General features: G+C 46.6%; 1 protein-coding gene across 1 annotated transcript; it reads right to left on the bottom strand.

Moving 5' to 3' along the window:
- Positions 1-16,744: 16,744 nt before the first annotated feature.
- On the bottom strand, positions 16,745-60,490 carry Dag1 (dystroglycan 1). Its single transcript, XM_042665846.1, has 3 exons — positions 60,191-60,490; positions 26,395-26,792; positions 16,745-19,378 (listed from the first exon to the last, which is right to left on the bottom strand). The coding sequence occupies exons 2-3, from the start codon at positions 26,677-26,679 to the stop codon at positions 16,979-16,981; spliced, it is 2,685 nt and encodes an 894-aa protein (XP_042521780.1). The 5' UTR covers positions 26,680-26,792; positions 60,191-60,490; the 3' UTR covers positions 16,745-16,978.
- Positions 60,491-62,211: the final 1,721 nt, after the last annotated feature.

The raw sequence follows: 62,211 nt of genomic DNA, 5'->3' as shown, positions 1-62,211 counted from the left end.
CGCACTCCACACGCCTCCGGGGCGCGCACGCGCACGCGCGCTCCCGCCAACCCGGCGCGGGCGTCGTGGTGGGGAAGGGTGGGGGGGATATGGGAGGGGGAGGGAATCGGTGAGCACGCACCAGCCTCCGGGGCGCTGGGATCCACGCCGCCAACCACCCGCGCATGCGCCATCCGGGGGTCAACGCGGCGCTAGCGGGGCGTAGCGCGGGTCCATTGCTGCATGGATACTTGAGAATAGAAAAGTCCACGGGAGCTCGGCAGCGGGGACTCTGGTGCCGGTCACAGGAGAGAGCAGACGTCGTGGATGAGGCTGGGGTGTAGTGGAGGCAGATCTCAGACCTAGGGGGGGAGGGGAGGGGGAGGGGAGGGGGAGGGGAAGGGAATGTGTTCAGATCTACAATAAGGATGGAGAGAGAGAGAGAGAATGAGAATGTTGGGTCGTGGGGACGCATGGTAAGGGTCTGGAAGGCCAGCTGTGGAGTAAAAACAGAACCATCCAGATGCCAATAGGAATTCATCCTGAGGCCTGGTGCCACAGAATTGGGGGTGGGGGGGGAAGGGGGTGTCTTAAGAAGCACCTAGGGGCCGGGTGCTGGTGGCTCACGCCTGTAATCCTAGCTACTCAGGAGGCTGAGATCTGAGGATCGCGGTTCAAAGCCAGCCCGGGCAGGAAAGACCGTAACATTCCTATCTCCAATAAACCACCAGAAAACCGGAAGTGGTGCTGTGGCTCAAGTGGTAGAGCGCTGGCCTTGAGCTGAAGAGCTGAGGGACAGCGCCCAGGCCCAGAGTTCAAGCCCCACGACCGACAAAAAAAAAAAAAAGAAGCACCCTAGGGAAAGATGGAGGGGTTATGTCGTAGATAGCCTGAAACAAGATAGAAGGCCACTTCAGCAGGCCCTGTGACCTTGAGGATTGGGAAAAAGTTGATGGTGGGGAGGGGGGTAGGGATTAAACTCAGGGCCCTGGGCACTGTCCCTGAGCTCTTTGGCTCAGGGGTACCATTCTACCTCTTTGAGCCTCAGCTTGCGAGATAAGAGTCTCCTGACCTTTCCTGCCTGGGCTGGCTTTGGACCATGATCCTCCTATCTCAGCCTCCTGAGTAGCTAGGATTACAGGCGTGAACCACGAGCATGTGGCAAATTGATCTTTAATAAAGGTTTTGAGCTAGAGGTCTGGGGACTGTTTAGAGGAGGGGCTACAGCTTTTCTCTGTATTAAGGTAAGAGCTCACACAATTATTTGTCTACCTCACATTTCCAGATCAATGGTTTCATACTACTCAGGATCATCTGCCTAATAATGGCTTTCCTTTACAGGCTTCAGGAATATTTTCCTGAAGGAAAATATTTCCTAGAAGATCCAAGATATCTTTCCAGATAATTCTACCTTTATAGATCCTGGCTGTATAGAAGAGCTTAAGTAGCTTGGACTCATGTTATAATTCCTAATATCGAGGAATTTATCACCTGAGATGTTAGCGGTTCTAATCTGACCTGGAATGATCTAGAGTTCTCAGTGAGCACTGATGGACAGACAAGTGCTGTTAGATCAAAGGAGGAGAGGCCCTGGGTATTCTTCTAAACTCTAGAATGAAGCATATAAGAAAATGAAGGAAGCCAGACACTGGTGGCTCATGCCTGTAATCCTAGCTACACGGGAGGCTGAGATCTGAGGATCGTGGTTTGAAACCAGCCCAGGAGGAAACTCTGTGAGACCTTTATCTCCAAGAAACTGCTCAGAAAAGTCAGAAGTGGTGCTGTGGTTCAAATGGTAGAGCACTAGCCTTGAGCATAGAGAGGCTCAGGGGTAGAGCCCAGGCCCTAAGTTCAAGCCCCAGAGAAGGAAGAGGAGGAGGAGGTAGGAGGAGGAAGAAGAAGAGGAGGGGGGGGAGGAGAAAAGAAAGAGGAAGAGAGGGGAAAGAAGGGAGAGGAGGAGGGGGGAGAGAAGGGAGAGGAGGGGGAGGGAGAAGAGATGGAGGGGGAGGGGGAAAGAAGAAGAAAAAGAAAGGACTATATGTGAACATTTAGGCTCCATGTGGGCTCACATTTCAGACCTGATGCTTCCCAAATGAGACCTCACTAAGTCCCCCATTTCCTCGTGTACAAAGTTAGGATACTAACAACACCTCTAAGAAAGATAGATTGTAATGGTGGAGTGGCAGGTATGGAGGGAAAAAACGCAAGTACAGAAGCCTGGCACATATATGGAAACTCTACTATTATTTGTTTCTCTAGTGGTATTTGGGGTTTGAAGGCTTTGTGTCATCATCTTTCCTCTTGGAGAAGAACATACACAAACACTATAGGCAAGCCCAGTAGCTTGACTGTATTCCAAACCAAGCTACTCTGGCTTCATAACCACAAGTCATTGTGAGCTGGGCTGCTTGAAAGGGAGAAACAATGTTTGTTTATTTGTGGGGCTTGAACTCAGGGCTAGCATTCTACCAATTGAGCCACAGCGCCACTTCCGGGTTTTGAGTGGTTAATTGGACATAAGAGTCCCACAGGGACTTTTCTGTCAGGGATGGCTTCTACGTTGATCCTCATATCTCAGTTTCTTGAGTGGCTAGGGTCACAGGTGTGAGCCATCAGAGTTGTTTGTTTTTTGTGTGCCAGTACTGGGGTTTGAACTCAAGGACTCATACTCTCTCCCTTGGGTTTTTTTTCTACTCCAGCCTGGTCCTCTACCTCTTCAGCCACACACACCTCCACTTCTGGCTTTTTTGCTGGTTCATTGGAGATGAGTCTCACAGACTTTTCTGCCTGGGCTAGTTTTGAACCCCAATCCTCAGATCTCAGCCTCCTAAGTAGCTAGGATTACAGGTATGAGTTGCCAGTGCCCCACCAGATTTTTGGGGGGGGGGCGGTCATAGGGCCTGAACTCTGGGCCTGGGCACTGTCCCTCAGCTCTTCAGCTCAAGGCTAGCACTCTATCACGTGAGCCACAGCGTCACTTCTGGCTTTTTCTGCTTATGGGGTGCAGAGGAATTGAACCCAGGGCCTCATGCATACAAGGTTAACACTCTACCACTGAGCCACCTTCCCAGCCACCCCCTTACCAGAATGTTTATTTGCTGCTTTTGTAGGAGTTACTGGAGTTGTGGCTTTTCACAGATTCAAATCAGCATTCCACTGGTTCCTGCGGGGGTAATTAGCCATAGAGGCCTGGGGAGTTACCCTCCTCAGAGTGATTCCTAGCTGTAAGTACATCTCCAGAGTCTTTGCTTCCTTGGTGATCAAAGGGATAGTACAGGGGTCCCAGGAGGACCTCTGAGTGTAGGGTCGTAGTGCCCTTCCTCTCTCAGATTCACATAGTTCCATTTCCTCTGAGAAACATCCTCAGGAGCATGTCTGCCCTGTCCACGTCCACTGCTAGCATCCAACCCAAGGACTCCTGCTGACCGTGGAATGGTGCTGCTCTGATTATCAAAGGCTCTGATTCATTCTTCCATATTTGTTTGGTTGGCTATTTGTTTTGTTGCTTTGTTGCTGTTGTGGTGGTGGTGGTAGTGGTGGTATGGGGATGTGAACTCAGAGTCTTACATTTTCAGCATCTTTTGCTGGTGCTCTGGTGCTCTGCCTCTTGAGCTTTGCCTCCAGACCTGGTTGGCTGGTTGTTGTTTTATGTGTATTTATTGTTGTGTGCCAGACCTGGGGCTTAAACTCAGGGTCTGGGCATGGTCCCTGACCTTTTGTTTTTTCTTTTCTCAAGACTTGCACCCTACCACTTGAGCCACAGTGCCACTTCTGGCTTTTTCTGTTTATGTGGCACTGAGGAATGGAACCCAAGGCTTTGTACATGCTAAGCAAGCACTCTACCACTAAGCCACACTCCCAATTCTTGGGGTGTTTTGGTTTTGGGTTTTTTTGGTTTTTTGTTTTGGTCAGTCCTGGGTCTTGAACTCTGGGCCTGGGCGCTGTCCCTCAGCTCTTCAGCTCAGGGCAAGTGCTCTACCACTTGAGCCACAGTGCCACTTCCAGTTTTTAGTGGTTAATGGGAGATAAGGGTCTCACGGATTTTCCTGCCTGGCCTGGCTTTGAACCGTGAACCTCAGATTTCAGCCTCCTGAGTAGCTAGGATGACAGGCGTGAGCCACCGGTGCCCAGCTCCTTAGTTGTTTTTTTAAGACAGGATCTCATTCTGTAGCACAAGCTGCCATCAAACTCTGGATGCTTCGGCCTGAGCTTCCCAATTGCCGGAATTGCATTGATGTATCACACACATTCATTTCAGTCTGTCATTTTTATACTCTGCTCTGTGTCTTTTCTTCCCTCTTGACCAAGACTGGATTCCTCAATAGAAGGACTTCCTCCCAGTTGTCATTACCACGTAGGCTGGCCTGCAGCCAGCTGAAAGATGGGCGTGGCTCTCTGAGCATTTCCCTCACTTGCACTTCCTAGGGGGTCCACCAATCACCAGGCTTAAAAGCACTCCAGAAAGCCCTTTAGCTATATTACCATTGAAGCTGTTGTTACATGCTGAGGTTGCCTTCCTTTTCTTTTCCTGGAAGGGCTATTGAGCTCTCTTCACTCAGGAGAGTTCATTAAACTCAACTGTACTTTACGACAGCAAATACACACATTTCTCAGTTTGTGCAAAACAATTGTATGGTATATCTGGTGCCTCTCTCTCTCCTGGGTCCAGTTACTGTCCCCTCTCATCAGGGACAAAATTGATTTGCAAGAGTTTCACAGACCTCTAAACTTCACCATCTGAGGGTATCTATCTTCAGCGTGACATGTGATAAACACATGGCAGCCATTTTGAAGAAGCAATAGATGGGAGAAGAATGAATCCATACATCATAATGGAACTGACGAATGGACAGGTGTCTACTTGTCTTTCCAGCTTGTGCTAGTAGACATAGTAGATGCTAACACAGGCATCTATTACAGTATAGTGGGATATACCTATCACCTGCAATCCTAGCTACGCAGGAGGCTGAGATCACAGTTCAAAGCCAGCCTGGGCAGACAATTCCTTGAGACTCTTATCTCCAATAAACTACTCAGAAAAAGTCAGAAGCGGCACGGTAGCTTGAGCACAGAGAGAGGATCAGGGACAGTGCCTAAGCCCTGAGTTCAAGTTCCAGGAGCAGCAATAAAAAAAAAAAAAGAAAGAAAGAAAAGAAAAGAAAGAGAAAAAGGAAAAGGCCTAGTTACTGGAAAGATGAGTCACTAGAAGGCAAATTTTGGAAGAATGAGGAGATGGTAGAACGCCAGAAACTATGCTCTAAGGCCAGTAAGGCCAGAAGCAAAGCACTATTTGGAGAAAAGGGAGGAGGAACGGAACTCAGGCTATGGGTTTTTCTTGCTTTTTCACACAACCCAGTTGAGCCCGGATGGGTGTTTTTCCCTCATGGTTACTGCCAAAGGGAGGCTCAGAATGCAAAGGTAATGCATGTCCATGGAGATAAAGAAGAAAGGTAAACTTTGTGGGCATAAGAAAAAGACAGACCAGGGGCTGGGAAGGTGGCTCTGTGGTAAAGTGCTTGCCTTGCATGCTTGAGGCCCTGGGTTCAATTCCTCAGCACCCATAAGCAAAAAAAAAAAAAAAAGCCGCAAGTGGCGCTGTGGCTCAAGTAGTAGAGAGCTAGCCTTAAGCTGAAGAGCTGAGGGGCAGCACCCAGGCTCAGAGTTCAGGCCCACGACCAGACCCCCCCCAAAAAAAGAAAAAGACAGACCAGATGTGGATTAAAATAAGGAAGGATGACTGAAGACAGCTTTGGAAACCGTAGTGCCTTTGGCTTTGGAGATGATGGAAAAGCTGGCTTCTACTTACAGGGCACTTCTTTTTGTGCTGTCATTCTGCTAAGGCCTGTCTTACCTCCCAGAGAAAAACAGCTCAAGAAATTGGTCCTGGGCTGGGAATGTAGCTTAATGGTAGAATGCTTGCCTAGCATGCATTCGATTCCTCAGTGCCACATACATAGAAAAAGCCGGAAGTGGTGCTGTGGCTCAAGTGGTAGAGGGCTAGCCTTGAGCTGAAGAGCTGCGGGACAGCACCCAGGTCCTGAGTTCAAAGCCCAGGACTAGCACACAAAAAAAGAAAGAAAGAAAGAAAAGAATCAGTAGGATGCCAAGTACTGGTGGCTCATGCCTGTAACCCTAGCTTCTCAGGAGGCTGAGATCTGAGGATCACGGTTCAAAGCCAGCCCAGGCAGGAAAGTCCATGAGACTCTTATCTCCAATAAACCACCAGAAAACTTAAAGTGGTGCTGTGGCTCAAGTGGTAGAGCGCTAGCCTTGAGCTGAAGAGCTGAGGGACAGCACCCAGGCCCAGAGTTCAAGCCCCACAACTGACCAAAAATAAATAAATAAAAATCAGTAGGCAACCCCAGTAAGCTTCAAATTAGCATGAGGCTACCAAAAGGAGACCTGCTCAGAAGCCCATCTGAGCTGGCCTGAACAGTTCATTTATGAACTGTAGTGTTCAACTTGCCATTGGTACTATCTACCCAGCTTCCCTTGGTAAAACATGAAAACAGACTAAGATTATAAAGTATGGGATTTTTTTTTCCTTTTTTGTCGGTCATGGGGCTTGAACTCTCAGCCTAGGCACTGTCCCTGAGCTCTTCAGTTCCAGTCTAGCGCTCTACCACTTTGAGCCACAGCACCACTTCCTGTTTTCTGGTGGCTTATTGGAGATAAGCATCTCACGGACTTTGCTGCCTTGGCTTTGAACCACGATCCTCAGATCTTAGCCTCCTGAGTAGCTAGGATGACAGGCGTGAGTCACGAGTGCCTGGCCAAAGTATAGAATTTGCCAATGCCCTCTCCATTGCAGTATTTACATCTTTTACTTTTGCAGTAATGTGCAAAAGAGGCAATGAAAACTCTTCAGAAATGTTTACCACCAGCCAAACCCACCACCCCTACACTGTTCTCAAGAAAGCTAATTAAGTCCCATTGCTATTAAAGAGTTATATGCTGCTGAAGGCTTGTTATGACAAGAAAGAAAACTAATGAAGCCATGGTTTCTCCAAGTCAAAACAGGCTGACTTCCGTGTGTCTCTGTGCTTGCTAGGCGGGCCTCTGATCTGGCTCTGCCTATCTGATCCATGAGATAGGCATTCATTCTCCTTCAGCCAGTGGGTACCTTATTCCTACTCAATACTAGGCCCAGGGAAGACTATAGTTGTAGGAGAGTAAATCCTTCCTAATCAACTATAGAAAAGGCAACCTGTTGGGCTGGGAATGTGGCTTAGTGGTCAAGTGCTTGCCTAGCATGCATGAAGCCCTGGGTTCGATTCCTCAGTACCACATCAACAAAAAGTTGGAAGTGGTGCTGTGGCTCAAAGTGGTAGAGCACTCGCCTTGAGCTGAAGAGCTGAGGGACAGTGCCACAGCACCACTTCCGGCTTTTTTCTGTTGATGGGGTACTGAGGAATCGAACCCAGAGCTTCATGCATGCGACGCAAGCATTTTGCCACTAAACCACATTCCCAGCCCTGTTTTTGCTAAGTCGGTGATCTCCAAGTCTAGCCTTGGCCTGACTGCTATTCAAACCAGGCCCTGGAGACCAAGAGGACTTTTACTCTTCTACTTCAGGACCAATCACAGCCCTGCTCTGTAGTAGGAGGTGTGGCCACAGCCTTAGCAAACCAGGCCAGAGGAGGGCTGTCATCATATTTCAGGGTAACAGAGGTGTCCAAGGAGAAACCGCCCTGGCTCCCTAAGGCTGTAAGCTGGGTAAGCGCAGGTCTTACTTGGGGAGCAACATCTGGGTTACTACTGCTATTTATGTATTAATAACCCCTCCAGCTGGGAGGCCGGGAGTGGGCATCAGCTTTCCTGGAAGGCAATCTTCCTGACAAAGAGCTGACAGTGCAGACTGAGAATTCCTAGTAAGGCTGGGCAAAGGCGTCTTCCATCTGCTATAGGACAGCACAAGGGCCAAGTATTCCACTGTGCTACCTCCCATCCCCCACCCAGCCCCATCTTTACTAATGCTAACTCCAACCAAGGCTCACCTCTTTTTGCTTTTTTGGCCAGTCTTGGGGCTTAAACTCAGGGCCTTGAGCACTGGTCCCTGAGCTGCTTTTGCTCAAGGCTAGCACTCTACCACTTGAGCCACAGCACCACTTCCAGTTTTCAGGTGGTTCAGTGGGGATAAGAGTCTCGTGGATTTTCTTACCTGGGCAGGCTTCGAACTTCGATCCTCAGATCTCAGCCTCCTGAGTAGCTAAGATGACAGGTGTGAGCCACCACCTTTTTCTTAATTCCACTCACAGAATAGGTGCATTCCTCTCTGGCTAGCCTCTCTTAGTTAGCCTCCTCTCTGAGGAGGCTAAAGTCCCAGGAATGAGCTAATGTGCTGCCAAGAAAGCAAGGTGAGTGGGGTGTTGTGATGCTGTAACAGGGCATTACAGTGGATGCTTTTCAGCATTGCATTTATACTCTAATCACTACACTAGATGAAAGCAGACAGGGCAGTGCTGATATGACTTGGCTCACGCCTGTCATCCTAGCTACTCAGGAGGCTGAGATCTGAGGATTGTGGTTCAAAGCCAACCCAGGGAAAAAAAGATCATGAGATTCTTATCTCCAATGAACCACAAGAAACTAGAAGTAGAGCTGTGGCTCAAAGTGGCAGAGTGCTAGCTTTGAGTATAAAAGCTTAGAGAAGCCAGGTACCAGTGGCTCATGCCTGTAATTCTAGCTACTCAGAAGGATGAGATTTGAGGATCATGGTTCAAAGCCAGCCCAGACAGAAAAGTCCATGAAACTCTTATCTCCAATAAACCAGAAAACCAGAAGTGGCACTGTGGCTCAAATGATAGAGTGCTCACCTTAAGCTGAAGACCTCAGGGACAGTGCCCAGGTCCAGAGTTCAAGCCCCACAACCAACAAAAACAAACAAACACTCAGGGACAGCACTCAGGCTCTGGATTCAAGACCCAGGATCAGTGTGTGTGTGTGTGTGTGTGTGCGCACATGTGCACACGTGCACACACACACACACACACACACATACACAGTTAGAGAGCCTCCTCTCCCTACCCCCAAATATACACACACCCTAAGATGCTCCTCAAATGAACAGAGGACTGGGAATAGGAATGTGGCTGAGTGGTAGAGTGCTTGTCTAGCAAGCATGAAGCCCTGGGTTCGATTCCTCAGTGGACCCTCAGTTCAAGCCCCTGGCCCAGAGGAAAAAAACAACAACAACAAAACAAATCAAAACAAAAGCCAGAGGACTATATCCCTCCAAGCCCAAACAAATCCTTCTGAAGGTGAGTTCACACTCAGCACCACTTCTGGGTTTTTCTATGAGTGTGATACTGAAGAACCGAACCCAGGGCTTCGTGCATGCTAGACAAGCACTCTACCACTAAGCCACATCCCCAGCCTCCCAAGATTTTTTTGTTTGTTTTTCCAGTCATGGGCTTAAACTCTGGGCCTGGTCGCTGTCCCTCAGCTCTTCAGCTCAAGGTAAGTGTTCTACCACTTGGGCCACAGCACCACCTCCGGTATTCTGGTGTTTTATTGGAGATAAGAGTCTCACAGACTTTCCTGCTTTGGCTGGCTTTGAACTGCAATCCTCAGATCTCAGCCTTCTGAGTAGCTAGGATTACAGGCGTGAGCCACCAGCGCTCGGCTCACCTCCCAAGATTTTTTACAACAGAGATACTAAATAAAGTAGGGAGTGATGCTGAACCACTGAGATCCCATTCCCTGAGATCCCTGGAAAGAGGGCTGATATGGCCTGAGCTGCTGACCATTCTAACAGGCCCCAAACTTCAGCTTTGCCCTCTACATAGCTGAGACTGAGCTACCATAAAAATAGAAGACAATGACCCTTATCTTTGGGCCTAGAAACCCTTGCCAACTGCCAACTGGATGGATGGATGGATAGATGGATGGATGGATGGATGGATGGATGGATGGATGGATGGATGGATGGATGGATGAGTGGATGAGTGGATGGATGGATGAGTGGATGAGTGGATGGATGAGTGGATGGATGGATGGATGGATGGATGGATGGATGTTCCCTGTTATCCCAGCATGTGCCCAGGGCTCTGAAGACAGCTTGACTTAGAATACAACAAGCATAAGTCCCAAGTTGATAGTGGCATCTTCAGCTTGGAGCACAGGGCAGGCAACCTACAGGCAAACAAAAGCTAAGACAAAGCCTTTCTGAAGACACTGTGAAAAAGAGAAGTGTCTCAGATTTGGTCTCCTTGTTTCCTGCCAGCCATTCCCAGAAAAGGCCTTGTGGGGGCACTCACTACCCGTGTGTTTTTTTTTTTTAAACCCTGTGTTAAGGCCCGCCCACTAGCAGCCTCGTCAGCCCCGCCCACTGGTGATTGTTTAAGTCCTCTGGCGCCACCTTCTGGAAGCCTGTGGGTACAGCAGGCCCAGTCCGATCTGTTGATCATTACAGTCTTCAGGGCTCAGCTGGTGGCAGGGAGCATGAGAATTCAGTTACCAAGGCTGAGAGCTGCCTCCATCCCCACCTCGAGTCTGTCCACAGAGATCTGGACAGACTAAATGGCCCCACGTCAGCTGAGATTCCAAAGTCACGTTCACCAACATTGGTGGCAGTGGGACTAGTGAGTATCCCCAAGGGAGCAAGTCTCAGGTTGTTCAACTACAAGCTGCCAACCCCAGAGATAGACACCCTTACTTTGAAACTCGGTACCCTATCTCCTTGTCTCTATCTTCTAGAATCCCAATAAGGAAATGTTACCCATTCTTCAGTAAAGACTCCATATAATTAATTCCTTGCTGTTTTATAATATAAACAAGATCTTACCATCAAAGGGGGGGAAAATCATTGAAGCTGGGCACTGGTGGCTCATGTCTATAATCTTAACTATTCAGGAGGCTGAGATCTGAGGATCATGGTTCAAAGCTAGCCTGGGCAGGAAAGTCCAGGTGACTTTTTTTTGGGGGGGGGTGATTGTGGGGCTTGAACTCTGGGCCTGGGCGCTGTCCCTCAGCTCTTCAGCTCAAGGTGAGTGCTCTACCACTTGAGCTACAGTGCCACTTCCTGTTTTCTGATCATTTATTGGAGATAAGAGTCAAGGACTTTGCTGTCCAGGCTGCCTTTGAATGGCGATCCTCAGATCTCAGCCTCCTGAGTAGCTAGGATTACAGGAGTGGGCCACTAGCACTTGGGGACTTTTTTTAGGGGGGCTGGGGGGGTCAATCATGGGGCTTGAACTCGGGACCACTTGAACTCTACCACTTTGAACCATACCACCAATTCTAGTTTTCTGGTAGTTCATTGGAAAGAAGTCTCATGGACTTTCCTTCCCAGGCTGGCTTTGAACTGTGATCCTCAGATCTCAGCCTCCAGAGTAACTAGGATTACATTGGTGCCTGACTTCCATGTGATTTATCTCAAACTAACCAACGCCTGCCCCCTCCCCCTCAAAAGAAAAAGAAGGAAAAAAAAAACACCTAGAAGTGGGGCTGTAGCTCAAGTGATAGAGCACTAGCCTTGAGCAGATAAAGCTCAGGGACAGTACCTGAGTTCAAGCCCAAGGACCAGCACCAAAAAGAAAACCCAAATTAAGCATTTTGAGTCACACTTAAAACTAAACCTGCCTTACACTACCTCCAAGATCTGGACCAACTTTACCACCCTCTCAAGGGCAAGAAAAACAAGGGAAGATGACTGATTGGCATTTTTTTCCATTTTTTTTTCTCTGTCGGTCATGAAGCTTAAATTCAAAGCCTGGGTTCTGTCTCTGAGCTTCTGTATCTACTACTTGAGCAACAGCTCCACTTCCTAATTTACTTGTCTTTTTTTGCCAGTCCTGGGGCTTCAACTCAGGGCCTGGACATTATCCTTGAGCTTCATTTGCTTAAGGCTAGCACTCTACCACGAGCCACAGCATCACTTCCAGCTTTTTCTGTTGATGTGGTACTGAGGAATCGAACCCAGGGCTTCATGCATGCTAAGCAAGCACTCTACCACTAAGTCACATTCCCAGCCCAAAGACAGAATTATACTGAGAGCTGGTGGTAAACACCTGTAATCCCTAGCTATTCAAGAAGTTGAGATCAGCTAGGTGCCAGTGGCTCACACCTGTAATCATAGTTACTCAGGAGGCTGAGATCTGAGGATCACACCCAGGCAGGAAAATCTATGAGACTCTTATCTCCAATAAACCACTCAGAAAACCCGAAGTGGTGCTGTGGCTCAAGAGGTAGAGCACTAGCTTTGAGCTGAAGAGCTGAGGGACAGCGCCCAGGCCCAGAGTTCAAGCCCCATGACTGACAAAAAAAAAAAAAAGTTGAAATCTGGATGAGGATGGTTCAGTCAGCTCTAGCAGAAATGTCTATCTCCGATAACCAGAAAAGCGGCTGAAGTGGTAGAGCTCTAGTGGTGAGGTAGGAAAACCAAAAACCAAGCAAACCTGAGGTCCCTGAGTTCAAGCCCTGGTACCAAAGTGGAGTCGGGGGAGGCATAGGTAATATAGAATGAAGCTCATTCTTGAAAGGCTGATACTTGAGTTGGGCCTCCCATGCTTGGAAAGCAAGCTGATTGGGAACTCCTAAATCTAAATACCTAAGATCTTCTAGCCAACAGACTTGTGGTCCAGAATTGGTCCAAGGCAGTGTCTATACTAGAAGAGAATGCAGATTCTTCTCTTTTGGATTCTTTGTCAGTTGTGGGGCTTGAACTCTGGGCCTGTGTGCTATCCCTCAGCTCTTCAGCTCATGGCTAATGCTCTACCACGTGAGCCACAGCATCACTTCCAGTTTTCTGGTGATTTATTGGAGATGAGTCTCACGGACTTTCCTGCCTGGGCTGGCTTTGGACAGTGATCCTCAGATCTCAGCCTCCTGAGCAGCTAGGATTACAGGCATGAGCCACCAAATCCTGGCTCTCTTTTGGATTCTTTTGCAGGTAACTCACTGAAATGGTACCTCAACTCCACCCTCCAGTTCCCAGGATGCCCTAAGACCCCCCATAGAGACCTGCGCTGTCCACAATGAACAAATGGAAAAACCATTCCTGAGGGATCCTATGAACTTTACCCAGGTCAAAGACCAGCAGGTCCAACTAGAGACTTCCTTCCTGCCTCTCCCATTTATCTAGAATCTTGTCTAGTTCAAAAGTCCTTGAGCAGACCCACTTCTTCCAAAGAAAGGTCACAAGATTCAGGTACCAGTGGCTCACGCCTGTCATCCTAGCTACTCAGGAGGCTGAGATCTGAGGATCACGGTTCAAAGCCAGCCCAGGCAGGAAAGTCCATAAGACTCTTATCTCCAATAGAGCACCAGAAAACCAGAAGTAGAGCTAGGGCTCAAAGTGGTACAGCACTAACTTTGAGCAAAGAAAAGAAAGAAAGAAAGAAAAAAAGCCACAGGATTTGGCAGGGAACAGAGATATTTCCATCCCCCCTGCACCCCAAAGATGGAAGGGTGGATGTGGTGGAACAAAGGCCTGAAATCCTCCAATGTTTTCTTCCTGCTGCTCTCCTGGAACTCCCTGTTGATACTGGTTGACAGTCTCATTTAAGTTCAAGGCAATGAGTTAGATGTTCAGTAGAACTTCCTGAGGTCAAGAGGACAAGGCAGGGTCATTTTCTAAGCCCTTGTGAGGCCTAGGAGAGGCCTGTATCCTTGAAAACTTGAAGACAGCCTCTCCTAGGACAGGGCAAGGGTTAGGTTGGCAGTACTGGGGTTTGAACTCAGGGCCTTTGGCACTTGCTAGGCAGATCCTCAACCACCTGATCCATGCCTGTGGCTGGCATTTGTTGTATTGAGACAGATTCTTAGTGTAGCCTAAGATGGTCTATTTGCATACTCTAGTGCTAACTCCCAGTAGTTGTTGGACTTTCAACTCCCCACCCCAACCCTGGAACTGTAGCTCTATCTGTTGGGAACTATGTATTGGCTACTCTGCCCAAGGGCAGAGCAACCTATCTATCTATCCAAGGCCAACATCAAGGGGGCTGGCCAGTCTCAAGCCCAAAGACAATGAAGACAGGAGCTGGGGTGGAGCTGTATCCATCCTTCTCTTCACAGGGGCCTGTGATGAAGGATTCCTGCTGAAGAGCTGCCTTACTATGGGATGCAAGACTCACCGATTCTGTCTGACTCTCCATCTCCTCCCCCAAATAAGGATATTGAGGATACACGAGATAGGTCTTAGCTGGCTCCAAGGCAAAGTATCAAGGGGAGTTTACTTGTCAGTACTCCTCTTAAGAGTTTCTGTGAAGGCAAAGAGAAATCCCCACCTCCACCCTGATTCATTCCCCCCCCCCCCAGCTGGGGGATGGGCCTGGCCAGGTCCCTTTCCTGGGACCAACTCATGTTTAGGGCAATCAGATGCTCCCAGGCAAGGGCATTGTAATAAAGACACTGCTTTTATTTAGTTCGATATGTTTCTATACAGAATGCAGAAAAACACATCTTAAAATCATATAGAAGGAAATAAAAACACATCAGTGGTTGGTGAACAACTTGAATGGGAGATTGGCTCTCCGTCTCAGAGTCCAATGGCCATTACCAGCCCAGTGCTCAGGGAGGAGGGTGCCTGCGAAGGCATTGTTACGGTTGTTATTCTGTTCACTGCCCCGTTGCCTCCGGTTGCTATGGCAATGAGCCATTCTGGGCCAGCCTCTTCTCTGCGTGGCAATGCCCAATGGTGGGGTTGCTAAGGGCAACGGAGCGATTTGGAAGGCCTTTTCAAAGCCCTCACCTGGAACATTGGGGGGGATTGTTTGTATTTCTTGACAAGGTCATCAGCAATTCCACCAGGTCAGATCCCACTTGCGTTCGCTCAGTCTGAGGCATCAGGGAAAACTCCCAGCGTCCATCTGGGACTTGGGAGGCACAAGGCCTGGCCATCAGCCATCCTTGGAGCGCTCATCTACAGACTGTCCCCACACAACATGGGCACTGCTCACTCCCGAGTACCCTGCTAAAGGAGCTGGGGGGGGGGGGGGGGGGGAGGCGGGCCAGGAGAGGGGAGGGGGTGGGGGCCCTGTGGGAGAAGGCCCCAAGGGAACCACACTCTTTGGAGAACAGCAGAAGAGAGATCTGCTGCTCCTTCCCCTCTGTGACAAGTCAGTCGATTATGGCTTAAGAAAGAGCTGCTCCGGGTGCAAATGGAGCCTGGGTCCAACCCATCCACCCTAGATCAGGGAAGGGATACATTATTGCGAAAGGCATTCCTCCCTACAAGGTACCCCAAAATAACTCAAGACGTCAACAAAGTCATGCTCAAAATGGGTTTCTTCCAAAAAGGAGGAGAGAATCGAAGCCGAGTGGGTGCTCCTGAGTCATGGGACAGAGATGCAGATGGATGGACGGATATTCTGCTAAAAAAGGCAAAAGAAAAAAGAAAAGGAAAGGGGGAAAAAAAAAGTCCCAGTGTAATTCTAGAATTGAACCCTTTAGGAAAAAAGGGGGGGGGGGAAGGATCAAAATGAGCAAAGCCGTCAGTTCCGTGGATTTGACACTAAGAGCTTGTACAAACTGCCGTTTTTAAGCATTACCGTTTTTTTCTTTTTTTTTTTTAATAAAACAATTTGAGGCTGTATAAAAACTCGAGTAAAAAATTAGCTTTGAGAGCCCACAGATTTTTTTTTTTTTGTTTTTGTTTTTTTAAACTATGAACTATTGCTGGCACACTCTGCCCCAAGCCACCAGACCCTTTCCGGCAGCCGGTTCGAGGCCCGAGCCTGGGGACTGCGGCGCCAGAGAAAAGGGATGGGGTTAGGGGTGGCGGGGGGGGGGGGGGGGTGTCAGGGTGGGGATGTGGACTGGTGGGACAAAGCGGCCAAGGTCAAGTGAGAATAAAGAGCATCACATGACATAAAAATATTGCATCTTCACCAAAAGGTCCCCCACTGAGTGTTTCAAAAACCATGGTGTTCCTTTTTGGGAGGGAGGGGTGGTGGGGGAAACCACAGAGAGAAGGAGAAAAAAGAAAAAAATTGGTTGATGTGGTCGAGTCCCTCGACCTCCTCAAGCGCGGCCCCTCCCCCCGCCCCCCACGAGCAGCTGGCCCACCTTGGAGCACCTAGATTGGGGGCCACAGCCATCACTGCCTCTTGGAGTCCCTTTCTCCATGGAAATGAAGACCCCCCTGGGTGGCAGGCCACTAGCGTGCATGGGGTAGAGGTGGACATGTCCTCGGCCCAAGAGGCCCCTCTGGTTGCCGGCCCCTGGCAACGGTGGGAGAGCAAATCCAGCACCAGGGCCCTGGCCCCCTAAGCCAGGGCCAGGAGGCCCCCCAGTCAGGCTCCCGGAGATCAGAGCAACCAAGGTGACCAAAGTGTGAAAAAATAGGATTCCTTTGATAAAAAATACTGTCCCTTGGTCTTCTCTTTTTAAGTTTGAAACACCCTGGGAGCTTATTTTTAGCAAAGCAATTCCCCCTTTACCCACCCCCAAATTATACATCACAAGTGTAGGTAAACAGCAGATTAAATGTAAAAACTGAAAACCGTAACTTCTGAAAAGTCCTTTTGACTTGAAATCTTTAGCTACTGTTCTCCATGTTACGACCTGCAGCTAGAGACACACGTGAATAGAAAAAACAGTACAGTTAGTGTTAAAGGCAAAACGCAGAGGGCTGGGGGGCGTGCCCAGCACTGCCTGCAAGTTCATTCACGGCTCCTCGCTCCCCCTCCAGCTACTTCTACTCCAACAGTGCTTTCAGAGCCAGCCATCAAAAATGCAGCGAAGAATTGTCTATGAACAAACAAAAAGCTGTTAGGCAAAAAAAAAAAAAAAAAAAAAAAAAAATTAAAATTAAAATAAAAAAAATTAAAATTAAAAAATTAAAATTAAAAATTAAAAAAAAAAGTCCCCAAAGTTTCTCCAGCTGCTTTGGGGGGTTTGGGAGGACCAGAGAGGGCGGGCTTTGTCCAGGCCCTGTTTGTGTCAGTGTGTGCTAGGTTGGGTGTTGGCTACCGGTGGGCGATGGGTCTGTGGGCCACCGGTCTCCACAGACAACACACCCCTGCCCTACCCCTGCCTCCACCCAGGCGCTTGTGAGTTAAGGGGGGACGTATGGAGGGGGTGACCGGTACGGGGTCATGTTCTTGGGACGGGAGCCCTTGCCCTCCATGGGGGCCGTGAAGGGTGGGGGTGGCTGGTAGGGAGGGGCGTTAGGATCCTCATCCCGTAGGGGTGTGTACTCTCCCACGGTGTCCTGGTTCAGAGGAGTGGTCTCGGGCACGCTCTGGTTGGGGTACTCAGGTGGGGGGAGGGGGGCCTTCTCCTCCTGCAGGATGAGTGGCATGCTAGAGGAGGGTGGGGGCTTGGAGTCATCTAGCTCATCGGCAAAGATGATCGGCACCCCCTTCTTGATAAAGGTGGCCTGGTCCTCGAGGGTCAGCTTGCCCTTTCGCTTCTTGCGATAGCAGATCATGGCAATGATGCCAGCGATGAGCAGGATGGCCGCGACCACCACGGCTGGAATGACGGTGTGGAGGTAAACGTCATCCTCACTGCTCTTCTCGGGGTCCCTGTCTGGCACCTCTGTGGGTGGCACGGTGGAGGGTAACTTCTTGGAGCCCACGGGGATAAACTGCAAGTGCTGGCAACTGCCGGCACCGGTCACGGCAATGCTCAGGGCCTTAAAATCAGGCTCCAGGGCGTTGGAGAAGGCAGGCCGAGGCTTCCCCGTGTCATCGGCAATCCTCCGGCTCAGTCCCGTGATCTGCTCCTTGGGACAGGGCTCCAGGGGTAGTGTGTTGTTGGTCCACTCCACGACGATGGAGCCCCGGGTGATGTTCTGTAGGGTGATGGTGCTGCAGTTTCGGTCCCCGAAGGCAAAAGCCAGCTTCTTTACCAAGGCGATTTTCTTGTGGATGTCATTCACTAGGGGCGCTGGGTCACCAGTAAACTTGGCCTTGAACCTTGCAGGGGCCTTGTCCCCTTGGGGGCGCTTATGGACATGGATCTCGAAGGCATCCACGGCCGACAGGCCCCCCTTGTCTGTAGCGTGCATGAAATACTCATGTTTGCCCACGTGGCTGCTGTCGGGCAGGCCGTACATTAGCTGGCTGTTGCTGTTGAACTGCACCCAGGACTTCTCGCCTACCAGCTGCTGCTCGCGCAGCTTCAGGGTCAGCTTCAGCTTGTCGGTGGTGGTGTCCTCGAGGTCATAGAAGGTGTCTGATGGGATCTTCACCTCAAAGTAGGTGCCCACCCAGGCGTCTACCCGGTCGATGTGATTCTTGAGCTCTGGGCGCTGGTTGGGCTCCCCACCACGAGGCACGCCGCTGGTTGTGGTTCGGATACGAGTGGGTGGGGAGGCCGTCTCCAATCTGGTGATGGGAGCTTTGGTGGTGACTCGGGGCACTGGGCGGGGGGTCCGAGGTTTCTTGGTTGGCCTGCGAGTCGTGGTGGCTGAGGAATCAGTCGAAGGCGTGGCTGGTTTGGGGGTAGATACTCGGGGCTTCTTGGTGGTAGTGGTGGGAGGCGTAACCACTGCCGTGGGCTCCACGTAGCCAGGAATGGTCATGGTTGGACGAATCTGGCCGGGAACCATGGTGCCAGCTTCTGATACCCGCGTGGGCTGGATAGGGCCCAGGGTGGGGGTCTGAATAATGGCACCTCGAGTCCGAATGGTTACCGTGGGCTTCCCGGGAACAGGCTCCCTGACGGGAGGAGCCAGAGTCTCTGTGGGAGGAGCGATGGCTGGTGATGTAGGGGTGGGCACGATCCTGGATGGTGGCTCCTGGATGGCTGTGGTTGGGGGTCCGATGGCAGTGACGGGCGTGGGTGTGGCATGGATCTGCCGCCGGATCCGTTTGGGAAGAGGGGGCTTCTTGTTGGCAATGTGCCAGCCCACCACCGGATAGCCGAGCTGGGCAGACATAGCACCCTCCCGGGCAGGGGCCTCGACGCTACGAATGTCAGGCACACTATTCTGGTTCAAGGAGCAGCCCAGCTTCCAGGAGAGTAGAGCCCCATTCTCTACCACCTTCTTTGCGTTGCCGGGGCCGGCCATGAAAGCGGACATGTCGAACAGTCTATTATTCACCACTGGCACCAACTTCATGTTGTGAAGCTCCACCTCTGAGAAGCTGCGCATCCTGTGCAGAAGGTCGATCCTCTGCTTTGGGGTCATCTTGGTGAGGTCAGCATCTAGAATCACTGTAAGGACCGTCACTGGCTCGTCAGCAGCACAAGCAGAAGACACTATGTCACCAGGGTCTGGCGACGCCGCCCTCACAGACTGGGGCTCACTGTGGTCCTCGGGGTAGACTTCAATGGAGAACACACTGGAGGTCTGGGGGACGTGACTCCCATTGGCGCCCAGGCGGGCAGCACTCACCGAGATATAATGCACACCCTTATCGGTGTCAAGGGGGAGGCCTTCCAGGGTGTGACTCTGTGGGTCCCAGTGAAGCCAAGATGGCAAGGCCTCCTTCCCGGCTGTAGACACCTAGATGAGACACAAGCATGAGTTACAACTGCATACCATAAACGTGTTCAGTGTATTTAACTCCTGGCCCCGCCGGAGTTCTGTGACAAGCTGATGAGAACAGGGTAATTCCACTCCAGTTTTCATGAAAGCAAGTTACAACATTCCATTTTAAGTAGAGACATCAGAGTTGAAAAAATGGTGGCTCTCCGCATGGCATGATGGCTTGTTCATATATATCCAGTCTTACCGACTAGAGAGGTGAGCCAGGGATTTGGGACCAGCCTGGGAAATACCACCCAAGGAAGAAAAGGAGGAACTCGGGGAGCTTTATTTTGACTGGCAACAGCAATTTGACTTCTACAGGAACCTGGCCAAGTCACAGGCAGGCTGGCACGTCTGGATTTTCAAGGCCATTAGGGAAAGTCTAAGGATGCCTGAAAGGCTGGCGGCATCCATGATCCCTGGAGAGTCCTTTCCCACTGGCAGTTCCTCCCTCTCAAAGACACTCACTTTGGCCCTCACTCACCATAGAGACGCTTGAAGATGAAAACAAGACCTTCTCACCTATAGGAACTCTCGATTCCCTCTCCAGCTTTCAAAACTTAAGAGGCCCTGGAGCACCTCTCCTCTTCCCGGTGCCAAGTAGTGAAGCAAAGGATGGGGAAATTCCTTTTAAGAGACAGTAGCCTTCAGACAATACAGGATTCTATCCCCATAATCACAGCCTAACAGAAAGAAGCCCCATTTGCCTCTATGACTCCAAGCTCCAGGCAGGTTGAGGCCTGACTCCAAGTTAGCTCTTACTGTCCTCATTTAGAACTGGGAGAAATGATCCTATCCTCATAGGAGTATAGGACAAGGCACATACTGACAGCCAGTTCTGATTCCTTCCTGCTCCTGTGGACTGTCAGGAAACTAAATAATGCCATACCAACAGGCTCAAGGCATGTCCAAGTTCCACTCCCCAGTCTTTCTTCCCAGATGACTTTGGACCCAATGCACAGTGGAACCTTATCTCATTGTTCATAACCCAAAGCATAAAAGGAAATGGGGCCTGAAGGTCGGGGGAAGGCTAGGATCTGATGAGAAACCAGGGAGAGGCTAGGAACAATCAGGGAGCTGCTTGCCTGCCAAAACCTGTCTGGCTAGGAGTGGGTGAAGCTGAGGAACATGAGGAGAGAAGAGGACTTGCTACAAGTGGGAGCCCAAAGCACAATATTCATGAAGCTGTCTGATTCCACCTCCACCTCTGATAGAGCACAGATGCTTCTGGGTAGAGCAGGAGCCAGTAGGGGTTGGGCAGCAACATCTGAGGCTAGAGGGAACTCCTCACTGCACCCTTTCCTAGCAAGGTCTCTACCTTCCTTCAGAGCTGGTCAATGCAACAACTCCTGATCATTCAGCTCCCTCTCCTTCAGTTCCCTCGCTCCTCAGCCACGCTGCAGAGCTGGGCCAACCTGCAGCCATCTATTGGCCGTGGACCATAGACAACACTTTGGAAATACTGGAAAATGAGGTGGCCATCGGACTGCTTTCTTTACATGGTGAAGGAAGCAGGAAATAGTCCCTTTCAAGAAGTCTGAGTCTTGCTGCTGACTCATACCCAGGATTGCCCTGTTCCTGTGCCATGAACTGCAACGGTGAGCCGAATCTGCTCAGAGCCTCCTGCAGATGAGGAACACAGCCACCATATGGCTGGGCCACAGGGAGACGGACGGCACAGTTTTAGCTTGGACTAACTACGGACCTAGGTCTTTCTCCTTAGATGAGGTACAGTACCAGAGTGGAAAAGGACTCAGGTAAAGCAGAGGCAGACCCATGGTTCAGCGGGTAGACAAACAGTATCAACCTGCACTTGGCTTCTACCACAAACACCAAGGCCACAGACCACATTTTGAACACATTTGTCCGACCCAGCCAGTTCCCTTCTAAGCTGAGCTACAAACCATTTGACCCGATGCAAACTGGTCTCAACTAAAAACAAAATCTCTTCCCTCCCAAAGTGAGGTGGCCCGGTGGCTCACAACTGTAATCCTAACTACTCGGTAGGCTGAGATCTGAGGACCGTGGTTCAAAGCCAGCCAGGACAGGAAAGTCTATGAGACTCTTATCTCCAATTAACCAGCAAAAAGTTGGAAGAGGAGGTGTGTATCAAGCCATAGACCACTAGTCTTGAGCAATCAAGGGCAGGCAGCAGGACATGCTCAAAATCAGACTTTCCATCCCAATCCCTAACATCACGTGTTTTCACTTTGTCCTGTTCTTTCCAATTTCTTGTCAGTAATGCGAGTACTAAGGCTTGCAAGGTCTCGCGCTCACACTTGGTTTTTTCACTCATGGTTAACACTCTTACCAATTGAGCCACATCTTTACTCCCTGATTTTTGCTGGTTACTTACTCACCTAGTTTGTAAATTTTTTTTTTCCCCCCAGTCATGGGGCCTGAACTCTGGGCCTGGGCGCTGTCCCTCAGCTCTTCATCTCAAGGCTAGGGCTCTACCACTTGAGCCACAGCGCCACTTCTGGCTTTTTCTGCTTATGTGGTGCTGAGCAATTGAACCCAGGGCCTCATGAATGCAAGGCAAGCACTTTACCACTGAGCCACCTTCCCAGCCCCTGTAATTTTTTTTTTTTAAACACAGAAGCCTATATTATCATTAAGTATTTGAGTTGATGAATCTGGGGAAATTCTATTCTGACAGCCCACTATCAAGGATGCCTTCCTTTGCCAACCCACATTTCCTGGTGTGGTGTGCCATGCTCACACAAGGGTCTCATTCAGAGCCAGGGAACACCCACTTGAGGCAGGAAGAAACTGCAGTTCATCTCACGCAGGCAGGGTTGCCACAAAGCTCTCAAGCATCCAGAGAAATACTCCTTTCATGAACTCCTCTTCCTGGCTAAAAAGAGTATCCATTGTTACCAGGGGAACAATTAGAAGGCCCATGCCAGCAGCTGAGAGCACAGTCCCAGAAGGGCTGCTCCCAGCCTGCGGACATCTTGGATTGAGGGCAAGTCCACATTGTTTGCAGGCTAGGAGGCTGAGAGGAACTAGGAATGAAAACCTCCACGAGCTTCATCAAAATGAGACAGTGGAAGGGGACTGTCGCTAGGTAGCCTAGTCGATTCATGCAAAGTAAAGCCATCTCTCCCTATCATCCTAAGAGGAAGAACTAAACCTGAGCTTCTGCAGCTCTTGGAGGAGCAGGCTGAGTGCCAAGGATGATGAGGGTTGCAGGCTTCCACCATGATGTTAGCTGAGGCATAGCACAAATGGGGCAACTGTGGAGCCTCACTCAGCCGGAAATGAGGTCGTTCTGGGGTCCTGTGATTCCTGACTAGGTGTGAGCCGGCTTGCCTTTATTGGAAACCACATCAAACAGAAAGGGCTGTAATTTCTTCCTCCCCCCTCCCCACCCCCCTCATTTAAAATCCTGGGTCCCTAAGCTGACTACACTGAAAATTATTAGAACCTCTGGGAAAAAATGTTGTTTTGTGTACATAAGGACGTGTTTAAGTGAATCAGACACTTGATAAAAGAGTATACAAAAGAACAGATACTGTAATTCTGAACTTCTAAGCCGGCACACGTTTCAAGTGATCAGATGCTGGTATTAGTGTTCCACTCTGGAGACAGTTATCAGTTAGGAGATTTTCATGTTCTTTTGGACCTGGTATTTTCCCAGATTTTTTTTTCGTGGCAGGGAGGTAGCGGGGTTGGAGGTGGTGGGGTCTTGAACTGTGGGCCTGGGCCCTATCCCTGAACTCTTCAGCCCAAGGTAAGCTCTTTTACCATTTGAGCCACAGCACCACTTCTAGTTTTCTGGTGGTTAATTGGAGATAAAAGTCTCACTGACTCTCCTGCCTAGGCTGGCTTTGAACCACAATCCTCAGATCTCAGCCTCCTGAGTAGCTAGGATTATAGGCATGAGCTACTGGCACCCACCTATATTTTCCCATTCCTATATCTTCCCATTCCTGCCTGATCAGTTTTCTTTTCTTTTCTCCTTTGTAGACTAGGTTATTTAGATAGGAGGTAATTACTGACCAAGAAGAAAGGGGGGGGGGGGGGGGGAGAGACACCAGATCAAGTGACAGTCCTAAGAAAGAAAACAGAGACAAAGTACTCAAAAAAAAATAAATAAATAACAAGAGGCTATCACAAGAACACAAGAACCTACTTAAAGCTGTTCCCAATGGCCAAATCTAAGATAATTTTAATACCAGAATAAATAATGCAACAATAAGTTATAAACCATTCAATATTGGAAAACGGTTGAAGGCCAAGTGCTGGTGGCTCAAGCTTAGTCTTTTGCTGAGCCTAGCATAGGCTAGTTTTTCTCTTGTGTATGACCAGTAAGGCTTTGATAATCCAAAGCAATGGGTACTGACAGGGTAGATCTTCATCCCCCCTTCCAGATCATAAATACTTGAGACTCTACTAGATAACAGAAATGTAACCAAAATGTACGAATTCAAAAGACAGGTTTTGGGTTTTTTTCTTAAGCAGGATCTCAATCTACAGTACAGACTGGACTCTAACTCACGATCCCCCTCAATCAATCTCCTGAGTGTTGGGATTATAGGCATGATTTAGGAAATCAATGCCATGGGCAGGAATCAGAAAACTATGGCCATAGGCAAAATGTGGCCCACCACCTATTCATACGTGACATGTCTTTTCTACTTTCAAATGATTAAGGAAAAAAAATATTTTTCAACATATGTATGTAATTAAATTTTCATTTTCAGTATACCTAAGTTTTATTGGAACATAGCCTACCCATTCAATTATGTGCTGTCTACATGTTTTGTATTATATTGGTGATCTGAAGAGTTAAAGAGAAACTATGAGCCTGCAAAGCCTATAATATTTGCTATCTGTCACTGCAGGAAATTAGTGTGCTAACTTCTACTCTAGGTGATATTCAAAATTAAAGGATATATTCTATCTGCCTGTCTACCATATAAATGTACAGAGTTGAGGGGAAATTTCAGGATTCCAAAGCAGATAGGACTATTTTTCCTTCACACAAAAGCTTCCTTTTTCACCCAATATCCATCCTGGTGCATCAGCCAGGACATATGTCTCAGATCCCTTGTTCTCTGGATTGCTTCCCCGAAAGTGGCAACGCTAAAGTTTGAATTCTTTGGGTTCTCAAATGGTTAAAAACCACATTAGATATAAATCAACCAGCAAACTAAAGTATGTGCACGCACATACATGCACACACACGTACACTTCTAATCTTATTTTGTAAGTCCTGGGACTTGAACTCAGGGCCTGGGCCCAATCCCTGAGCTTTCTCACTCAAGGCTAGTGCCATACCACTATGAGCCACAGGAATACTTCTGGTTTAATTGGAGATAAGAGTCTCATAGACTTTCCTGCCCAGGCTGGCGTCAAACCACAAACCTCAGACCTCAGCCTCCTGAGCAGCTAGGATTATAGGCATGAGCCACTGGCGCCTCGTCACTTTTTTTTTTAATTTACATATTTTTTCAGTGCTGTGGATTGAACCCAGAGCGTTATGTACACTAGACAAGCACTCTAGCACCAAGTCACATTCCTGGCTGTATCTTGGGGTTTGTTTGTTTGTAGTTTTGAGTCTTGAACTCAGGGCATGGGCACTATCCCTGAGCTCTTTTGCTCATAGCTAGTGCTCTACCATTTTGTGCAACAGCTCTGCTTCCAGTTTTTCAATGGTTAATAGGAGATAAGAGTCTCACAGGGACTAGATTTCAGCGTCCTGAGTGGCTAGGATTACAGGCATGAGCCACCAAATGCCCAGGTCTTGGTTTGTTTGTTTTTGATGCCTGTTGTGGGGCTTGAACTCAGGGCCTGAACATTTTCCCAAAGCTTGTTGTGCTCAAGGCTAGCACTCTACCAATGAGCCACAGTTCTACTTCTGGCTTTTTGGTGGCTAACTGGAGATGAGTATCATGAACTTTCCTGCCTAGACTTCGAACCTTGATCCTCAGATATCAGCTTCCTGAACAGCTAGGATTATAGGCATGAGCTGTCTTGGGTTTGATTCCTCAGCACCACATAAAGAGAAAAGGCTAGAAGTGGAGCTGGGGTTAGTAGTACAGTGCTAGCCTTGAACAAAAGAAGTACCCAGGCCCTGAGTTCAAGCCCCAGGACTGGCAAAAAAACAAAAAGCAAAACAAAAAAACAAAAAACAAAACCACCTCAGGGACAGCACTTCGGCCCTGAGCTCAAGCCCCAGTATTGGCACAAAAAGTAAATAAAAAAAAAAAGGAGAAAAAGTTCAGTCAAACCAAGTACTGATGGCTCCTATCTATAATCCGAGCTACTTGAGAACCTGAATTCTAAAGACTCTAGTTCAAAGCCAGACTGGGCAGATAAACCCAGAAGACTCACCACAGAACTGAACAAATTCTGGAGGGCCAGCTATGAAGAAAAACAACAATCAAGTGCTGGGAAGGTGGCTCAGTGGTAGAGTGCTTGCCTTGCATGCATGAGGCCCTGGGTTCGATTCCTCAGCACCACATAAGCAGAAAAAGCCAAAAGTGGCGCTGTGGCTGAAGTGGTAGAGCGTAGCCTTGAACTGAAGAGCTGAGGGACAGCACCCAAGCCCAGAGTTCAGGCCCCACAACCAACAAAAAAAACCAACAACAACAACAATCAAGACCACAAGACCCTGAGTTCAAGCATCAGTAGCAGCACATGTATATGTGCATGTGTGCACATGCGCCTACGCGTGCGTGTGCGCGCGCACACACACACAGAGTTCAAAGTACTTACAAGTTCTGTATTTTAGAGCTTACCACTATGGTTTAGGAAAGGTGACTTTTTTCTTATACACATGCCAGGCTTTTTAACAAAAATCCCTAAGCCAACAACCAAGAGACTGTCCACAGTGCATAGTAATGGCTTTTCCATGGTGAGTCCTTCAACATGGGAGCAAACCAGAATTACTGCAGCCTGCTACAACTGAGACCTTAGGAAAAGGCACCAAAATTAAAATGGAAGATGAGAGTCCCTCATTTGCACTTCATATCCAGTCTCACCTTGATTATTTCTCCACTGGAGGCAATTAAATCTGTTGGAATGGTCACTCGAAATGAGCGACCGACGACAGCTGTGCCATCAGGAATGCCAACCACGGTGGGAACAGCTTCATGAAGGTCGGAAAGCACAGAGTGCATGGATGCCTCCAGTTGGTTCTCCCAGTCCCTGACGGCTTCTGAAGGGTCACTTGGCCAGCGGGATTGCGCCATGGCCATGCAGAGTAGAAGGAGAAAGGTCCTCCCCCAGAGGGGGAGCAGTGAGTGGCCCATAGACATCTTTAGCATGGGCTTGAGTTTGCTCAAGCTGATAATCTTGCTAAGGAAGGAAGCAAGTGATATGGTCCCGCAGTTGGGTCCTCACCCTCTGTATACTTTCTCCATCCCAGAACACCCAGAGTCTGTAAAAGAAGAAGAGGAGATTCACATTTCAGCAATGGTCACTGATTCAAAGTCATGTACTAACCCCCAATGCTTCTGCCAAGAACGTCTACCCTGTCTCACATACCGCCCCATTAAGCTACTACTCTAGTCCCCTAATTACATTGTTCTATACTTCAGTGAACATGTGAACACCAAAATTAAAAATATGACATTTAAATCATTAAAAAAAAAAAGGAAATACTTCGGCAGAAATCTAGCAAAGTATGTCTAGAATTTGTATACTGAAAACTATAAAACACTGTTGAAAGAAAGCAAAGATTGAAACCCATAGTAAAAACACTGATGCCCCTAAATCAGTATATAGGCTTTGAGTAAATAACAACCACTAGAAGATCTCAGGCCCTAATCCCTGAAACCTGTAAAGATGTTATAAAGAAAAAGAGTCTTTGCAAAGGTGATTAAAGTAAGAGTCTTGACGTGGTGAGATTATCTGGGTAGGATCTAAATTCAATCACAATCGTCAGAGGAAATTACTGTGGGGTCCCTCCTCCCCCCACCCTAATCCCTCCCCATACACAGAATGAGATAGAGATGTGAAACAGAGATACTGACATGAAACCTAAGGCAGAGACTAGTGCTGAAGCCACAAACCAAGGAATGTCAAAGAATGCTGGCAGCCACAAAAAGTTAGAAGCAAGGAACAGGAAGTGGCGCTCGCTGTGGCTCAAGTGGTAGAAGACTTGCCTTGAGATGAAGAGCTCAGAGACAGCACCCAGGCCCAGAGTTCAAGCCCCAGAACTGACTAAGAAAAGAGGAAGAAAGAAAGAAGCAAGGAATAGATTCCCCCCCAGAGCCTCCAGAGGGAGCTCAGTCCTTGCCAACACCTTCATTTTGGACTTCTGGAGACCAGAACTATAAGAGAATAAATGTGCATGCTATTTGAAGCCACTAAGGCTGTGAAAATCTTTTTACAGCAGCCCTAGGAAACTAATACAAGGTTTAACCTAACTCATATTAAAACCTCACTAAGAAGCTGGGAGCTGGTGGCTCATGTCTGTAATTCCAGCTTCTCAGGAGGCTGAGATATGAGAATCGTGGTTCAAAGCCAGCCCAGGCAGGAAAGTCTATGAGACTTTTTGTTTTGTTTTGTTCTTACCAGTCCTGAGGTTTGAACTCAGGGCCTGGACACAGTCCCTGAGCTTCTTTGGCTAGCACACTACCACTGGAGCCACAGTGCCACTTCTCAAGAGACACTTATCTCCAATTAACTACCAGGAAACTAGAAGTGGAGCTGTGGCTCAAGCACTAGCCTTGAGCAAAAGTGCTCAGGACAGTGCCCAGGCCCTGAGTTCAAGCCCCACAGCCCAAAAAAAAAAAAAAAAAAAAGCACTGTATGTGTTCTATCTCCAGCAATGCAAAAATAAGAGAGAGAGATGAGAGAAAAATTAAAAATACATAAGCCATATAGAAAGACATACCATTTATATAAAACATATAAATTACATTGTCTATGAATTAATATACAAGAAATAAAACTTTGCACTTGATCATAAAAACTGCCAAATTCAGGATTATAATCACTTGAAAAGAAAAAGGGGAAAAGGGGAATGTCATAAGGGTCTCTAACTTTAGAACTTACTTCCTCAAACAGACAGCTTTTTGTTGTTGTTTTTGTTTTGTGCAATATCAGGATTTGAACTCAAGGGTTCCCATTCACTTCACTTGCCTGTTCAGCTGGTATTCTACCACCTGACCCATACTTCTAGCTTTGCTTTTAGCTGATTAGAGACAGAGTCTTATAGGCTCTTCTGCCCATCTGGTTTTGAACCTTAATCCTGATCATCTCAACCTCCTGAGTAGCTAGGATTACAAGTGTGAGCCACTAGCATTGAGCCTCTCTCCATTTCTTGACACCTATGCTAGCATTGAGCCTCTCTCCATTTCTTGACACCTATGTTACTAAAGTTTAAATATATTGCTGTTCCTGCAAGCAGAGTGCCTGGTATATAGCTCCTAAACCAGTGCTTGCACTTTGAGGGCTCACAAAAACATATCAAACACAAAGGAGAAAGGAATTAAAATTGCATGCCTCAGGTGTTTTCTAATTTGGTATGGCTCCCCCCCTTACTCTTCTCCTTTTCTACTGCCTTGTTCCAGCTCCAAGAGACCCTCTGCAACCAGCCAGCCTTCCCAGGACTTCAGATACATTCCTTGCTATGACTTTTCCTCTCTAACATCAGTACACAGCTGGGTCATTTTTATCTAACACGGACTCACCAGAATTAAATGCTACATTCACTACCAAGGTCCAAATGACTACAGAGACCTGATGGGAAGCAATTCCAAGAAGTACTTAATTATCAAAGACATTTGCATGGTCCTCCACCAGGAAAGGCAAGGAAGAAAATATCCTGATTTCTCAATGTCTAATGTTTTTCATACTCTGGTAAGAGTCTTCTCCTCAGGTACCTATATAGCACCCCAAGTTTAAAGAGGTTCCTTGCTGGGCACTGGTGGCCTATGCCTATAATGCTATCTACTCAGAAGAGATCTGATATCTGAGGATTGTAGTTCGAAACCTGCCCCAGGCAGGGAAGTGTAAGAGACTCTTATCTTTAATTTTCGAAGCCTGCCCCAGGCAGGAAAGTGTATGAGACTCTTATCTTTAATTAACTACTCAGAAAAAGCTCCAAATGGTACAGTGGCTCAGGTGATAGGATGCTAGCCTTGAGAAATAGCCTTGAATGAAAGAACACAGGTTCCTCATGTTTTTTTTCTATTTTTATTTTTAGTATCTTGTCCCTTTTGCAGCATTTTTATAGCTTATTGTATCATTTTTTTTTTGTGTGTGCCAGTCCTGGGGCTTGAACTCAGAACCTTTTGCTCAAGGCTACCACTCTACCACTTGAGCCACAATGCCACTTCTGGCTTTTTCTGTTGATGTGGTGCTGAAGAATCCAACCCCGGGTTTTGTGCATGCTAGGCAAGCATGCTACTGCTCAGCCAACATTCCCAGCCCCGGTATCACTTTTTAATTTTTCTGTTCTTATACACTATCTTAATTTATAACTTTAGTTTTGTGGGTGTGTGTGTGTGTGTCTTGTTCTGCTTTTTACTGTTACATAGGGTTTTGTTTTTGTTTTTTTTTGAGACAAGGTCTCCTTATGTAACCCAGGCCAGCCTCAAATTCATGATCCTCTTGCCTTATCCTCCTGAGTGTTAGAATTACAGGCCTATAAAACCACACCCAGCTTACGTAGTGCCTCTTTTACTGGGCTTTTCCTTTCTTGTACATTGTAACTCTGTTTAGTAAATGGCTCAGCTCAATCAACAGCCCAAGGAGACTAAATGAGGGAGGACAAGGATATATCTGTTGTAATCCCTAAAGTATGACCAGCACTCCCAAGGTATCCAGACAAGAGGAAAACACAGGCTCCTTTAAAAAAAACAAAAACAAAAAAACCTATATATCTTTAATTTAGTTTACTTACTTTTCCCATTTTTTTTCTTTCTTTTTTGTCAGTCATGGGGCCTGAACTCTGGGCCTGGGCACTGTCCCTCAGCTCTTCAGCTCAAAGCTAGCACTCTACTACCTGAGCCACACAATGCCACTTCCGGCTCTTTTCTGCTTATGTGGTGCTGAGGAATCGAACCCACGGCCTCATGCATGCAAGGCAAGCACTCTACCACTGAGCCACCTTCCCAGCCCCCATTTTTACTTTTTTAATCTGATTCTTATTTTTTAAATCTTATGTGAAAAACAGCATGCATTATGCGCCACACCCTGCCCTACAAGAGTATAAGCTCAGTCTGCTATCTGAGGACACAGGATGACATAGGGTGTCTATTTCATGGTCATGACTAAGTGCTCTCCATTTAGCAGGCAGGCAGGCAATGTCCAGGGCACAAGTCCAACTACTATGTGTTGGTTTTCCATGCTCTGAGGAGAAAAGATCTTTTTTGTAATTTGACAAAAAAGGAAGCTGTGTCTTTCAGATGCTGGCTTTCTACAAACAAGGGTCAAGTCGGCTTGTGCTAGGAACTCAGTGGGCTATCTACACACCTGTGTTAGAGTGTTCCTCTGAATTTTTTTTTTTTGGGGGGGGGTTGGTCATGGGGCTTGAACTCAGGGCCTGGGCACAGTTCCTGAGCCTCTTTGTGCTCAAGGCTAGCGCTCTATCACTTTGTGCCACAGAACCATTTCTAGTTTTTTGAGTGGTTAATTGGGGAATTTTCTGCCTGGGCTGGCTTCAAACTGTGATCCTCATATCTGAGCCTCTGAGTAGCTAGGCTTATGGGTGTGAGCCACTGGCATACAGCTAGGATTTTTTTTTTTAATACAAGTCTCATATTCACACACTTGGTCACTGCTGAGATCCTTCTACTCATGTTTATAGGGATGAAGGCTTAAAGAAAGGCCAACATTCAACCATAGTCAGGAGAATCGTTAGCCAGGCACTAGTGGCTCACACCTATAATCCTAGCCACTCAAAAAGCTGAGATCTGAGGATTGCGGTTTGAAGCCACCACAGATAGGAAAGTCCATGAGCCTTTTATCTTCCCCAATTAACTACCTAAAAAGCCAGAAATGGTAGTAGCTCAAGTAGGTAGAGCACTAGGCTTGAGGACAAAAGCTTAGGAACAGTACCCAAGCCCTGAGTTTAATCTCAGGATTGGCACCCCCCAAAAAAAGTGTTTAGGCTTCTTGACATTCTAACACCATGGCACACCAGGATCTATTCAGAGCCACTCAAGAACATATTTCAGCTGGACTTGTCTGGCTGACAAGAACGGCCAAAGCTTTACTGAGAGATGAGTGGCGCAAGAGACCCACTCCCCGTGCCAGCAGCCATGCCCACAACTAAATTGGAGCTCTTACTGCTGCCCTAGATGCCAGTGAAATCTAATTCCATAAAGAAGGCCCTCTCGGAACCTTGGGCGCTCTGAACACACCCACCCACCAGCCATGGTATACAGGGTGACACAAAGTCAAGCTTGCGAGACAGAGGATCCATTCCTCAGCTTCAGAATCCCATCCTAGGGACAGAGCCTTGACAGAGTAGAATACTCCTGTCATCCCAGCACTCTGGAGGCTGAGGTAAGAGGTCCTGTCTCAAGGTAATAAAAAGTGAGCAGGGTACCTCACTCCTGTCATCCTAGCTACTCAGGAGGCTGAGGTCAGAGGATTGTGGTTCAAAGCCAGCCTGGGCAGGAAAGTCTGTGAGACTCATCTCCAATTATCCACCAGAAAATGAGAAGTGGTGCTGTGGCTCAGGTGGTAGAGCACTCACCTGTAGCTGAAGAGCTCAGGGACAGAGCCCAGGCTCAGGGTTCAAGCCCCACAACACACACACACACACACACACACACACACACACACACACAAACACACACACACACACACACACACACACACACACACACACACACACACACACAGTGTTGGAAATCTTACTTAGGCAGAAATTGGGGACACTGCAGTTGAAGGAAAGTCTGAGCTTAAGAGTTCACAAGCCAGGCATAGTGGTGTATATCTGTTATTCCCTTCCAAGCTACAAGGAAAGCACAATGGCTGGGTGCACACCTATCTTTGCAACAACAAAGTACAATTAGGTGGCTCCAAATGCAGGCCAGTCAGGCATAAAGTGAGATCCTCTCTCAAAAATAATTCACAGGGGGCTGGGAAGGTGGCTCAGTGGTAGAGCACTTGCCTTGCATGCATGAAGCCCTGGGTTCGATTCCTCAGCACCACATAAGCAAAAAGAAAAAAGCCAGAAGTGGCGCTGTGGCTCAAGTGGTAGAGCGCTAGCCTTGAGCTGAAGAGCTGAGGGACAGCACCCAGGCCCAGAGTTCAGGCCCCACGACCGGACCCAAAAAAAATAAATAAATAAATAAAATAATTCACAGGGGCTGGGAAGGTGGCTCAGTGGTAGAGTGCTTGCCTGGCATGCATGAGGCCCTGGGTTCGATTCCTCAATACCACATAAACAGAAAAGGCTGGAGTGGTGCTGTGGCTCAAGGGGTAGAGTGCTAGCCTTGAGCTGAAGAACTCAGGGACAGCGCCCACACCCAGAGTTCAAGCCCCAGGACCGACTATAATAATAATAATAGTAATAATAGTTCACAGAAGTCAGGCACTGGCCTGTAACCCTAGCTACTCAGGAGACAGACCTAAGGATTTTATATAGAAGCCAGCCCAGGCAGGAAAGCCCATGAGACTCTTTATCTCCAATTAACTACCAAAAAAGCTACAAGAGGTGGTGTGGCTCAAGTAGTAAAAGCACTGTCCTTAAGAAAAAAAAAAGATCAGAATAAGGAAGGCCCTGAGCTCCAGCCCTAGGTCAAGCACAAAGACAAAATAACAAATAAAGTAACTCACATAGGCTAGCACTGGTGGCTCATGCCTGTAATGCTAGCTACTCAAGAGGTTGAGATCTGAGGATATTGGTTTGAAGCTAGCCTGGATAGGAAGGTCTGTGAGACTCTTGTCTCCAATGAACCACCTAAGAGATGGAAATGGAGGTTGTGACAAGTGGTTGAGCACCAGCCTTGAGCAAAAAACTTGAGAGACAACATAGTGCCCAGGGTCAAGATAGTGCTGAGTTCAAGCCCCAGAACAAGCACAAAAAAAAAAAAACCTTTCAGACAACTTAATCTAAAAATCTAAAAATCTAAAAATGAGGGACTCTGGAGTGATACGCAAAAGTAAAAAACTCAGGTCTGCATAAATAATTGCCTAAAAGGTAACTGATTTACCAGATTAGTTATCAAGTACAACTGAGGAATCAAAACTATTACAGTGGGCTGGAAATGTGGCACACATTGCGTATAGTGCTCGCCTAGCATGCGTAAAGCCCTGGGTTCAATTCCTCAGTACCACATAGACAGAAAAAGCAAAAGAAGCTCAGAGACGATGCTCAGGTCTGTGTTCAAGACCCAGGACTGGCAAAAAAAAAAAAAAAAAGTATTATGATGGCAAGCCATCATCTAAGGCATAGTTCAGCAGGAAAGAATTCTAGCCCTGCCTCTCACCTATACTAATAATCTCTATCTAGATGTAACTGAAGCATGACATTCAGTTAAGAGTAAAGCACTCGACCCTTATACCCAACGCTGACCAGACAGCCTAACGTGCCTGGGAAGTATAAAGTTTCTACTCCACTGGCATTCCAGCCCAGGAGACAAGTAGTTCTCTGCTCAGGCTACCTCCCTAGAGCTAAGGAGTGCCCCAGACACACCGAAGCCCAGTTACTAAATGTGTTCTACTCAATAAATGTGAGGAACAAAAGCACATTAAGGCACCAAGTCAATGTGCAATCATCTTAATGCTTTGTCATGGGCTGAAAAACCCAATGAATTAAAACTTCCACATATTTTAAACCAAAAATTGCAAAGAATATAGCTACTAGTTCTTACTTTCCAAGAATGAAAGAAAAGTTAAGATTTAACACGTTTCTAATCACACAGCATGAAGCAAAGGTCCTGAGGCCCAGTAGTCCCAAAAGGCATGTTACCTAGCCGGGCGCTGGTGGCTCACGCCTGTAATCCTAGCTACTTAGGAGGCTGAGATCTGAGGATCGCGGTTCAAAGCCAGCCCGGGCAGGAGAGACCATGAGACTCCTATCTCCAATAAACCACCAGAAAACCGGAAGTGGCGCTGTAGCTCAAGTGGTAGAGCGTTTGCCTTGAGCTGAAGAGCTGAGGGACAGCGCCCAGGCCCAGAGTTCAAGCCCCACGACCGACAAAAAAAAAAAAAAAAAAAAAAAGGCATGTTACCTAAAAACAGTCCCTAATCTGTCAAAATTGTTACTATTTATCCGCCTGTAATCCTAACTACTCAGGACAATGAGATCTAAGGCTCCAGGTTCAAAGCCAGCCCAGGCAGGAAAGTACCTAAGACTCTTTTTTTCTTTTTCTTTTTTTTTTGGGGGGGAGGAGTCAGTCATGGCACTTGAACTCTGGGCCTAGGCGCTGTCCCTCAGCTCTTCAATCCAGGCTAGCGATCTACCACAGCGCCACTTCTGGTTTTCTGGTGTTTCATTGGAGATAAGAGTCTTACAGACTTTCCAGCCAGAGCTGGCTTTAACCCTGATCCTCAGATCTCAGCCTCCTGAAGAGCTAGGATTACAGGCGTGAGCCACCAGCACCTGGCTAGTAATACTCTTTTTATCTCTGATTAACCACCAGAAAAGCAGAAGTGGAGCTGTGGCTCAAAGTGGTACAGCATTAGCCCTAAGCAAAAGAGCTCAGGAACAGTGCCCAGACCCTGAGTTCAAGCCCCAAGATGGGGGGGGGGGGGGGGGGCGGATTTCCATTTTAAAACAAGACTAAAGTAATAAAATCTCAGGTCCCTGTTTTAAGTGGTTGTAGGAAAAGTGAAAAAGCCGACATCCTAACTAATAACCTATCTAGGGTTACAACAACAAAAGCTTTTTTCCACGCCACCCAGAAGTTAAAGTGAAATATTAACTGTCAGTCTAGTATTAATACAGAAATTCTGGAAGGTTAACTAGTTTAAAGAGGCTCAATCTGATGGCCAACAGAATATACTTAATACACTGGAAAAACAATAGTTGTAAAGTCACTGTTTATTTTGGCTCCAAATACCAAAAAGACAGGCATATTTCTCTGCTTATAAACACTTTTTAACATCTGATAAAAGGTCTTAAACCAAGTCATTGGTGAAAATTTAAGGATTCACCCACGATTGCTCTAGTCATGAACAAATTCCTACCTGGCGTGTTTGGTGATATAGGACTAACTCTAAGGTTTTAGGAAGTCAGCAATCAAGGGGATGGAGGAACCAATCAATCAAAGGGATCCAGGGTCACACAAATAGCAAGAGATTTAAAGGTAAAAATATGCAGGAGAGAAAGCTGCCACTTCTGAGAAGCAAGTACCGTGAAAAGTCCATCTAACAGAAAGCTACTTGGAACATTTCTCTCACTTGGAAAATGCTTATAAATTCCCACCTACAGAAGATATCAAATGCAAGGATCTACAAAGGGTAGTGATTTCTGCCAATGGTAGTTTGGGTTTTTTTCCAGCAAACATTGAAAGAAACAAAGATATAACACCTGGGTATAAACTGGCTCAGATGCAAACATGTCCTAGACAAAGGGAAGACACGGCTCAAAACCCAGAGCTAAACAGTCTTTCTTTACAGGACCACAGCTTCAATCTGAGTAGATTTTTTAACATTTTATGTGATAGGGCTCACTGGAAAAAACAGTTCATCTACACTTCACTGAACTCCATAAGCTGTGGTTAAATATTACTTACTACTTTTAACTATTCAGATGGTAGGTTTTATGTTGTGTTTTGTTTTTTTTTTTAGAATTCAAATTTGTTTTAGGCTGAAGATACAGCTCAGTGCTACAGGGTGTGCTTTAGCATGGACACAACCCTAGGTTCAATTCTCAGCAAGTACACACACACACACACACACACACACACACACACACACACACACACACACACACACACACACACACACACACACACACACACACACACACACACACACACACACACACACACTTTTTAAAGAGTTAAGACAAGCCAGACACCAGTAGCTGACATCCAAGCTACTCAGGAGGCTGAGATCTGAACATGGAGGTTCAAAAGCAGCCTGGGCAGGAAAGTCCCTGAGACTGTTATCTCCAATTAACCATTTAGCCAGTGGTAGAGTGTTAGTTTTAAGCACAAAAGCTCAGGGGAAGTACTCAAAACTTGAGTTCAAGCCCCAAGACTAGCACCAAAAAAAAAAGGGGGGGGAGGAAGAGTAATATACTCATTGCCTTACTCATGTAACTGTAACCCCTCTGTACAGCATCTTTACAATAAAATTAAAAAAAAAAGGGGGGGGGGGGGCATGTGCCAGTGGCTCACACCTGTATTCCTAGGTACTTAGGAAGCCAAGATCTGAGTATCCTGACTCAAAGCCAGCTTGGGCAGAAAAGACCTGGGAAACTCTGATCTCCAATGAACACCCAGAAAACTGGAAGTGGCATTATAATTCAAAGTGGTAGAGCACTAGCCTTGAGTAAAAAAGCTTAGGGACAGTGACCAGGCCCTGAGTTCAAGTCCCATGACCAAAGTAAATAAATAAACAAAAGTTAAGATAGACCAGAAATAGTAAAGCATACCTCCAATCCCAGTGCTTAGGGACTGTGAGGCAGAAGAATTGCAAATTTGAGGTGAGCTTGGGCTACATAGCAAGATCCTATCTCAAAATAACAAACAAAACAAGATGGTATATTTTATGTTATAGATACTTCACCAGAATGAATGAATGAATGAATATTTTAGGAAAAATTACTCAGGAATTAAAGGGATTGCTCAGTGATAGAGTACCTGCCAACCACATTTAAGGCCCTGAGTTGAATCCCCAGTATAAACAAAGCTAAACAAGACAAAAATATTATTGAGTCATACCAATTAAGACTTCAGAAAAAAAATACTACAAGATGCTTTATGAGCACATTCTCATAACATGGTCCAAGTCTTTTAATTACCAATGATGAACTAGGTGCTCTGGCTCATGCCTGTAATTCTAGCTACTCGGGAGGCTGAGAACTAAGGATTGCAAGTCAAGGCAGCCTGGGTAGAAAAGACCATGAGACTTTTATCTCCATTTAGCCAGCAAAGTCAATGAAAAGTGGGGGTATAGATCAAGTGGTAGAACACCAGCCTTAAGTGAAAAAGCCAAGTGAGAGCGAGAAGCCTTGAGTTCAAGCCTCAGTGCCAGCACAAAAAAAAATAAATTAGAAAATAATTACCAATGCCCAGGTAGTATAAAAAAGGTTAAACAAGAATCAAGCCTAGCTGGGCGGCGGTGGCTCATACCTATAATCCTAGCTATGCAGGAGGCTGAGATCTGAGGATCACAGTTTAAAGCTAGCCCAGGCAGGAAAGTCTGTGAGACTCTTATCTCCAATAAACCACTAGAAAACCACAGTGGTGCTGTGGCTCTAGCCTTGAGCTAAAGAGTGCAGGGACAGCGCCCAGGCCCAGAGTTCAAGCCCCACCACCTACCAAAAAAAAAAAAAAAAAGTCATATACATCACTAAGTACAGTCACGCACCACAGAACAATGTTTAGATCCCATCTACGATGTTGGCCCTCTAAAGTTATAATGGAAAAATACCTAACACCCTAGACATAGCACAATGCATTACTCATGTTTTTGTGGTGACAACAGTGTAAAACCTAATGCGAGCCGGGCACCGGTGGCTCAAGCCTAGGATCCTAGCTACATAGGAAGCTGAGATCTGAGGATTGTGGTTCAAAGCCAACCCGGGCTTTGAACTATTGGGCTGCTAGTCCTACAAAAGTCTAGCACACACAATTATACACAGAACATAACATTTGCTAATAACAATAAACAACTGTTACTGGTTTATATTTCTACTATACTTTTTTTTTCCTTCTTTGCTAATACCTGGTTTGAATTCTGCCTCAAAAAAATTACTCAGCTTGCCAGGTGCTGGTGGCTCACACCTGTAATCCTAGCTACTCAGCAGGCTGAGATCTGAGAATCGTAGTTCGAAGCCAGCCCAGGCAAAAAAGTTCTTGTGAGACTCTTATCTACTCAAAAACCACTGAAGTGCAGCTGTGGTTCAAAGTGGTAGAGTGCTCATCTTGAGCAATAGAGCTCAGGGACAGCACTCAGGCCCAAGTTCAAGGCCCTCAACTGCAAAAAAAAAAAAATTACTCAGCTTGCTTGCTTGGCTGTAACTACCATTTTGACCACACTTCTAATCCAGCCTTTCCTGATTATTTTGGAGATGGGAGTTTGATGGACTTTTTCACTGAACTGATTATGACCTACAATTCTCAGGATCTCAACCTCCTGAGTAACTATGATTTCAGGTATAGGCCACTAGTGCTTGGGTTTTTTTGTTTTGTTTTTGTCCATTGTGGGGCTTGAACTCTGAGCCTGGGCGCTGTCCCTCAGCTCTTCTGTAAAATTTTTGTTACTTGAAAAAAAATTGGGGGGGGGAGGGAAGGTAGCTCAGTGGTAGAGTGCCTGCCTTGCATGCAAGAAGCTCTGGGTTCGATTCCTTAGCACAGCATAAGCCGGAAATGGTGCTGTGGCTCAAGTGGTCCAGCTCTAGCCTTGAGCTGATGAGCTGAGGGACAGTGCCCAAGGCCCAGGGTTCAGGCCCCACAATCGACCCAAAAAAAAAACCAAACTATTAAAGATAGGGGGAAACAAAGCTTATAGAATGAGGATATCCAGCTGGACAGATGGATGGACACACACACACATGCACGCACGCACGCGCGCGCACACACACACACACACACATACAGATCCACACCAGATTCAGACCAGAACTGAAAGCACAGCTCTCTAGATTAACTCACCACCCAAGCCAAAACTGCTATCACATGGGTACAAGCAGCTCACAACTATTGCCCATGGGTCAAGTCCAATCACTTGCTGAGTTTAAGACCCTGTATGACTTCCCACAGGCGGCAGGAGCGGGGGGGGGGGGGGGGGGGGGGGGGGGGGAGCCACCTGTTCAACTCCATGTGCACTGAGAGTTCCCAGAGCAACTCTAGGCTTCCTAGTGACTTTTACGTTCTCCTTTTCACACAGCCCCTTTCCCTCCTCTAGTCCAGAAACGGCAGCCAACTCCACCTTGGAGCCACTATACCAATCACACTCTGACAATACCACCTCAAAAGATAGGACTAATTACAATGCTACATTCAGATATGAGAGCCTTCTCCTTAAAAAAAAAAAAAGAAAGCAAGCATCTATTAAGTGGAATTTTTTTTAACTCCTCCTCCTACGCCAGGGCTCAGCCTCTCTTAAACGCTGCTTCAAGAAACCTTTCCAACAGGACACTTTGCAGCTTCCTTGAATTCTTAGAATAGTAACAAGGTCCAGATCTGATGTGCTCATAATCTAATGAGTGTACACAAGAACATAGGTCAGATGCATGTCTTCCCATGAAATTTGGCACCTACTGTGGGTGAACTATGTCAAAGACTGCATATAACAAGGGACACTATATGCAAAGTCCTGACAATAGTACAAATAGCACTGCCTCAAGGGGCTGATCTACTTAAGGAGGACATACCCCAGAACAAGAGTTCCTCACGTTGACATTCAGATATACATCCTTCCTCTTTAGAAACTAACTCAGTGATTCTTATTTCTCATCAATTAGAAAAGGATACTTTTTTTTTTTTGAGGCAAGAAAGACCTGTTTTCTGAAGTCCATCTCTTAGAAGAAACTAGAGGTATAGCTCTCAGTGGGAGAATGCATGCTTAACATGCATGAGGTACCACTAAAAATAAATAAAACCCATCTTATTCTCATCATTTTCCTTTTCTACTGAAAACAAAGCAAAGAATTAGACACTCCCTTTATTCAATGGCAGTTCTGTTTTTTTTTTAGGTTAAACCTAGAGCTTCATACATGCTAGGCAAGCATTCTATTAAAGTTAAACCCTCAGCTCCACAGTTAAGTATTCAAATTTAAAAAAAAAATCAGACTTATTTTAAAATCAGACTAATTTTTTTAAGATTTTTCAGTAAATAGAAATATATATCATGGGGAGTGGTGCTGTGGCTCAAATGGTAGAGCACTAGCCTTGAGCTGAAGAGCTAAGGGACAGCTTCCAGGCCCAGAGTTCAGGCTCACGACTAACAAAAAAAAAGAAATATCTATCATATACTCATATCTCCAGGTTTCTACATGCCACTCCAAGTTAAAGAAACCATATACTTAAGAGGCTGAGACAGGAGGATCAGTAATCTGGGTAACATAGAGAGACACTATTCTCCTACTCCAAGACACAAACTTACAAAAAAAGGATCATCGTGAAAAAAGCTGAGGCCACACTGGGACAGGAGCCTAAAATCATGCTGCACCACTAAGTACTCAGACAATGACAAAGACCCTCAAAAGAATACAGGGACCAGCTAGCTAGAAGGGGCACTCACTGACCAAACCAGGGACAATCCAGGAAGCAAACTGAATAACTGAAGGAATTTATTACACCACTGAGTAAGTTAAAAACATGAACTAGGGCTGGAATGTGGCTTAATGGTTTGATTCCTCAGTGTCACATAAATATTTTTTTTTTTAATGAACTAAGCCAGGTGCTGATGGCTCACATGTAATCCTAGCTACACAGGAGGCTGCGATCTGAGGATCACGGTCAAAGCCAGCCTGGGCAGGCTTTGAGAGTCTGTGAGACTCTTACCTCAAATAAACCACCAGAAAACCGTAAGTGGCACTGTGACTCAAGAGGTGGAGCACTAGCCTTGAGCTGAAGAGCTGAGGACAGTGCCCAGGCCCAGAGTTCAAGATCCACAACCAACAAGAACAACAACAAAGAAATAATGGAAACTAAGAAGTGATAAAGATAAAACATAAAAAAAGCTCTTCAAGTAAGATGACACTAATTCCAATATAGGAATGATGTAGATGCATACAGCAGTTGCCTTCTGAATTCAATTCCCTAACGCGCAAAATTACAGGATACTGACCCAGAGGGTTCAAATCTGGTGATATCTAAGTAGACTCATACTCTCCCATAAATCACGTTATTTATGAAGAAAAAACAACTATACAGATGGTAGGGGGAAAACAATGGAGGGGGTAACAATGCTCAATAGGAAGTGTACTCATTACCTTACTCATGTAACTGTAACCCTCTGTATAGTATCTTTACAATAAAAAATAAAAAATGAAAAAAAAACTATACAACCAACTCCTCAATCAGAGCTGATCATGAAGACAAATCAACATTTTGTACCTAACCATATAAGGAAATAAAAGATATTACTGGGATCAGGCACCAGCAGTTCAGGCCTATATTCTTACCTACTCAGAAGGTTCAGATCTGAGGATCAAGATTCAGAGCCAGCGAGGACAGACAAATCTTCAAGACTCTTATCTCCAACTAACCAACAAAAAGCTGAAAGTAGAGGCGTGGCTCAAGTGGTACAGTGCAGCTATGAGCGAAAAAGGAGAGAGAGAGAGAGAGAGAGAAAAAAAGAAAAACCACTTGAAACTTAAAAAATAAATAAATTACCGGGCTGGGAAGGTGGCTTAGTGGTAGAGTGCTTGCCTAGCATGCATGAAGCCCTGGGTTCGATTCCTCAGTACCACATAAGCAGAAAAAGCTGGAAGTGGTACTGTAGCTCCAATAGTAGAACACTAGCCTTGGGCACAGACAGCCTCAAGGACAAAGCCCAGGCCCTGAGCTCAGAGACCAGAACTAGCAGGAAAAAAAATTTAAGTGGGAAGACAAAGGAATGTGGGATATGGGACATAGCACAACCATCCTCTCTAGACCCCCTGCCAATGCAGGGCTATTTATTGACAGTTGTAAAAACAAAGTCCACAGATGAGCTCTGTGAACTCGAACAAGCTTATATAAACCTTATCCCACACTTACCACACACCCCAGCAACTGTCCATTATGGTGTAGACTACAGGCACCAAACCCCAAACAACACAACTCAAGTGTCCCTAAGCCCTCCAAATTTACGAGGGGAAGTGAGAGAATTTTACAAGCATCTTCTCCAGAAATACTATAAATACAAAATACACCAAAAAAATGGGGGGGGGGGGTTGTTTACTTGTTTCAAAAGTGACTTGGGTTACAATGGAAGAAAATGTCATACTGGGACCTGAAATTACTACATCCAGCTATGTTTGCCTTAGGTTAAAAATAGGTTCATCTTTCCTTCCCAGGAGCCTTCCCTCCTAGAAGAAAAAGAAAAAAGCCCAGATTAGACCATCACCAAGCTGAGAGACCAGAGCACTAGATAGAGGAAAGACTCATGCAGTGTTTATCACGATCAGATCCCTTATTACTATTCTCTGTAAGCTTCACAATGATGCCACAGCTGCCTGGTCTTTCCAGACTTTTGGCCTAAGAATGAACAAATGGTAGTCATGGTACTCAGTAGACATTATATGGAAAATGAACTAGGCAACTCTGGGCGGGAATAAGAGGAAACTGAGGAAAAGCAAAAGAAGCAGTGACACTGTCCAAAAAGAAACTTACTCATAGCTGGGTGCTGGTGGCTCATACCTGAAATCCTAGCTACTCAGGAAGCTGAGATCTACGGTCATGTTTTAAAGCCAGCCTGGGCAAAAAAGTCCATGAGACTTTTATCTCCAATAAACTACTCAGATAAAGCTGGAAATGGCATTGTGGCTCAAGTAGTAGAGTGCTGGCCCTGAGCACAAAGAGGTTCAGAGACAGCACCCAGGCAAAAGAAAGAGAAAGAGAGACAGAGAGAGAGGGAGGGAGGGAGAGAGGGAGGGAGGGAGGGAGGGAGGGAGGGAAGGAGGGAGGGAGGGAGGGAGGAAGGGAGGAAGGGAGGAAGGAAGGAAGGAAGGAAGGAAGGAAGGAAGGAAGGAAGGAAGGAAGGAAGGAAGGAAGGAAGGAAGGAGGGAAGGAGGGAAGGAAGGAAGGAAAACTCATTACAAAACCATAACCTCTCTGTACAATACTTTAAGCATAAAAATTTCAGCTGGGCGCCAGTGGCTCACCCCTGTCAGCTATTAAGGAGGTGAAGATCTGAGGATCAGGTTCAAAGCCAGCCCAGGCAGGAAAGGCTGTGAGACTCTTATCTCCAATTAACCACTAGAAAATAGGAAGTAGTGTTGTGGCTCACTCAGTACAACACTCGCCTTGAGCTGAAGAGCCCAGGGACAGCGCCCAAGCCCAGAGTTCAATCCCCACAACCAACAAAAACAAACAAAAAAGAAAGTAAGGAAGATGGGACACATTGAAAGAACCTGACATAGCAGTTTGCCCTTTTCATACTGCTGTATTAAAGAACACAGTGGGCAGCAGCTATCATAAATTCAAGCTGAGAGTAATAGTATTTAATAGTTAGCCAGCAGGAGGAAATATAGGAGGGTAAGATAGTGAACAATTAATGAATCAAAACATTAGCACTATTTTTTTTTTAGTCAAACTTGACTCCCTCGGGGGAAAAAAATTCCTATGAAAATTTGTGGGCTAGGGCTGGGAAGGTAGCTCAGTGGTAGTGTGCTTGCCTTGCATGCATGAGGCCCTGGGTTTGATTCCTGAGCACCACATAAGCAGAAAAAGACAGAAGTGGAGCTATGGCTCTAGAGTTAGAGTGCTAGCCTTGAGCTGAAGAGCTGAGGGACAGTGCACAGGCCCAGAGTTCAGGCCCCATCCCCCCCCCCAAAAAAAAAAATTGTGGGCTAATTCCAAATAATGAAGTATCTACAGTATTCTTTGTTTTTATTTTTGTAGTCCTGTACAATGCCCTTCAAGACAGTCCTCTAGGCTGGGAATTTGATTCCGAGGTAGAGTGCTTGCCTTGCATGCAGGAGGCCCTGAGTTAGATTCCTCAGCACCACATAAACAGAAAAAGCTGGAAGTGGCGCTGTGGCTCAAGTGGTAGAGTGTTAGCCTTGAGCACAGAAAAGCTCAGGGACAGCGCCCAGGCCCTGAGTTCAAGCCCCAGGACCAGCAAAAAAAAAAAAAAAAAAAAAAAGACAGTCCTCTAAGCCATGGCACCTCCTAGACCAAAACAAATCTAGACTAGGGCTGGGAAGGTGGCTCAGTGGTAGAGCACTTGCTTTGCATGCCTGAGGCCCTGGGTTCGATTCTTCAGCACCACATAAGCAAAAAGAAAAAAAGCCGGAAGTGGCGCTGTGGCTCAAGTGGTAGAGCGATAGCCTTGAGCTGAAGAGCTGAGGGACAGCGCCCAGGCCCAGAGTTCAGGCCCCACGACCAGACCAAAAAAAAAAAAAAAAAAAAAAAGCAAAAACAAAAACAAAAAAAACAAATCTAGACTTAAGACAGCAGGAACACAGATACGGGTAACTAAAAACAAAAGAAGATGTCCATTATTTTGGGATTCACAAATATGTAGAGACATTGTTCTGAAAAACACACACACACACACACACACACTAAATCATGTTCCCAAATTTAAGTTGTTTTCTTATGCCCACCAACTAATCAACAAGGTCTGGAAGAAATGCTGGAGCCCAGCTTGTGGAGGGGTTTGTACCCTCCAGGGCCCTGGGGCCCAGGGTGGAAAAACTTTCTGTTCATACACAGTTGTGTGCATAAGCACAGAACAAACACCCACCAGCCCACTTGTACTTCTGAACTCTCTCACTGACCAGCCTAACTTGTGTGCACAAATAATTAACCCAACAGAAACTGGTGCCCACAGGTTTCTGACCTTCTCCACCAAGCACAAAAATACATCAAGCTATACATTGATGATGGATGCAGTTACCAGTAAATTATGTTTCAATGTTTAAAAAATGCAAATAGTGTCAATAAAATCAAAACGCTACTAAGTTACTAGCAATTTGGTAAAACCTCTTCAGTTTTGTCAGTGGATTTTCAAAGTCTTAGGCAAAAAAGAAAAAAAACAAAAAAAACCCCACACCTCGGTCCTGGGATAATTTTGTTTAGGGCCTACCAACTACCTACTGGCACCTGAGATAAGGGGAGGGCATTCCTGCGGAAGACCTCTGCTGCTAGCCAATCACAACCATCAGAGCACACCGGAGCAGCCTACACAGGAATTCTGGTTTAACTCCTGTTTGAACTCCAACAATTAAACCATGGATGTCATTTTGATTGCACCAGAGTTCCGAAAATTCGGTGTTCAAAGATATTAATTAGTATAAATCTCTCATACACAATATTCAGCCCTCACCCCCACTGCCCAGCCTGCTGCAGGCAGCCTGACACCCACTCCTACAAGCAGTGCTCAGCAGCCTCTCCAATCCTTCCTCTGACCCAGCCCACACCTCCCTGACCCTGGAATTCTTTACATTCTCCTCCCCATAGTATGACCTTCACAAACGAAGGGTGCTTGCCTGGCAAAAGCACGGGCCATGTCAAGAATTGAGGGAGGCAGAGAAGAAAATCTAGTCTAATGCCTAGGGTGGTGCTCAAGAGAGCTAGTGCTTCATTAGTATACATAAGACCCTGAATCTGATTCCCCCGATATTTCCACTGAAACAAACAAACACTATTCTACTACCTTGCCTAAGCAATCATGGTGAATGTAGAAATCTGAATTTACTTGGGCTTCAAAATTATGTAAGCATAAAATAATTTCAATATATGAAATCACTGCAAAATAAGGAGACCACACACATTCCTCAAGCAATTAAGTCTGAGTGGGGGAGTCCAAGTCTACAACCCACAAAGCCTCTCCCTGCCACACAGCCCTGACATGACAGACATGAGCAAACACTCAATTGTGGCTGCTCGCTACCTTATAGCTGGAGCAATCTGCTACACAGAAGATGGGGAGGGGGAGAACCTCTAAAATAGCTTTCAAACACAAAAAGGGTTGCAAGATAAAAAAGACGCAAGTTTGAGACAACCATTTAAAACAGGAGTAATTCTCACTTAATAGATGAGGAAACCGAGGCTTTCACAGTCCCTCCCATGGTGGCAATCCTCACATGATGAGCAATTGAGGAGGAGGATAACTCCACTCCTAATCCTCAAACAACTGGTCCGATGAGATGGAATACTACATGAACTAAGGGAGAAAGAAAGAAAAGAGGGCTGGGAATGTAGCTTAGTGGAAGAGTGCTTGCTTAGCATGCATGGAGCCCTGGGTTCCATTCCTCAGTACCATATACACAGAAAAAGCCAAAAGAGGTGTTGTGGCCCAAGTGGTAGCCTTGAGCAAAAGAAGCTCATGGACAGCGCCCAGGCCCTGAGTTCAAGCACCAACTAATAATAATAATAAAAAATAATAATAATAGAAATAAAATTAGGTCACAGGATCTAGAATTCTCCTCTTCCAATACCTGTCATACTCGTGTTGAGGAGACTGGTTTGACAAGACCTGCTGAGCCAGCCTCTGATCAGGTTCCATAACCTTCTACAGAAGGAGTCCTCTGAGAACCTGCTAAGGGCCTAGAGTAAGTGAAGGTCAATGAGAGAAAGCTAGCACCAAGGGAGAAAACGACTAAACCACCTTTAATCTTGCCAAAGGAACCAAATCTCAGGATGGATCTAGATGACCTCTTCAGAAATACAAAAAAAAAAAAAAAAAAAAAATGTGATATACAATCTTCTAAATCTGGGCTGTGCGAAACTCTTCAGTCATGTTCTTTAGTAGATAATTGGAACAGAAAGGAATAGAAGGAGAAACTATAGAGAGTTAAAAGATATTCATCAGCCGGATACCAGTAGCTCTCGCTTGTCATCCTAGCTACTCAGGAGGCTGAGATCTGAGGATCACGGTTCAAAGCCAGCCCAGGCAGGAAACTCTGTGAGACTTGTATCTCCAATAAACCGCTAGAAAACCAGAAGTGGTGCTGTGGCTCAAGTGGTAGAGTGCTGGCCTTGAACTGAAAAGCTGAAGGACAGTACCCAGGCCCAGAGTTCAAGCTCTACAACCGACAAAATAAAATAAAATAAAATAGGGCTGGGAATGTGGCTCATTAGTAGAGTTCATGAAATCCTGGGCTCAATTCTTCAGCAGCAATAAACAGAAAAAGCCAGAAGTGGTGCTGTGGCTCAAGTGGTAGAGCACTAGCCTTGAGCAAAAGAAGCACAGCGACAGTGCCCAGTCCCTCAGTTCAAGCTCCAGGACTGGCAATAATAACAACAAAATTAATTTAGCTAAAATTTATAATTTATATACTAGCATGGCCAAGTGGTAGAGTACCAGCTATAAGCAAAAAAGCCATACCAAGAGTATGAGGCCCAGAGTTTAAGTCTCAGTACCAACATACACAAAATAAGTATTTTTTAATTTAAAAAAAAAAGCTGGGGGACTGGGAAGGTGGCTCAGTGGTAGAGTGCCTGCCTTGCATGCATGAGGCCCTGGGTTTAATTCCTCAGCATCACATAAACAGAAAAAGCTGGAAGTGGCACTGTGGCTCCAGTGGTAGTAGAGCGCTCGCCTTGAGCTGAAGAGCTGGGGGACAGCGGCCAGACCCAGAGTTCAGGCTCCAGGACCCACAAAAAAAAAAAAAAAAGCTGGGCATCAGTGCCTTACGCCTGTAATCCTAGCTACTCAAAAAGTTGAGATGTGAGAATTGGTAGTTCAAAGCCAGCAAAGCAGGAAAATCCTCTTATCTCCAATTAACCAACAAAAAGCCAGAAGCAGAGCTGTGGCTCAAGTGGAGACAGAAGAATAAAAGACATTAGGTTTGTTTGCTTTTTGTTTGTTTTCTTTTCTTTTCTTTCTTTTTTTTTTTTTTGTTGTTGTTGTTGGTCATGGGGTTTGAACTCTGGGCCTGGGCGCTGTCCCTCAGCTCTTCAGCTCAAGGCTAGCACTCTACCACTTGAGCCACAGTGCCACTTCTGGCTTTTCTTCTTTTTGCTTATGTGGTGCTGAGGAATCGAACCCAGGGCCTTATGCATGCAAGGCAAGCGCTCTACCACTGAGCCACCTTCCCAGCCCCTCATAACAATTTCTTAATCCATTCCAAAATCTACCCATCTACATCAGAAGCGCAAACTCCAGCAGCTATCATGTAATCATGTAAAAGAAAATTCCATCCTTCACCACTTCCTCTGTCCCTCACTCTACAGCTTACTCATTTACCCTTCACAGAACCTGATAAAGCACAACAGCTGTACACACATGTGGCCCTTTATGAAGCAAATATTCCTGAGGGGGGGGAGAAACAGCATGTGATGGCCTGTATCTGTCCATAGGGTATCACATACATTCCCCCCCCAGGGATACCCTGGCCTAGAGTCAGGAGCAGAAGTGATTAAAAACACAGCATCAGGAAAAAGGGAAGGAAGGCATCAGGGAAAAAAAATCATCCAAAACCAATCTGTTTTTCAAAAAGCCCTGGGGATAGGAACGTAGCTCAGTGGTAGAGTATGTGCTTTAGCACGCACAAAGTCCTGGGTTCAATCTCTGCAACAAAATGTAAAAAATTGATAGGAAATGTACTCATTACCTTGCTCATTTAACTGTAACTCCTCTTTACAGTATTTTTACAACAAAAAAACTTATTTAAAAAATGTAAAATAGGGCTGGGAAGGTGGCTCAGTGGTAGAGCGCTTGCCTTGCATGCTTGAGGCCCTGGGTTTGATTCCTCAGCACCACATAAGCAAAAAAAGGAAAAAGAAAAAAGCCGAAAGTGGCGCTGTGACTCAAGTGGTAGAGCGCTAGCCTGGAGCTGAAGAGCTGAGGGACAGCGCCCAGGCCCAGAGTTCAGGCCCCACGACCGGACCCAAAAAAAAAAAAAAAGTAAAATATAGCTGAGTACTAGTGGCTCACACCTGTAATCCCAGCTACTCAAAAGGAGGATCTGGGGACCACAATTCAAAGCCAGCCTGGTCAAAAAGTCTGTGATATTCTGGTATCTCCAATTAAACACCAAAAAATTAAAAGTGGACCTGTGGCTCAAGTGGTAGAGCAGAAAAAAACTAAGGGACAATACCCAGGCCTTGAGTTCAAGCCCCAGTAGCAGCATGAAAAAAGAAAAAGGAGGGCTGGGAAGGTGGCTCAGTGGTAGAGTGCTTGCCTTGCATGCATGAGGCCCTGGGTTTGATTCTTCAGCACCACAGAAGCAGAAAAATCCAGAAGTGGCACTATGGCTCAAGTGGTAGAGCGCTAGCCTGGAGCTGAGGGACAGTGCCCAGGCGCAGAGTTCAAGCCCCACGACAGACCAAAAAAAAAGAAAGAAAGAAAGAAAAAGGGGAAAAAATATATATATACATACACACAATATATTATATATATATATGCCTATAATATGTACAATACGGACATATAAATTAATATTATACATAACAATTTTAAAAGGTCTCATTCCCTACCAAAAAACGTCCTCATAATCTAGCATTTTGTATCTTCCAGAAGTTCTAAGGTTAGAAATATGTCGCACAATTAGCAGAGTATATGCATAGCATGTGAAAGGTTTCAAATCCTCAGTACTAAAAGGAAACAAAGCAAGCAAACAAAACAGGTAGGCACCACCAATGGCTCACACCTAAAATCCTAGCTATGCAGGAAGCTGATATTGTGGTTCCAAAGCCAGCCTGGACAGGAAAGATGAGTCCCTCAGACTCTTATCTCCAATTAGTCACCCAAAAAAGCCGGAAGTGAAGCTGTGGCTCAAGAGTAGCTAGCTTAAGAGCACAAAAGCTCAGAGACAGTTCTAGGACCCGAACAACAACAACAACAAAAGTTCTATCAAGACAGGAGGAGGCTAGGGATGTAACACAGTGATCAAAGGTTTGCCTAACATAGGCAAGGTCCTGGATTTGATCTCCAGTATCACCAAAAAAAAAAAAAAAGGCATAACAAACACAGAGGGCAGACCTAAAGGGAAAATACAAATACCATCTTCCCGAACCCTGCTAAACAGCAGAGCAACAAAAGGGAGCAACAGCTCCCTGGGATCCCAGGCCCTCAACACGCCACAGTGGCGACTGCTGGCTTGACAATGGGCCCCATTCTTCCTAGAAGCCATGGCAGGACGGAAGAGTGGAGGTCAGGACATTCCTCCACCCCCTCACACAGTGGAAAAGGGCACAGGCAGCCTGGGGCACAGGAGTCCTACACAGGAAGAAAGATATTTTCCTCTCCAGCTGTTTAAATCGGAGAACACTCTCTCTCAAACAGGGTGGTAGAGCACTAGTGACGTACACCTGTATTCCCAACTACTCAGGAAGACTAGGATCCAGATGATTGAGGTTCAAAGCTGGCCCGTGCAGTAAAGTCTTCAACACTCATCTCGAATTAACCAACAGACAAGGAGGTTCAGTTCAAGTGGTAGAGCGCCAGCTGTGAGCGAGAAAGTGGAATGAGATCACAGACACAAATGCTTGCACACACGCATGCACACTACATACAACACACACATCCACACAGAAGGGTCGCCTGAGGGACTATGTAATCATCAGGTAGAAAATATGGCCCCTAGAGGGTCTGGTTAGTAATACACACTAGAAGGGGGGAAGAGCTTAGGGTTTTGAGGAGACAAGGGACCCCAAAGGCCACATCAGTTCTAGATTAACAATGGGAATAGAAAAAAAAAAATCAACTCTTGTGTGTTACTAGGGCCTCATGCCTGCCAGGCAGGAGTTCTACCACTTGCATCATACCTCTAGCCTTAGCCAAAGATTTTTTTCCTGCATTAAGGTATAGAGTCCCTTTCTAAACTACTTTTGGCCAGTACTGGGGCTTGAACTCGGGCCCTCACATTCACAATTGGCTTTTTGGCTTGTGACTGGTGCTTTACCGATACCACCTGAGACATGCTTCTACTTCCAGCATTAGTTCCACTGGGGGCCTGGGAGTGGGTGAACGCCTGTTATCCTAGCTACTAAACAGGTTCCAGCAAGAGAATCAGCTTGCTTGGGATACAGAGCAAATTGACGCTAACCTGGACAATTTAGCTAGGCACTAACTCAAAATAAATACAACGTGAGCCACAGCACCACTTCTGGTTTCCTGTGGCTAACTGGAGATAAAAGTCTCATGGACTTTCCTGCACAGGCTGGCTTTGAACCACGATCCTCAGATCTCAGCCTCCTGAGTAGCTAGAATCACAGGTGTGGGGAAGTAAGGAAGTGGCTCTGTGGCTCAAAGTGGTAGGGCTATAGCCTTGAGCAAAAGAACTCAGGTACTGAGTTCAGATACTGAACCAGGCCCTGAGTTCAAACCCATGACTGACAACACAACAGCGACAACGCAGCAGCGACACAACAATGACCACGACGATGAGAAGAGGAGGAGAAAAAGAAGAGGAGGAAGAGGAGGAGAAGGGAAGAGGGAGAAGGAGGGAGGAGGAGGAGAAAGGAGAAGAGAGGGGGGAGGAAAAAATAACCAGAACCAGAAGCAGCAGCAGCAGCCCAGCATTGGGCAGCTCCTGCTTGTAATCCTAACTACTCAGGGAGCTAGGATCTGAGGATGGTGGTTCGAAGCAAGCCTGGACAGAAAAAGTCCAAGTGACTCTTATTGCTAATTAACTACTAAAAAGCCAAAAGTGGAGCAGTGGCTCAAAGTGCTAAGCGCTAGCCCTGAGCCCAAAAGTTTAGGGGCAGAGCCAAAGCCAGGACCAGCACACAAAAAAAGAAAAAAGCCAAGCACCGGTGGCTCAAGCCTGTAATCCTAGCTACTCAGGAGACTGAGATCTGAGGATAGTGGTTCGAAGCCAGCCCAGGCAGCAAAGTACATGAGACTCTTATCTTCAATGAACCATCAGAAAACTGGAGTAGTGCTATGGTTCAAAGCAGTAGAGTTCTAGCCTTAAGCAAAAGAATTCAGGACAGCACCCAGTTCAAGCCCCATTACCAACCAGAAAAAAAACAAAACAAAAACCCACAGGTATTATGACTATCAAGAAAGAACTGATAGATTTCCACCACAAAGAACCTTAGAAATGTTAACCAATCCCCTATGAACTACTATGGTGCCTGAGAAGATATTCCCAGCACAATGAAGAAATAACCAGACTACTTACAAAATAAAAAGAAGAAAATCTTCAAATTCCATTATTTCATACACATATATACTCATATACATATGTATGTGTGCATACATATATACATATTTCTATATATGCTTGTGTGGGTATACACACACATCAGTAGAAAGAATTCTGTAAAACCAGGCACCAATGGCTCACGCCTGTAATTCTGGCTACTTAGGAGGCTGAGATCTGAGGATTGCGGTTCAAAGCCAGCCCAGGCAGGAAAGTCCATGAGACTCATCTCCAATAAACCACTAGAAAATCGGAAGTAGGGCTGTGGCTCAAGCGGTAGAGCCCTTGCCTTGTGCTGAAGAGCGCAGGGACAGCACCCAAGCCTAGAGTTCAAGCCCCACGACTGACAAAAAAGAAAAAAAATATGTTACATAAATAGGTATTATATATAAAATATAAACATATGTGCATGCTGGGGGTGTAGCTCAGTGGTAGAGTGCCTGCAGCATATGGGAAGCTGTGGATTCAGTCTTCAGCACTACAAAAAAAATATATATATATATTTATACCTATATAAAAATACAGAGAGAAGAGTTGGGCTGGGAGGGAAGTAGAAGAATAATAAAAGGGGTAACAGTGATTAAGATGTAATATACTTATAAGCTGATTTAGTGAATGGTAACCCCATTGCACAACTAAAGATAATAAAAATATACATATATAAATTATATGAAATATATAAAATATAAATGATAAACCAGGCACCGGTAGCACACGCCTGTAATCCTAGCTACTCAGGAGCCTGAGATCTGAGGATCGTAGTTCAAAGCCAGACGGGGCAGAAAAATCCGTGAGAATCTTATCTCCAATTAACCACCAGAAAACTGGAAGTGGAGCTGTGGCTCAAGTGGTATAGCGCTCATCTTGAGCTAAAGAGCTCAAACAGCGTCCAGCCCAGAGCTCAAGCCCCACAACCTACAAAAAAATATAGATATAACGTAAATATGTAAATAATAAAAAGGAAAAATATATAAATTAAGTCAATATAATGCTAGAATTGCATTCAAATTTCCTTCATTTCAAGACAGACACAGAATGATTTTATCAGTTCTCAGTTTATGATCCTGTGGTATAATATCCCATCCATCTGTCCACCTGGACCATAGTAAAGACAAAAAACTGCTTAGCTATCACCCCAAAGAAAAAATAGAAAACCCTATTAAGACTAAATTAAGCCCTCTGGCTAGTGTAATTTTGTAAACTACTCTAAATCCCTATTTATAGAAGTTGATATCTATCTCAGCAGTCTATTACTGACTAATGATCAGAGTGAAGAGACACAGTTAAGAGGCAAAGCAAATTATGTGACTCTGAAGAAGACTACCTTAATGCCCAAATGCATATCTATGCTAAAGACCTACTATGAACTGACCAGACTAACCATCACCTCAGACTTGCAATGTCAACAGGAAAAGGCAGATAAGGGCTTATAAAGCAACAAAAACAACAACAACAACAAAAAAAAAAAAACCACTAGCAAAAGCACAGAAATGCACTCTAAATGGAAAGAGAAAATTTTCTCCAGAAAAGAAGGGAGAAACCCCTTAACACATAAAACACACCAAAGAACGCACTATCTGAGTAAATTCATACTCTGATTTCTATTTCTCTATTTGGGTTTCCTTAGATGTCCATACCCCAGTGTTTTTATTTTTCATACTCTGAAAGTCTAGGCCCCAAGTAGTCACTCTTTGGAACTGCTATAAAAGGAAAATTGAATCAAATTCCTCATCAGTGACTTCCTACCTGAGATTGGAAAAATGACACAAGGTCTCAATCTTATTTTATTTTTTATTTTATATTTACTTTTTTTTTTTTCAATCGTGGGGCCTGAACTCTGGGCCTGGGCGCTGTCCCCCAGCTCTTCAGCTCAAGGCTAGTGCTCTATCACTTAAGCCACAGCACTACTTCCAGTTTTTTCGGTTTATGTGGTACCCAGGAATCAAACTGAGGGCATCATGCATGCAAGGTAAGCACTCTACCACGGAACCACATTCCGAGCCCATATTTTATTTTATCTTTAAGACAAGGTTTCTTTATATATAGAGAGAGGCTAGGCTTAAACTCAGCTTCTCCAATGTTGCAATTACAGGTGTATACTACCACTCCTACCTGAGGCCCGTTGTTGTTTTTTTGTTGTTGTTGTGTTTTTTCTTTTTTTTGCTATTCCTGGGGCTTGAACTCAGGGCCTGGTCACTGTCCCTGAGCTTCTTTGGCTCAAGGCTAACACTCTACCACCTGAGCCACAGCTCTACTTCCAGCTTTTTTTTTATGTGGAGCTGAGGAATCGAACCCAGGGCCTCAAGCATGCAAGGCAAGCGCTCTACCACTGAGCCACCTTCCCAGCCCTTGCCCATTCCTTTATGAATCAATTACCACCCCTTGTTCCACTAGGCTGAGTACTGTGTACACCTATAATCCTAGCTATTCAGGAAGTTGAGATGTGTTTGGGAGCCAGCCTGAATTTGGACACTCCAAATAATCAACAAAAAGCTGGAAATGGAGGTATGTATAACTCAAGTGGTAGCACACCAGCCATTATCAAAAAGCTGGGCAGGAAAAAAAAAAAAAAAAAGACTAAGGCCTTATCTAGGGGGAAAAAGAAAAAAGAAAAAAACCTGAGCAAAGCTTTAAGCAACAGAACTCAGGGACAATGCCCAGGTCCTGATTTCAAGCCCCAAATTAGCTTGGCACTGGTGGCTCACATGCGTAATCCTAGCAACTCAGGAGGCTGAAATCTGAGGATTGCAGTTTAAAGCCAGCCTAACAGGAAAGTCCGTGAGATGCCTATCTCCAAATAACCACCAGAAAACCAGAAGTGGCACAGTGGCTCAAAGTGATAGAGCACTTGCCTTGACCAAAAATTCTCAGGAACAGCATCCTGAGTTCAAGCCCCTTGACCAAAAAAAAAAAAAAAAAAAGAGGGGGTAGGGGTAGGAATGTGGTTTAGAGGTAGAGTGCTTGCCTCACATGCATGAAGTCTTGGGTTCCATTCATCTGTACCACATATGGAGAAAAAGCCAAATGTGAAGCCATGGCTCAAGTGGTAGAACGCTAGACTTGAGCAAAAGAAGCTCAGGGACAGTGCCCATGCCCTGAGTTCAAGCCCCAGGACTGGAAAAAATAAAATAAAATAAAGCATATTTTTTTAAAAAGCAAAAAGCCATACTTTGAGGTATAGCTTAAAAGGCACAGAGCACCAGCAGTGAGCAGAAAAAGCCAAGTAAGACCATAAGGCCCCTAATTCAAGCATCAATATAGGCAAAAAAAAAAAAAAAAAACAGGAAGATGGGCAAGGTAACAGAGCAGATAGACCAGCATGAGTTCCATATAGAGTTCCATATCAGTGTGGGTTACATAGCAAGTCTGAAAAAAAAAAGAAAGAAAAAGAAAAAAAGCTAGGTACTAGTGGCTCATACCTATAATCCTAGCTATTCAGGAGGCTGAGATCTGAGGATCGAGGTTCAAAGTCAGCCCAGGCAGGAAAGTATGTAAGACTTTTTTTTTTTTGGTCAGCCATTGGGCTTGAACTCTGGGCCTGGGCACTGTCCCTTGAACTCTGGGCCTGGGCGCTGTCCCTCAGCTCTTCAGCTCAAGGCTAGTGCTCTACCACTTGAACCACAGCACCACTTCCAGTTTTCTGGTGGTCTAATGGAGATTAGAGTTTCTTGGCCTATCCTGCCTGGACTGGCTTTGAACCAGTATCCTCGGATCTCAGCCTCCTGAGTAGCCAGGATGACAGGTGTGAGTCACGGGTGCCCAGCAATGAGTCTCTTATCTCCAATTAACCACCAGAAATGATGCCATGGCTCAAAGTGGTAGAGCACTAGCCTTGAGCTGAAGAGCTTAGGGACAGCACCCAGGACCAAATAAGTAGTAGGTAGGTAGGTAGGTAGGTAGGTAGGTAGGTAGGTAGATAGATAGATAGATAGACAGATAGATAGACAGATAGGGCTATAAGGTTGGGGATACAGTTTAGCAGTGGAATGACTGCCTAACATTCATGAAGCCCTGTGTTCAATCACCAACACATGGGGAGAAGGAACACATTCCCTCTTCTTTTCTGCCAGTTAGAAAAACTCAAGCCTGGGGCTGGGAAGGTGGCTCAGTGGTAGAGCGCTTGCCTTGCATGCCTGAGGCCCTGGGTTCGATTCCTCAGCACCACATAAGCAAAAAGAAAAAAAAAAGCCAGAAGTGGCGCTGTGGCTCAAGTGGTAGAGCGCTAGCCTTGAGCTGAAGAGCTGAGGGACAGCGCCCAGGCCCAGAGTTCAGGCCCCATGACTGGACCCCCCCCCCAAAAAAAAAACAACAACAAAAAAACAAGACTGGGGGGTGGGAGACAGCTAAAAAACAAAACAAACAACAACAAAAAGAAAAACACTGACTCTGCCACATAAACCTGGGCAGTTTCCTCAGCCAGTATAAAGGTTTATCATAAAACATCAGAATGGTTACACGTAGGAAGGAAGGCCTTCAACTGTCAAAGACCTAGGGAGGAGGAAAAGCTGTAACAATTGGGTAGTAAAAGACAGAAACTAGGCACAGATAGTTCATGCCTGTAATCCTACCTACTCAGGAGGCTGAGATCCAGAAGATCAGGGTTCAAAGCCAGCCTGGGGAAGCAAAGTCCTTGACAGTCCAAACTGACCAGCAGAAATCAGGGCTGAAGGCATAGCTGAAGCAGTAGAGTACCAATTGAGTATGCCAACCAAGTACAAGGTTAAGATATCTTCTAAACCAAGAGGAAATAAAATATACTAGGTTCAAGTAGGATATAAAAGTTGAACATTGGTGGCTCATGCCTGGCATCTGAGGATCACAGTTTTTGAGGCCTGGGCAGGAGAGTCTGTGGTACTCTTTTTTTGTCGGTCATGGGACTTGAACTCTGGGCTTAGGCACTGTCCTTGCGCTCTTCAACTCAAGGCGAGCGCTGTACCACGTGAGCCACAGTGCCTCTTCCAGTTTTCTAGTAGTTTATTGGAGATAAGATGTCTCACGGGCTCTCCTGCCTGAGCTGGCCTTGAACTATGATACTCAGATCTCAGCCTCCTGAGTAGCCAGGATTACAGGTGTGAGCCACCAGTGCCCAGCTCTGTGGTACTCTTATCCCAAATTAACCACGAAAAATCCAGAAGTGGGGCTGTGGCTCAAGTGATAATAGTTGCCAGTGTTAAGCAAAAAGCTAAGGAGAAAACACTAAGGCCCAAAGTTCAAGCCCATACCAACATACATACACACAAAAGGAGGAGGTTAAGCTTTGATTTATTTGAGACAGTTTCTTACTTTGTGGCTCAAGCTGATCTAGAACTCCTGATTCTTTTGCCACAGCCTCTGAAGTACTGAGATTACAGGCATGAGGCCACCCCACATGCCTCATGAGGCTAGGAGGTAAGTTTTTTAACAAATGCCAAAGGCTTTACTTTTGTAAGCATCAACTCTAGTCAAGTAGCTCCCAAGTTCCCTCCAAACCCACCTTCCTCAAAGCTCAACATACACCAGCATATCTGTGGGTCACAATATCCAGCAAGCCAAAGAGATAATTTGGGGTTTTATATTTTGGTAGTAGAAATCAAATCTAGAGCCGTGCACTACTCAAGAGGCTGAAATCTCAGGATCTTGGTGAGTCAAAGTCAGCCTGGGCAGGAAAGTCTGTGAGACTTTTATCTCCAATTAACCAGTTAAAATCCAGAACTGGAACTGGAGTTGTGACTCAAGTGGTAGAGCACTAGCTTTGAGCAAAAACTCAGGGACGGTGCCCAGGCCTTGAATTCAAGCCCCAAAATTGGCAGCAACAACAACAACAAAAAAAAAAAAAGCTCTATCACATAACTATATAACCCAAGACATGGTTCAAATCCTTGGTCATGAGCTTAAGGCTTCCCACCCACACATTCCTGAACTCCCTCCCCCATCAAGGCTTAACATTCCCTTAGCAATACCTTGTCAGTCTTCCTTCTCAAAAGACTCCTCCTTCCTCCTCATCTCTCAGATGGCTGACTTTATTACCAGAGGTCCTGACCCCATTCCTCCCCGTTACTCTCTAGCCATGGACAGTATCCTTCTAAACACAGGTCTGTGGTATGCCACTGGCTGATTAAAAAGCATTCCCATGTTCCACTACCTTGACTTAGTTGGAACTCCTTAATATAAGGAAGGCGTAGATCTCTCACCTGTCAAGTTGGAAGACTCCCAGGCACTATTTTAGACACTCATGTACATATAGTTCCCTGTATCCAAGTCTCGATGTCCCCTAGATAATTCCTGTAGGCCCTGAAGGCCACAGTTCAGGAATTCCCTCTCCCAGGCTATGAGGTAAGCACATTTTTGTGAGCAGCAGCTATTAATCACGAGTTCTCGGATTCCCACTGTCCCCCAAAATGAGTTCCTTCAAGGCAAAGCCAGATCCTTTTATGTGAGTCCGTAGGATCTACCACAGAATTTGGCAAGTAGTAAAGCCAAATACTTGCCAAATGAATATATTTTGCCAAATCAGTTTTTTTAGAACAGTGAGGATGTGTCTTCTGCCTCTTGCAGGAGAGGTACATTATCAACACATGCTTTCATGGCTCAACCAGGTGTTTGTCTGCATAGCAATCCTCATTCCTACCTTTACACAATTACCCACAGGCCTTGAACTGTCTCAGGCTATGTCCCTAACTCTCCATTGAATTCTTGAGTTCTGATTTCTCCAAGAAATAGCTCCTGAGCTTCCTTTCGGCATGCAAGCCATGAGTTCTTCTCCCTTGGCTGAATTCAGGACAAAAAAGTTCAGTTCTCCATCTATTCGCACTATAGGATTATATGCCTTTAAATGTGTTATGGAACAATTCTTTTTTAGAACAACACTCCAGAATATGGTGTCTCTCTGCAAACACTTAGCATAGCACAACTGGTAAAATTACAACACCCCATCTTTACACCAGACTTCCCAAAACACCTGAAAACACATCCAACTCTTTATCCGGTCTTAGGGTCTGATAAACACCACCCTCACCTACAGGAATCTGGCTCCCATGCCAAAGAAAGACTTCAACCAGCTTATTTAGGGAAACAGCAGGCAGGACTCTTAAGTTAGAACTATGCTTAAGGCTATAAAGGTTCTGTCCCAGACCAGTCACCATTTCATCACCGCCATTAAAAGGAACCCTGAATAATTTCAATCTACACAGGCTAAGAGCGTCTCGGGGTTTAAAAGGGGCATTGGAAATTGCCAGTCGGAAGTTAACTTGAAATGTATGGCCAAAAAAAAAAAAGAAAAAGACTTGAGGGGCCTCTGGAGATATATATACTCTGGAGTGAAACCGGCCTTCCAAATACAAAGTTTAAAAAAAAAAAGGGGGGGGGAAGAAGTAAGCTTCCTAAGCAGCCCAACTGGGGAGGGGGTACCCCAACCCCAAGATTCTTAGCAGATCGGACCCACAGAAGCGGGGGGGGGGGGGGGGGACACCCTTCCCACTAGGGCTCCAGGCCCCATAGGTTGGGATATTGGGCCACGACCCCCACACACACACCACACACACACACACACCCCAATGGAGACCCGGTGGCGGCCCACAAGGCCGCACACGCCCACGGCGGACGTGCAGGCCCCGCGATCCGGGGGGGGGGGGAGCGCTGGGGGAGCACCCCCCCCAGGGGTTAAGGCCTGGCCCAGCCTCGGCTGCCTGCACGAAGCCCCGGGGCCTTGCATCGGAAAACGCTTCGAGAGCCTTCGCCCAGAGGGGACTGGAGAGCAAGAGGGGCGGCTCCACCCGGGCGGTACCGCCTCCTCACCGACAAGGACGTCCGTGGTCGTGTCCCCGCCCCGGGGTGGAGGGGGGGGGGTCCCCCCGAAAGCGAGCAGCAGCAGCAGGTGTTCCGCGGAAGGCTCGGCCCAGCGGCAGCAGGAATGGGGGGGGCCCCAGCAGTCCGACACGGCGAAGGGGGGGGGGGGGCGGCGCACTCACCGAGCGCCTTTCCTCAGGCGGGCAGGCCGCGGCAGGTGTTCGCTCCTCCCGGGCCCCTCAGGACGCAGCCCGTCGCCGCTCCCCCGGGACTCGGCGCGAAGCTGCTGCCCGGCTGCCGCCCCCGGAGCCCAAGGAGCGCGAGCGCCCGCGCCGCGCCGCGCCGCAGCCTCCGCGCGAGCACGTCACCGGGCGGTGAGAGGGCGCCGAGCGCGAGGGCGGGGCGCGCGGGCTGGAGCCTAGCAACCGCCTGACACGCGAGTCCCACAGCCAATCCCGCCGCCGGGGCTCCGCCGGGGCGCCCGACTCGCCGTCCGCGCGCCGCTCTCGCTTCTGCCTGCGTCGGCCGCCCCGCAGCGCGCCGCACCCCGCGCGCAAGCTCCACCCCCTCCGCCCTCCGCCTCGGCCGCATCTCTCCGCTGATTGGCCCACCACGCCCCCTCTCTGAAAACCACGCCCCCTCCTCCGTGGCTAGCCCCGCCCTCGCGGCCTGCCAAGTCTGTCCCGGGACACGCCTTGACCAGTCCGGGTGGCCCTGAGCCATCGTCAGTAGGAGTTGGGGGGTGGGGGGGGGGGGGAGGAAGGGCGTCCTAACTCACCTCTGGCCTTTACGCCTTCCAGACTAACCGGGAATGATCCAGAGCCTCGAACCGGTCTGACCACAACGGGTCGATTGCGTTCAACCCTCCTGATTTCTCTCAAACGAAACCCCAGGAGGGATTCTAAGACTTGAATGAAGTGTCCTCGAAATTGGAAAGAATGGAGTCCTTTCACCCTCCCCTGACACAGCTGGAGGAACCAGGGCCCGGGCTGGGAGAGGTGGGAAGCTATTACCGTGTCCTAGGACCTGGCACACAGCAGGCCTAACCTTTGTCCCCTCCCCCTGCCTGGAAAGCTAGAGTCCAGTGTCTTCTCGGATGCCCGAAATAGCTCTGACCGGCCAGCTCTGGTCACTAACTCCCTGTGACCTGCATTCTTTAGAAGAGTGGATGGTTGTCAGAAGCCTCCTCCCTTCAAAGAGTTCCAAAAGTACCTCTTCCTCTCCCCCAGAGCCTACAGGTACAGACAGATTCCAACCCCAAAACCTCTAATAATGGAAGGGTCTGGAAATGAATCGGAACTGTGAGTGGACCGCTCCTTTCCCATCCCTACACCCTGAGAAGAATGAGTCTATTCTATCCTGGGCCTGGGGCCAATGCTAGAATTCCAGGCCCACACTCTGTTGTCAGCAAGCACATTCTGAACCCAGAACTGCAGGCTGCCTGCTTGGAGTTCCTACCTAATTCCCCGATCGATCTGGAGTTCCCATTGTCTTCCCAACTCCTCAAGGATGTCTAGAAGAAGCAAATTTCAGAAAGTCCAGAAAGGAATGCCTCACCATCATCCAATAAACACCGACTTGTTTGCCATACTTAAGTGAATAAGTTTCCAAACCTCATTTATAGAAACTACAAAAAGAAAAGAACTAAAAAGCAGAACTGGCTTCCAATCACCCATTAGAGGTTCAAGACTAAATAATTAACAACCACCCAGATCAACTCTTAAAAATGGGCATTAAAAAGGCAAAGGGTGCTGCTGGGAAGATAGTTCAGTGGTAGAGTGCTTGCCTAGCAAGCATGAGATCGTGGGTTCAAATCTTCCATACCACATAAATAAAATATTTTTTTTTAAGGCTAAGGGCTGGGGGCCTGGCTCAAGTGGTAGACTGTCTGCCTAGCAAAGAAGATACCCTGAATTCAAACTCCAGTTTTTTTTTAGAAAAGAAATCAACTAAGAATGAAATGTGGCTAGGAAGGTGGCTCAGTGGTAGAGTGCTTGCCTTGCATGAATGAGGCCCTGGGTTCAATTCCTCAGCACCACAGAAGCAGAAAAAGCTGGAAGTAGCACTGTGACTCAAGTGGTAGAGTGCTAGCCTTGAGCTGAAGAGCTGAGGGACAGCGCCTAGGCCCAAAGTTCAGGCCCTACCCACAACCAAAAAAAAAAAAAAAAAAGAATAAAGTGGGTAGGGTAGGGTAAGCCATGAA

Source organism: Dipodomys spectabilis, unplaced genomic scaffold, assembly GCF_019054845.1.
Source record: "Dipodomys spectabilis isolate Male_0828 unplaced genomic scaffold, ASM1905484v1 ptg000360l, whole genome shotgun sequence".
In the NCBI taxonomy this organism is placed as follows: Eukaryota; Metazoa; Chordata; class Mammalia; order Rodentia; family Heteromyidae; genus Dipodomys; species Dipodomys spectabilis.
Note: the sequence above shows the minus strand (reverse complement) of the source record. Positions and strands in the feature narration are given on the sequence as shown.

Bases quoted from the DNA above. Each gene is read 5' to 3' on its own strand.
- Dag1 (XM_042665846.1), bottom strand. From the start codon at position 26,679: ATGCTAAAGATGTCTATGGGCCACTCACTGCTCCCCCTCTGGGGGAGG. The intron at 19,379-26,394 runs GTGAGACTGGAT...TGTCTCATCTAG, and splicing joins CCAGTGGAGAAATAATCAAG to GTGTCTACAGCCGGGAAGGA.